Genomic DNA, 72,089 nt, shown 5'->3' with positions numbered 1-72,089 from the left:
ACATCTCCAACATCTTCATGCACACGTTGAAGGATTTAAGCTTCCTCAGGAACAAGAGTCGACTCATCCCCTTCTTGTAGGCAGCGTCGATGTTGGCCTTCCAGTTCAGTCGGCTGTCGATGGAGACACCCGGGTACCTGTACTCCTCCACCATGTCCACTCCCAGGACGCTCAGAGCTCTAGGAGCGCTCGTCTTCCTCCTGAAGTCCACCACCATCTCTCTGGTCTTGCCCACGTTCAGAAGCAGGTGATTCTCACCGTCCACTCCACAAAGTCACTCACCACTGCCCTGCACTCCTCCTCCCGTCCATCTCTAACACACCCGACCACTGCGGTGTCATCAGATAACTTCTGCAGATGGAATCACCGCGTGTTGTACTGGAAGTCAGTGAAGGAAAACAGCCCCAGTGTTTAGATCTTAATGGTAAGCAGAAAAACGTGCCATAACCCGTAAGCATCTGTGATTTGGATCATGAGTTCACATCGTCTTTCTAAACTTCAGGATGAGAAAAACAAGTTTTCCATCCTTGTTCTGTGCTTTTCATCCCAGCTGCTTACTTCTCAGGTTTGGCATCGTTGAAGCGATGTCATCATTCAGCGTCTGCACATTGTGCTTCTGGAACAGTCGCCGCTGCCGGGATGTCGAGGGAAGAAAAAGCGGCGAAGTGGCGCTGAGAGTGTTGCACTCTTCATCAGATGTCTGCACTCCAAATGCCATGCTTGAAGGTGTTAATGCATTTCTGCACCTTTGGAAAGTAATGCACTGTCCATGTTTATTATGCTCTTCTTCCTGCGGAGCCTGAACGAGGACCAGCATGTGTCATTCTGCATTTAGTTGGTGATCCATTACGGGTTGCAAATTGTACAGATATGTTTTTCCTCTATTTTAAGGATGCATTCACGTCAACAACCAGCGACTTAAGACGACGACTTAGAAACGAATAACAGCTGAAAGCTGGCTGGCCATAACCTTTTTTCTCCAACTTTATTGAGTTTAGGGATTTATTTCAGACTTCATATACTGATGTTAGTAATTAAGCACTTTCTCTCACCCACCTGTGACACACACACACACACACACACACACACACACACACACACACACACACACACACACACACACACACACAAATTTCCTGTAAAACCGAACAAGCTGCTGTTAAATAATAATAATGTATATTAATGCAATATGAGGGCATAGAATGCAAACAGAGGCAAACCTCCGCTGTGTTGACAATTGATTATTTTAATTAAACTGTTCTTGGAAACAAGGACGCCTGAGTGCATCGTGGGTAACTGGTCATTTGTTATCCGATGTGAAGCTCCTCGAGGTGTTCGGCGTGTGGCTCGTTCTGACTGCTGCAGCAGAAACAAAGCCTTAACACAAGACATCCCTTTGTGTCTGAAAGCCTTGACATGTTTGTGATGTGTTGATCATTTTCGTTCCTCTTGAAATTTCCCAATAAAGTCTATGTAACGTTTGCTAGTTTGGCACTTTCCCCCCCACACATGCAAAGACTATTTCTGTCCTCTTCTGGGAATCAGCCGAAATAAAGCCAGCCCCGATCCAACATGTGGCTCCGTGTCCTGCTGAGACCAACTGCAGTTCAGCAACGAGACATTTTGGTTTCACGCTATCAAGCTCAAGGATGGAGGAAGCTTTCATGCAATCAAGAAGTTGAACACCTCCTCTGAGTTCTGATCCCATTTCTGATTGTCCTATTATCCGTATAGCAAAGAATAAGTTCCTTCCCAGGTCAGACCCCGAGTATATTCCTGCTCTTCCAAGAAAAAGTCAACGTGGAGAAAGTAGATCGGTGGATTACATTTAGTTACCATCATGGAGAAAGTACTACAAGGTTTGTAACATGAGACGATGAGAACCGTCTTTTGTTGAGACTTTAATGTCAATTCGGTGGGACTAGTCTGAGACGGCAGAGCGGTGCAGCGCTTTGCTTCAGTTCTTTTGGTCGTCCTGCACCTCTGAGTTCAAGTCCCCGAAGTGTTTCCCTTCAGAAGACGTCTGATCCACCGGGACACGACGACGACGACGTCCTCGTGAACTCAAAGTGAACCCAGAAATCTTCAACGGCGTCCAAGATATGAGAAGAAACTAGTCGGACATATTTTAATGATGGGATGGAGAGAAACATTGTTAATTAAACAATGAATTGTTCCTTTGTTCATTTTTTTTTCAGAGAGAGAGAGAGAGAGAGAGAGAGAGAGAGAGAGAGAGAGAGAGAGAGAGAGAGAGAGCAAGAGAACAATTTTGGAGATTAGAGAAGCTGTCAAGAGCCCGGCTCCATTTTACGCTGGTCAGGACTTTGTTAGCGCTTCATTTTAATTTTTGTTTTCGGTCAAATTCAGTTTTTCGTTATGCTTTTATTTTTTTTTGGGACTTTTCTGTTTTTATTTTGATACTTCATCCTTCAAAGAACACATCCTTCGCCACCAACTTCTGCCGTGTCCTTTGACGACTAACAGCTGAACCGAGTGCTCTCCAAATGGCGTCAAACGCGTTTATTAACTTATAATAACAAATATGTGCCTACTCTGCATTTCTTTTGTTATTCACTTGTCCTATGTTTGTTTTTAAGTCATCCTCCACTGCAGGCACATTTTCTCCAAAATTGCCCCCATCACGTTAAGAAGATGAAAAGAGAAACTGTGATCAATAACGTTCACATAAGGAAGCCAACAAGTTTGACAGAGCAGGATATTCATAAGTTCACATAAAAATGATTTACTTGGATGTCTTATTCTGGCTGGCATCTCAACTCCATCCCATCTACTGGCTGTCTTGTTAGTAAAGGCTTTGAACACGATGAGAGAACATTTAACTGTAAAGTAAGTGATGGTTAAATAGAGATATTACAAATGGAATAATGGTTGCTGAACATTTCAGGTTCACAACCTGCTTCCTGTGCTCACGTTGGTCCGTTTATGTCCATAATAGAAAGTATAAATTATCTGTAAAAACGTCACAATCTCGATAAAATATTAGTCAACGGTCTGATGTTTGAAAGTTACGACATTACACATGTTTTAAAGGCTCAACGACGGTCGAGCTTCACAGTGCAGCAGCGCCCGGTAACGTTAGGTCGTTACTAATAATGTCACGTGACCCATGATTTTAACAGAAATGTGGCTTCAAGCGCACAATATTAATCTTCCAGAGTTTGAACAAGTGTTGTTGGCTTTGCAGCGTGCATCATGCCAATCTCATGAGTTGTTGCCTCCATCTTTACCATGTGCTGTGCATCTGGAGTAACACTATAAAATATGTATTTTGATAACAGTTTGTTTTAGTTTTTTACTTTGGAAATTAAATATCTGCGGCTCGTATGATCCAGTTTAAAGCTTTTTCCCTCCCAGCTGCTTATTTGTGCTAATTTATTTTTAATGCCGTTGAAGTGAGAAGCGTTACCAAAGAGACGGAGCGAGCTTTTATGGAACCGTGTGAAAATTCTGGACCGGAACATTTGCCAGCTGGTGCATTTACAGAAATATGAATTAATTATTATTTAATTAATCAGACAGAAACAATGAGGGACAAGTTTGTCTTTCATCAGCTGCAAGTCACAGACAGTAGGAGGTCTCAACAGTCCAACGCATCTAGTGATGAAGATGCACTCTTATTGGGTTAATGTGCCTTTAACATTATTGACCCAATATCATTAGAGAATCAAGAAAGATTGAGGAAAGGACGAGCACGATGCCGGGAGAAACCGACTGCACACTCACGACTGTACGTCCAAGATGGACGACTAAAAACACAACTTACACTTCACCCCATACTTTCTAATTATGCATAACACGCAGCATAAATGCAAGATAAACTGAAGGAGAGCTGCTGCTGTCACACTTACAGTCAACACTTATGACAGCTCATACAATCAACTCATCTGCATTATTAATCAAACTGGTAAATATCAATGTTTCCTGCCACCAATGATGTGAGTTAGACTGTTCAGTTATATTGAGCTTTTTTACAGTTTATGTATGAATTATTATTTAAATCAGTGATGCTTGTTATGGCATTAACACGTTTACTGCTGTGAAATGAAGGATGATTCCTGAAATATGACTTCATTATGTTGGTTCATTAGGTTGGAATTAAAAAGAAAAAAGGTGTGTGTAATATTTATTAATGTTGCTTATGAAGATTTTTTTTTTTTTTAACTTGTTTCATGTTTTTCTATAAATTAATATAAATACAATGAAGTAAAATGGTTGCCACTGTCCACTCATATTCAAGAACACCTCATGAGCATCGTATGAATACAGATGTTAAATCTATACAGATTATTTGTATTAATGGCCAAATAGTGTGTCACTTTAAATGCTGCTGTCGCAAGGAATTGTGGGGCAGCATTATCTTCTTTCCTCTCGTAGAGGACACTCCAGTGTGTGCTAATGGAGATATGAAAGGAAGCATTGAAGCACCTTCACTCCGTTCCATCAGCGGCCTCTTAGATGTTATACATTTCCCTCAGTTAGAAACCTCTGAAGCAAAATAAAAGAAACATGTCGACCGCAGAATTGAAAGCTGAAATAGTCAATAGTTTGTACTTTTTATTTGCCTCCAAAATGCCACCTTCACGTGACTCGACAGCTCTGGATGCATGAAGAACAACAGCTGTGTGGGTCAATGCAACTTGAATGCTTCCATCAGCACGGATTTGCTCGACCACATAAAAAAAGGTGCAGATTTTTCCCTTTAAGATCGACAGATGGAGTTTTTGAACGACTTTAAGCTCATTGATTGGTTCTTCATCTCAAACATGAGCTATTATGTGTTTTTCTTTTTTTCTTTAGAAACTAAGACTATTAACTATTAATAAAATATGTTTGAGAACATCATCATGGCATGCCACTCCAGATCCATACTGTCTGGTCATAAAAACTATTTTTGCTGTCATAATCTTAAAGTTGCCGCAGTCCGCCGCTGCTAAAGTGTTCTTCATTACTTCCTGTCAAGCCTCTGAACAACAGGAGGAGCGAGGAATCAAACCGCTGTGATAATTGGACAACTTGCTGCATACGTACAGAGATCTTGAGCTATTCTCAGCCATGTATGGGCGGATTGATAATTAAGTTCACTGTGACATTATATCCACAAGCTTCAGTTCCTCTCCGTGTCACTCGCCACATGCTGCGCAAACTCCCTGCAGAAAAGATTATTCTCCTGCCGCCCACAATGGCTGAGGACTCGCTGCCGCTCCGAGAAAAGGAGGTTTTTTTTTTTTTAGATAACATTTGATTTGACCGAACCTTCTTTTTCACTTCAGGACAAAGAGCCAATAAACTTCACCCCACGTTCCACACTGGAGGAGGAACAATAGGTTGTTTATCAAATGCCTCTCAGTGAGCGGGTGTCTCCTGGTCCATGAAGATATCTGTAGTAGTTTGTCTTGAAAAAAAGGTTTTAAATAGCATGATCTTTGTAGCAGAAGTGAAAGAGATACTTTGAAGTTAATAAAGAAGATGGAGAGGTACAGCACAGTGGAAGCGTCTCTCTCATGGAGTGGGATGTGATAAGTGGTGAGCTCAGGCGTTTGATGGGGACAGACAACTGTGGCATTGTCCCTCTGAGAGTCCAAGTGCCCATTCTGATCCAAAACCCTGCAGACCTTCAGGGTTTAGTCATCACGTGCAGCCAGCTTCAAAGCTTCAAAGCTTACAGACATCCCAACGTTTACGATGATACCAAACATGCCAGAGCTGGATGTGGGTAAAATACAATATATAAATGTTAACAGATATTCCAATTTGAATCAATGGTGAAGCAATAAATAATATGGTTTTTAATATTTTACTCAATATAAACATCATACGGCCTGAACGATAAAGAAGATATTTTACTGTCGTTGAGGAATAAGATGATTTTTTTTACACCTTTAGTAAAGTTCTTCTTCTTTTTCCTGGAATAAGATTCAAGGACGTAATGAAACCAACAGACGTCTGACCCTTCCAGGTGTGTGTGCCACATTATTTATATCCCAAAAAATAAAAGGCATAACATTTGGTTAAAAGCTCCGAAGTAGCTTGTAAATGGCTTTTGATAATTCCATCCAATTATTGATTTTGAGGTCAATAAGACAGAGATTTGTTGTCTCCATTCATTCCAATTTTCTAAACTTTTAATGCTGTTCATGATATTCTAATAATGGCGTATTTCATAAAATTATTTAGCATGAAAAGTCATTTTTTAAAAATACTAATCATTTTTGAAGAACATTTGCACGTCTCGTGAGCACACCTTGACGTCAGCCGACTCTTTTCCTCCGCGTCACGCTGCATCAGCACATCTGTCCTTCATTCACATGTGAGTGAAACACCCTTCAACATCACAACCGTGCGTCCTTCCAGCAGCACACTTCCTTCCACGTAAGAAAATGACACGTGATTCATTAATTAAAGTCTGCATACATGGCCCCCAAAAATAATAATAGAGGTTAATGGGAAAAAATAAATGTACACATATACATTTCAGGGATCATCCTCCATGTCTGTCATCATTTGATTGCAAATTTAATGATGATTGCTCGAATGCGCTACACTGTGCCCCTTTTTATATGTGGGCCGCCACCAGAGAGGGGACGTGGGTTTGAGAACGTTGAACATGATGGATGACGTGCAGCTGAGAGAAGAAGGCGCTCTGTGTCACAAGGCGTCTTTGATCAAGCTGACGAGTCAGCGGGACTTCAGACGAGGTTCACGACGCATTTTGTTGAGCGACAATAAAATGAAGGGGGAGTTTACAACAAAAAAGAAAAAGGAGCACTTCATGAGAAACACAGCAGGAGGCTACAAACACAAGTGCATTTCAGAAAAGAAAACAAGAGGAAAGAACAGACGCTGGGCACAGAACCAGCTGAGACCGGCCTGCTGCAGGTGATGTCCCTGTGAGGCTCTCTGAAGGGAACGACGCCGAGTATCACCACTTCCCTTTCCTGTTGGTGCTCATCAATGCGATTATCAATCCTCTTCTTGTTCTGTTTTATTCTCCTACTTCGCTGTGTGGCACTTATCTCTTGAAATACAGATCAAGTCAGAAAGTTCAAGCAAACTTTAAGCTCATTTTTGAATTTATCATATGCTCCATTCAATGTTTTTTCTCAGAAATTTAGACTTCTTTCAAAATGGTCGCTGCTCACAACCCTTTGCACTCTCTCATGTTTGTTGTTTCACACAAAATCACTGACAAATTGTTGTCGTTCACGTGCTAAATTTAACACTTTCATTTCAGAGAAGGTTTCTTTTTTGCCTGTAAATTTACAACTTGAATCTAGCATTTGCCCGAAAATTACTCCGTGTCCCTACATCACTACTGATGATCTGTTCATTGTGTTTTACCGACAGAGACCCTGCAGGGCCTTCGTAGGTTAGCACCTCACAATGAATTGGATCGTTTTCTGAGAACTTGGTTGGCTGTATCTCAACGATTCCTTAGAGTGACATATTATGGGCCCAGTTGAACAATTTGTTTTTATTATGAAAAAAAAACCATCCCAAACTTCAAGGCTAAAAAACTAAAGGGTGAGAAATGTAACAATGCCAGTTCAGCCATTGTAAATTCATTTGAATACAGCTTCAACACACTCAACAACCCTAAAAAGGACTGACAAATTTAAGTCGGTAAAATTTCTGGTTATTGACTATTTGCTGTGAATTTGATTTTCTATTTCCATTTGTTGACTTGTGTGCGGTTCAGATAATGTTATGGGCACAACACCTGTTCACACTCACATTATGGAGACTCATTACCTTTCCGTGCATTAACATTAGATCCCTGTAAGATTATCCATCTAAATTTTCCTCTGGGGAAACGTTTGGGCCGTGCACAGATCAGCTGCCACTCGAGGAATAAATGCAATACGTCGATGGCTTCTTGCAATCTTCCCACATTGATCTAGTGCAGGTCAGTGGGGACCGTCACATGTTGGTGGCTTTCCTCCTGCACCAGCACACTGCCAACTACTGTGTGTGTGTGTGTGTGTGTGTGTGTGTGTGTGTGTGTGTGTGTGTGTGTGTGTGTGTGTGTGTGTGTGTGACACTGTGTGGAATATGTCTAAGATGGAGGGGAGTGTACGATGGTGTGTGTTTGTGTGTTTTTGTGCTCGGTCCTCGTAACACAAGTGCGCCCGGGAGGAAGTGAGGCTCACGTTGTGTTGCTCCTTGTAACCAACTTGAGTGCAGCTTCAGGTGAGGTTTAGGAAAAAAGTGTGATTTATAGTGTTGCCAGCTCCCGAGCTGTCTCTCTCCTTCCCTTTCTTTCCAAAACTCTGCAGCGTGATCCACTTCTCCCCGTCCATCTGTGCGTTCCCAGCGATCACTTTCACCCTCACTTGGCTACACACACTTTGTGGGTGACCACCAACACGAGGGTCCAGTCTGCAGCTCAGCCTCATCCTCTATGCAGATTTACAGCGCTGTAAGCGTTCAATAAGATTGATCAGGAGACATAATGGAAATCAAGCAAAGTCCGATTTGTAATGCACTACTGCAGAAATTGCTTGAAAAAAAAGAATCACATAATGTGAGTTGCTATTGATTTTAGCTCCTGTTCAATAGCCAATTCAGAGGCTGATGGGGGGTAGGAAGAGGGATAGGGGAGGGGCAAAGGACCTCTGCTTTGGCAAATAGCCACCCTGGGATGGCGACCTGCACCACCGACAGAACTGCAGTTTGATTGACAGTTGACGCTAATGGCGATGAACGCAAAGAAGCTACAGAATCACGTATACCTCATGTCTCCTGAGCCCCGTCATGCGCTTCATACGAACATTTTTACAGAAGCCAAGAACCGATGTACTGCCGTTTATTTTCCTCAAACTGTTTCTTTGCTGAATGCAGTTGAAGTACATATACGTATGCTTCATATTATGAACATAATAAATGCATTCAATCAGCCAACAATAAGCTCATTCATAGACTGTAAAGTAATGCATTTAAAAAAAAAAACTGTATTTGAAATTCTTTACACAGTGTATATAATTTTCCCATGTTCTTTTTCAAGCGGCCATTAAATTCAAAGACTGCTGCACATTTGGCCACATCAGCTAAATAACAGTGAGCTGAGCTTTCTGGACTCTAGCACTCACTTTTCTGCCTCATGGCAACATGCCACCTTACGAGATTTCAGAATGAGACTTCTCCTTGAGCGCAACTATTTCCATAATGTCAGACACTTAATAACAATCAAAGCCTGTCTGTGGCACAAACTAGCTCTCTGAGTGAACGGAAATGACGAGCCTGTAGCCCTTTATCATGCAAGTAACCATGCATTGTCATTTTCCTCACAAAGTACTTCAATACGTGCCCTATTAAGGGTAGATTACATTACGGCCGTAAGCCGATGACGTCTACAGCGCTCTCGCTCATTACTGGGCCAATTTCATGAATTTCTATCTTTATTAGTCAGTCAGGAAAAAACATAAAATAGGGTCTGGATATACAATTTGCACTTTACCTCCTTACAACTGAAGGGACACATTAAATACATGTGTGAATTCCTGTAGTGTCCAAACCACACGGCAGACTTAACCTCATCCTTCCTCCGCTGCAGTCCTGCTTTTTTATAAGAATACAACGATTGTAGAATACAAATCTGCTTCAAACTGAAAAGCATGGGACACAATAGCTTTTGTTATATCAATTAATACTGGCAGGGATTTCAGTGAACTCAGCTTCATGTATCTGCAGTTGCACACATAATACCGAGCAGAAAGAAAATGCTTTATCTTGGCCTGGGCGACAGTATTTGAGGAACATACCTCAGTGGAAGCCTAATTACCTGGGCTTGGCCCACTGTTCAACCTGGCTGATGCCGATATTCCTTCAAATGAAGTGAACGGGCGAGATAAAACGAGAGCGGGGATTAAAAGTCTCTACATGCAGCCTAATTCTAGAAAACATGTCGTTGTTGGACAGCTGAATAGGGGAGGGACCATTGGCACCATTTTGCACAGAAATCAAGCAAACTAAATAACATCAGTGAATGCTGAATGGAGGCTAAATGAGATGGAGCTCGAAGGGTTTAAGAGGGGGAAATGTTGGTGCATCAGCTTTGCATACATTTGTAGAACAGCAATATCTATCAGGTAGCAAGTTGAACATTTCTTTTCATTTATTGTAATGCAGCAGCTTTACAATGGTGTGCTGGGTATGAACTGCAATATGACTTTTAACTGGAAATGAAACCAGAGGATGCAGAATAAATATCTGACCATGTCATAGAGTGTGGATGAATCGACCTCTGCAAGCTCTCAAATCTGGAGCTGGATTTAAGAGTGCAGGAGAACATTTAAGGGCACTGAGGCCAAAGAGAAAGAACGGACATCAAACTGTTACTTTGTTTTTGACGAGTACAAAATAAAATGTTGCTTGTCAGTTGTTAGACAACACGCATCAGAGGGGTTACTATGGTGCTGGCCTCCAGGGCCAGCACCGTGGTTAATAGTGGCCTGCAGTTTAAGTAAATGAAACTATTTTTCTGTTCGGATCATGATCAGGTTGATCCTGACGTCAAAAGCAACGTGCGGAACGCTGAAAACAATTAGGCCAGCCCAGACTACTAAAACACACTGGGAATAAATGCAAATGGCCTCTGTGTCGTCAGTGATTCGGGTTTTAGAATGAACAAAATGATCCGGTGTCAGTGGAGGCTCATTATTTCCATATCAAGCTGAGTCACAAGACAAACTGAAGTCTATTCAATAAATACTCACATATAATATATAATACCCACAAACTAGTTGGTCAAAGAAGGAGTGGCATGCTGTATCAGTCACATTTGCTTACACATTGAATGAAGGGAACACAATAAAAGTAACAATGACAATTTACTAATCTGATCAAAGTCCACCGTGAATGGTGTAAAGCAGTCAATGAGCACACAGTCATGAATGAGCAAAAACAAATATTAGGCTGATGGGTCCAGTATGCAGTCGATGCACACACGACCAACCACATAATCCCCTCCCAGGCTCACACCTGGCAGGGATAATAAAGTCGTAAAATTATTTTTCGTATAGTTCCTATGAATGTTCGTTGAGACCAGGCAGCATCCACAGGGCTGCTGGGGGCCGTGGCACTTCCACGCTTCATTTTTACTGCCACAGGTCACATCAGGAGGTGTGCAGCCTCCAACGAAGGGGGTGGTCTTACACCGTCTGTGCATACCACCGGTATGCCCTGATGTCTAGCACACTATTGTAATGTAAGGAGCCAAATGTGACAAATAACTCGGTGTAGTGACGCGCATTCACCGGAATCCCCTTTAGCCACATCATGGAGGGAACCCCAGAGGACTGGATAGATCTTTCACATTGCCTCCATCGTGTTACGACAGTGATGGGGAACAAAGGGACATACAGCTACCACATATAGACCCCATCCCCGCAACATTCCCGCTATATTATGGGGAGAGGAGAAGAGGGGGGGAATAGGGGGGGGGGGGGGGGTGGAGGACGGAGCAGCCAGCAGCAGGGCTGAATAATTGATCTGTCTTTATCGGTCAGGAGGACGCCAGTGGGACGTTTCTCTCTCTCTCTCTCTCTCTCTCTCTCTCTCTCTCTCTCTCTCTCTCTCTCTGTCTCTCTGTCTCTCTCTCTCTCTCTCTGTCTCTGTCTCTCTCTCTCTCTCTCTCTCTCTCTCTCTCTCTCTCTCTCTCTCTCTCTCTCTCTCTCTCCTATCGCGGTGTGAACGGCAGCTGCTTCACCACCCCTCCTCCTCATCTACTCCTCCTCTTTCTCTCTACGTGTGTGAGTGTGTGTGTGTGTGTGTGTGCGTGTGTGTGTGTGTGTGTGTGTGTGTGTGTGTGTGTGCGTGTGTGTGTGTGTGTGCGTGTGTGTGTGCGTGTGTGTGTGTGTGTGCGTGCGTGTGTGTGTGTGTGTGTGTGTGTGTGTGTGTGTGTGTGCAGGAAGACGAAAGCATCAGGCAGGAGGAGGCACCAAGGACGTCCCTTTTTTTTCTTCTTTTTTTCTCCTTCAGCCCCGGGAGCCGGAGATGCGAGGGACGAGCAGTTAGATTAGCCTGTGCTGCTGTTGCTGTACGCTGCGGGATAACTTCGCTGCAGCTGAAGCTCTCTGCTCTCCCGGTTTCGGTGTGTGTGAGAGTGTGTGAGAGTGTGTGTGAGGAGGATTCCAGCCTGTCGCCGGGACGGAGGTAAATCGACGCTTGACGACGCAATCCGACGGGATCGGGGAGCTATCCACTCGCGGTGGTGCTGAAACCTGGCGGCGCTCGAAACGAGGAAGCGCGCGCGTGTCGCTCTTGTCTCGCCGCACGCAGATGCACAGGCGGGTCGAGCATCTTTAAAAAAAATAATTAAAAAAAAGCACGTTCATCATGGATATGACCACGGATATGTAGACGCAAACACGCGCGCATCAGGGAGCGATCGCTGCTTATTAATGAATGCCGTGGAAGTGGGATGATTGTGTTCAATCTCCCTCAAATGGAGGACGGAAAGTTTTACCACATGATCAGGATACAAAATAATAATAATAGTAATAGTACACAGCGGTGGTTTAGTCCGGTGTCCACATGCACGTCAACAGACTGTCCTGACCAAGATGAGGACTCGCACCGTGCACTTTGTCAAAAGTCACTTGGCCGCTGGCGCAGCTCGGTCACGTAGAGGCTATTACTGGCTGTCGTGACACGTCCTCTCTTCAGCGCCCGACCCGGGATTCTTTTGGGAGGTCTCGATGAGCCACAGCCGCTTGATGTGGTCTGTAGATTCACGGCGGGGTTTTCCCCTCTTTGTGTTCAGGTTGTTTTTGAACCATTGACCTTGGTGTCCTTCAACTGGCGGATTGAAGAAACGTGGCGAACACTAAAAATACAGATTGTGCAAGTGTAGATGCGACCGTTTGGCTCCGTGCAATCTGTGATAGCAGCCACACGTTCGCAAATGCTTTCTACAATATTCGTTAAATATTTAATGTGGAGCGAGTGTGTAGTAGTGTAAAGTGAGTTTATAGTGGCCTCCTTATCCGACGCAATAGCATGGTCAATGATACTATGTGTTGTCTTGTTCATTGATGCATTATTAAAGGGTTATAGAGATTAGGATTATTGATTTCGATTTTTTTTGTTTGTTTGTTTTTTTCGCAGATCTGGACACAAAGGACTTCTTCTTCTTCTGCTGTCACAATTAAATGTAACATTGCTCGGACAAGAAAGGCAGGGAACTAAAAGCCATCATCATGAATTTCGTTATGAAACAAGCGTTGGGAGGTAAGATGATCCTCTCTTTTTGTTTTGGGCACTGTTGCACCCCAGAGTCTGTATGCATATGATGTGTGTGTGTGTGTGTGTGTGTGTGTGTGTGTGTGTGTGTGTGTGTGTGTGTGTGTGTGTGCTCAATGGTGGTTCCTTGAGGTTTCATTTCCCCCCCAAACTTCTGTCAGACTTTTTTTTTGTGCATTCCCAATCTTGCATCATTGAAGCATTCCCACATCATCGTTCTCTTCACTGCAGGTAGTCAGTTTGGTGTTTCATGTATTTTCTTGTATTCCTTCTCTTTGTGTTCTTCCTCCACATCTGCTGCTGGCTTGCTGCACACATGGCGTACAGCCCTTGGCCCCCTGGGGCACACTGAGTACAGCTTACTGTAACAGGCTGGTGATTTGTAACGTGGACTGAGCCACTGTGGCCAAAAGGGCCTTTCATGTTCCAGCGAGTGCAACCTGCTTCACCAAGAGGTGCTGAAGCGGGTCTTTCTCGTCGCTCAGTGAGTCTTACCGTGAACCGGCCCTGTACCTCTTGACCAGACGCTGCAGTGTCTCTTATCTTAACATGCTGCACACACATTTTCCACCTGAAGGGGGGAAACAAAGATAATCAAGGCAGAATCTAATCTTCATGCAGGCATGTGAACGCTTTTCTAATTGCTAGTGCCGCAACAACTCCCCTGACATGAGATTAACATAACACAGTAATGAATTTTGAAGGAGTGTGAACTTGTTATTATGTATGAATATGCAGAAGGTGAAAGGGCCTCGGTGGTTTTCACCCAGCAGAGACGCTGCTTGGTGATTTGAAATCCGACTCTAATCTGCAGTTGTTTTGTGCGCTCAGGAGATGCTCTGACACGCCTCCACTGGAAACCCTTGGTCCTCAAAGATCTGGTGTCATCAAACAGCCCTTTGAAGCCCCTGAAATCTTGATTTTTTAAATTGAAGTGATTCATTAATTATTCAGAAGTAAACAAACACCAATAACAGTTAAAAGTTAAAGAACACATCATAGTGTATTATTTGATCTTTTTTTTAAACACTTTAACATTGCATCCGGCCACTCCTCTGTGTCGCAGAGGAGTGGCCGGATACATTCTCAGCATGACTGAACACTGCTCGAACTTCCAGTCCACAAAGACGTGAGGAGTTTTACAGTCCAATACATGTTGGAGCCCAGTTGGATTGACAGTTGGCCAGCGGCACAAACAAACAACTCCACGACTGTCAGCTCACAAAATCCTGATTGGCGCGTATGTGTTGTCAGTTGTTACTTTTATAAACACATAATGTGGAACGAGGTTTTGGATGAAGCTGACTGATTGTGTCATGTTGTCAGTTGGGTACTATTATTTCAGATTGCTACTTCCTGTTTACATTTTCACTAAGACATGCTGTAGGTTTGATTCGTCCCCTTCAGTTTGTCCACTGAAGGCTTTCTGATTGGTTCAAAGGTTATAAAGGTCCCATCTGGTACCTTAGGGCTTTACTTAGAACTCATCATAAAGGGGTAGAACTAAAACTATCTGTAAAAGGTTCCACCCAGAACCCCATACAAGGGGTTCTTCAAAGAACCCTTCCATGTTGTACTGTTCCACCCATAACCCTCTCTGGTGGCTCTACCAAGAGCATAGAGAGCTAACAAAAACCACCCAGAACCTTAATATTGCAAGGCTTACATCTTCTTACAGTTCTACTGAGATTCTAACGAGAATTATTTAATTTTTCAAAGGTTTCATCGAGAACCCAGTCTGGGGTTTCTACCAAGAACCCTTGTATATTTCAGGGGTTTCGTCTAGTTCTGCTGGTTCTGGGCAGTCCCTTCATGCAGACTCGATATTCATTTAAAAGGGACTACGCACGACAAGTTTGCCAATAGATTACATTACATATAGGTACATAAATCAATGGAAACCATCAGACATGCTGGCGAACAATATATTTGAAAACTTAAAAATATATTGCCTCTAAATAAAGATCAGCAAGTGATTCTGATGTAATATGTTGGCTTAAGGCTGCCGGTCTCTGCGGCTGTGTTGTGTCAGATACAGCAACTGTGTGTTCATCATGCATTGAGACGCGTATGTGTGTGTTTATGTGTTTGTGCGTGTCTGTGTGTGTCTGGGTGTGTGCTACGCTGCTGGTGGGTGTGTTACTGCAGGTGCTCGCTCTCCTCGATAAAGACAAGTCAAATCCGCTGAACTGTGCATAAAAGAAATTTCACACATGAGGAAACCAGGCGGTTTGTGCCGAGGCCTTCACCTTAAGCAGCGGATCTCTTTCCGTCTTGGGGAGCAAGATTTTTCTGTTTTCTTCTTAAAGAGTAATGAGTTTCAGTGTGCAGTGGATTAGCTGTGGGTTATTATCTCACCCGCTCTCTGTGTGCTCTGAGGCGATGCTCGCACTCCATCTGCTCCCATCTAGTCCCTGTTTTTTATTCTGTCTGTTCATACAGTGAAGACCAAGGTCGTTTCAAATGACACCAGGGAAGTGTCGCCATTGATCAGAAATCAGAAGGGCCTAAAGTGTTTTATGGTTATGACCTCCAGAAGATGAATGGCTCATCTTAGGATGGCATCACCAGTCTGTACCGGTGTATTAGAAAAGACCCTGCTGGTCTTTAGTTGGTTAACTCCCAATAGCTCAATTTTGGTTGGTTCCCTAAAGAAAAAGTAAGTGTAATATTTGTTTGCCCTGTTGGCTCGTGGTGACTGAACGCTTGTTCCATACTCTCTTTAGCACAGTGGAGTATGGTCACTGGTAGAGCGGTGGGATCCAACAAGCTTTTTAAAAAACAAACACTTTTACGTTGAATTCCATGTTATTCATATGAAATCACTCAGTCAACAGTTTTGCAAGCAGGGTGTACGTATGTCGGCGATATATACTTTGAGTTCAACTTTCAGCCTGAAATAACTACCTTCCATTCAGCTGGGCCCCATGTGACCACTTTACGAACACAGTTTATTAGAACTGGCAGTAGAGAGAAGTAAAGACAAATGAGCAATTGAATTAGTCTGCAGGACAGTTAGAGCAATGTGTGTGTGTGTGTGTGTGTGTGTGTGTGTGTGTGTTTGCCATGTATGGGGAGGGGGGAGGATTTATTGTGGATGATATCATCAGAAAATGCTTGTAAATTGAAGTCTGCTCTCTCACCTCCTTCTCTCGAAGCTGCAACACCAGCTCCTCCTCCTCATCCACATTCTTCTTTCTTTCTCCTCCTCCTCCTCCTCCTCCTCTGGCAGCCTTGCCCTCAGCCCCGGCAGGAGAGGGGGAGGAGAATGAGGTGTAGGAGGAGATGAAAAGTGACAAATTGATCTTTAAAAGCGGGTGTTATATCATCAGCGGCTGGCGGCAGAGGGTGTACAGTCGCGCTGCACTCTGGATCGGCAGAAGCAGTAATCTCCATTTAATGGGAGATGTTTTCTGTCCTCTGCGGCCTGGGAGTTTCTCTTTCTCCCCTTACTTCTATTATTCTTTAATTCATCATTCTATTTTCAACTCTTCTCTCCCACCTCTCCCCTCCCTCCCTGCACAGCTCCCTAACCCTCTGTACTTTTACTCCATCACTCTCTCTGTCGCCTCTTTACTTTTTCCCCCTCTGTCAATTTTGCTTTCTTTCCCATTCTGTTCACTCTCCCTCCATCGGCGATAACAGTAAATCTAAAGGGCGAGTCCAGGAAACCTCAATCAGGCAGCCACAGGGGAAACCGAGATGTGTGTGTTTGTGTGTGTGTGTGTGTGTGTGTGTGAGATTCAGTGTGTGTTTGTTTGTGATTCTGCATTTGCTTCTACGTGGCAGGAGAGAGAAAGGCACAATGTGTGACACCAGACAGAGAGACGGGGTTGTAGTCGTCTTTAACTTTCATTAGATGATAAAGTTAGTGTGTGTGTGTGTGTGTGTGTGTGTGTGTGTGTGTGTACCTGTACAGCTATCATTGTGAGGACCAAGGTGAATTATAGACTTTCAGAGTGAGAGTTTGTAAAGTGAAGACATTTTTGGAAAGTGAGGACATTTTGGTTGGTCCTCACTTTGAGACAGACATTTTTTTGAGGGAGCTGAGGGAGCTGAGGGAGCTTTCTCAGCTCCATATCTGGAGCTGAGAAATTATGCCAATGTTGAAATGCAGAAAACTGCAGTCCCTCAAATGGCCACTTGAGGCTGGCTCCAAAAAACGAGTCAAGGTTTTGAGGGCGTACCTGCTTTGAGTGACAGGCGAGGGCTGTTTTAGATCGCTAATTGCTAGCTGTCTGCTCTGCTGGTCACCCGGGCTCCACCGACGGTACACCTGAACCTGAACCTGAACCTGAACCTGAACCTTGGCTCAGGTCGCTTAAGGTTTGATTTCAGGCATTTAGCTCTGATGGTTAAGGTCCAAAGGGCCCACAAACACGTGCACACTGACACGCACCAGCAGGACAACATCATTCAATTCAAACCCCACTGACATACTGATTACTAAAGGCTATAACACACACACACACACACACACACACACACACACACACACACACACACACACACACACACACACACACACACACAGTATATGCTTAATTTATTAGATAAGTCTCATTTAGATTGAAGTATTTAAGTGAGACCTGAGAATGGTGAAAATAAAAAATAATACATTACATAGAAATATAATAATAAAATGTTTTTTTTTTGAATATACATAGACAACAGCATAGCATTGCTTTTAGAAAAATCCTTGGCGCTGGTATGAAGAGGAGATAAATACAAGCACATTATGTAAAACAGTCTCAACTAAACTTAATATATAATCTACTCGGACTAAAACAAAAGAAAAGTCACACTGCTGTCAATCAATTTTAGATTTAAATTGCAATTCTTTCCGCTTATTCCTCCCTTTCTTGTGCAACTATGTGTCTTACTTTATAGTCAAACTAAATATTCAAGAATCTTTGCTGAGGGCAAGGCGTCGATGTTGCTGCGTCTGTGAGAGAAAATCTTGAGCTAATTGCTGGGATGGATTTTTGCAGTATTTTGAGATTAGACAGAATAGATTGACAGAATAATATTACCCACAGCTATGGGATACATAGATGAAGCTTGCATTTCAAAGGTGTGTTGCATGAATAGTGTGTAGAATGAAAATACATTCTAGTGCTGGAATAAATAGTGTAAAACCTCCCTAAATACCCCCCGCTGAGTACATTTACACACATACGGTGCTTATGCTAATGTGTTGTTATGGAAACCTGCCTTTATTATAAAGTGATGCATACATTGACAGCGCTAACAGTGAAAATGTAATTAATATGAAGTACACCGCATTAGGCACGCTGGTAGGTGGGAAGGTGGATGTTGGGCAGGCGGGTGTAGGGCAGGTGGGTGGAGGTAGGTGGGTGTTGGGTAGATGGGTGTTGGGTAGGTGGGTTGAGGTAGGTTGGTGTTGGATAGGTTGGTGGAGGTAGGTTGGTGTTGGGTAGGTTGGTGGAGGTAGGTTGGTGTTGGGTAGGTTGGTGTTGGGTAGGCGGGTGAAGGTAGGTTGGTGTTGGGCAGGTTGGTGTTGGGTAGATTGGTGTTGGGCAGGTGGGTGTTGGGTAGGTTGGTGTTGGGCAGGTGGGTGTTGGGTAGGTTGGTGTTGGGTAGATTGGTGTTGGGCAGGTGGGTGTTGGGTACGCGGGTGGAGGTAGCTGGCTGTTGGGTAGGCGGGTGGAGGTAGCTGGGTGTTGGGCAGGTGGGTGTTGGGTACGCGGGTGGAGGTAGCTGGGTGTTGGGTAGGTGGGTGTTGGGTACGCGGGTGGAGAAAGCTGGGTGTTGGGTAGGTGGGTAGGTGGGTGGTGGTCGTGGGTGGTGCGCAGGTATTTGTTTACCTGTTTGAAGAGAGATACAGATTGTTTTTTCTGTCCGGATTTCTTTTGTGTTTTCAAATCAACAGACTCGACAGAATACTGATTATTTACCATGTGCTGTACATCCCCTGCCTGTAAGAACGTACTTAAACAAACCTACATTTGTAAAATCAATTTATTTCCTCCTCTGCTCTCTCTGCTCATCCCTCTTTTTCTTTCCCGTCTTCCTTTTTTCCCTCTCCTCCTCTCTGTCTGTCCGTCTCACTCTGTCAATCTTGTGCTAATAAAGCTGATGTGAACTGTGTCTTTAAGAGTTTTATAAAGAGCTCTGGGACACACACACACACACACACACACACACACACACACACACACACACACACACACACTCACACACACACACACACTCACACACACACACACACACACACACACACACAAAGCCTTTGTGCCGCTGCTAGTTGATCGTAACATTTTTAAATATATTTTTTTTCTTCTTTCTTGGTTAAGCTTTGATTTGAACAATGGAAACGTAGCCACACGAAGCTAAAAGGCTTTTATGCAGAAGGAGTCCCCATCAGCAGGACTGTGATATTACAATGTACTATTAATGTCCTACATAGAGAACAGACGGCTTTTTTGTCCAAAATATTGTAACATTTTCTCACAACTCTGAAAAAATGCTGCTTGTGTTCGATATTTATTCCATTTAGACCACCAACGGACATGTCACACTCTACAAGAGTTTACCCCAAGGCTTCGATAACATGATTTTTATATAACATACGCTTCCTGCTGGATTTCATCTAAAACCTCTGCGCATGGGTGGGCCGTCTGTGAGCATTTCAAATGAGTTTCTTCACACTTAACTGGCTTTGAGTTGACTTGGCATATAGAAATAATGTTTTGTAGCGGATATCAGCCTTTTTGAACCCAATTTAAAGAAATGAGCCGAGAAGGGAGGCAATGTAATCCTGATAAATTGATGTGCAGTCGTGATGTCTGCCCTCTCGACACACCGCCACCATGCAGCATAGTTGTTGTTATTGTTTATGGTGCAAGAGCCTTCCTTTGGAAAAATGAAGCACAGATTTTAAACCCATCTGTGAACCAAAACCTCAAAAATCAAAAATGTTTGATTGTGAGTTGAAGACTTTTCATTCATATTTTTTACAAGAAAATCTAACATTCAGTGATACAGTAGTGTATTTGAACTTTTAAAAAACCTTTTGATTATGAAATAACTTTATTATTCTGTTTATTCAGAGAAGGCCTAGAAGCCCCTGAATATATATATATATATATATATATATATATATATATATATATATATATATATATATATATATATATATATATATATAATGACAAATGTCATTTTGGAGATGATTGATGTATTGATATCTTTTTGGTCATCTTGGTTGAGCGACTCCCCCTGAAGGTCTTCATGTCACACTGTGTGTGTTGTGTGTTTCATACTCATGGTGAGTTGGCAGTGACTGACCTGAGGGTATTTCTTTTAAACTGAAGTTACAGACCACTGTCTTCAGAAGCAGCCGTGTCCAAACATATCTAGTTTGGTAACCCATGAAGCCCCCTGAGGCTTTCCATGGGCAGCACCACTGTCATGAATTGAAAAGGGAAAAGTGTTTTTATTTAACTCGGGTTGTTCTAGGACTCGGGCACACATGCTCTTTTGCAGCAGCAATGGGATTCAATCCAAGCAGTAAAATTCAAATATTCTGTTGGCATGTCCTGTTCAAGCTTTGACACACAGATAAATAATTACTAGAAAAGTACACAGATGTAGGAGACATAAAATGTCAGCTACAAAATCTATCTTGAAAAGTGTCTAAAAAGAAAAACATAAGTTTTGTCAACAAAATGATCAGTATGCATGAGCGTCACTGTGATTCAAATATAATAATGGATCCAAACCAGGCTCATATTTAGTTTGCCAAGTCCTTTTGGCTGCAGACTTCTACACTTAAGACAGACAGTCTGTGTGCTGTGTGGAACTTTATTTCCTTATATAATCATGACAACTGATTGACGTTCTCAAACGTGTGGGGGTTATCTTCCCTGCAACAGCCTGCCGGGGGCGGCCCAACAACTGCAGAGGGAATCCCCATGAGGCCGATGCAGCTGTCATTCAAATCTTTTCATTTCCAACATGGAAAGTCCCTGAAGTACAGAACAGGGGAGGAATGAGCAGAAAGGCATCGCTGAACGCACACTTGGACTGCACACATGAAATCCAAAAGTCATGAAAAGCTGATCGGGCAGGAGAACCTGGAAACTGACTTTCCGTATCAGAAATGTCAAAAATGATGGCACCTGAAGTGTCACGTAGCTTATGTTTCAGATGTCCAATGTGTGTTTGATCAGGCCATTTTATGGGCTGATATCATGTAGTCTCACCCTGGCTTGAAGGTTTTTATGACACCCGTTGTTAACATGTTGCATAGACACCAACATTTAGCATTTATGGGTTTGTCTACTTTGACAAAAGGTCTAATATTCACAGTCTCTTTAGCTCTATGTTGGTCTCCACCAACAACCTGAGAATGGGCTACTATAATTATACATATGATATATTATATTTTTGTATTATTGCAAACAAGCTATAGGGAGGCTAGATTTGGGGGCAAGAAGCTATTTTTCTGGATATCCAAGCCAAGATTTTCTTCTTTGTGAGATAACAGCCTGGAGTGCGATTTGGGAGACGACTGAATTGCTGCACAAATCTAATTTGAAGCTAATGAATAACTAAATCACAGTCAGACGATAGACAATGTGTTCCCAAATTGCATTTTGGCCGACGAGTACACATACATATTACATGGACTAAAAACGGAAAAAACAGAACGCTTCCAAGACCAAAATCTTATCCCATTGTCTCCAGATTCTGCATAAGAGAGAACCACTGATTCATGTATTCTTTATATTTAATATAAAAACTCATGTGGATTAATTTCTTTCTGGTCTTGGCAGGGGTCCAGGGAATCAAAGCACTTCACCTGCGTAGCAGCGGAGCTGAGGGACGCCGCGCTTAGTACTGATTCACGCTTTGACCTAGAAAGCGGTTAATGGCGAACGTTGAGGCTGTATGACACTTAACTACACGTTGCTGTGAGACCGGAGACTGCGTAGCATACGTTAGTGTTATGGAGCACCTACTGGATTGTGTGTGTGTGTGTGTGTGTGTGTGTGGCCACCCGGCACATTTAGTGTACAGTGTTCAGTGTTCATCATTCTGCTGAAATGTATTTGCCCTCAATTTGCAGTTCACTCTCACCCGGTGTTATTATTTTATGATCCAATTTTTTTTTCATGGTTTTCAACTGCCCTTTTCTTAAATATATTGCAAACATATTGACGCCATGAAAGAAACAGCTGTATTTTTGACAGCTACTTATAAATACAACTGTTAGTATAGTTAACTTGTGACCTTAAACATTGTCCTCAGTTGGATATGTTATGTTTTTTGTGTGTTAAAATGAGGCAGGAACCTTTTTAAAACTCAAATGTGTTGGACAGTGAGCGGTGTTGTATCTCACAGCTCTGTTGGCAGAACACAGGCGGTGCATATATTTGTGAGATCAATGTCAAGAATCTATAACGACAACAGCTGGCATCCTTCTGGCCGAAACTACAGCCAGCTGGTTAGGAGTAAGTGGGGAAGTAGCAAGGCACCTGAAAAGGAAAGGGTTCATAAATGTTTTTTCTTTTCAAAACTTTGATCTTGTTTTTATTAGTTTTGGACATCAATCTCATCAGCTATTGAAATCATAAATCATCAATCTAATTGCTGGAGACACCAAAGCGTAATGGGTCCAATCTCCGTTTACATCATATGTTAATAAGGTTAAAACCCACGTAACTCTGAAGAGGTTTCCTATTCCAGCACAAACTGCACAAACCATTAAAAGTTTCACTGAAAACTTTTTTCATATATTTAATGAGAAGAAGTACTGAGTGTGAATGGTCTGCATAAGGGCACCGCAGGGTGCTTTTATCTCACTTTCTTCTTCACATGTGCAGCTCTGACTGCAGGTAGAGCGATGAATCATACCACTGTAAACTGCTCTCTGGGGGCTCCGCCTTTTTATTGGTTACGTTCCAAAAGACAACAACTGTGCTCACAAAGAGGAAGTAGACAGCAGTGCCAACAGGGGGCGACACCTCTGGCTGCAAAAAAGAAGTTGGCGATAGCCAACATTTTTTTTTTTGCCATTGGGCACCCTCTTTTTATGCTTTATATCAATGTTATTTGCAGAGATGCACGTGACTATCACTTGGCTGTTTTAGGATAATGGACTGGTGTGTTGTGTGTGTGTGTGTGTGTGTGTGTGTGTGTGTGTGTGTGTGTGTGTGTGTGTGTGTGTGTGTGCACTTAAACTGAGCAGACATGTGTCTTTGCCCACTTGCTTTTTTGTGGCTGTGAATTGAACTTTCGGTTCTAATTTCTAGTTTCGCTACAATGTAGCAATCGTCAATGAGAGAGAGAGAGAGAGAGTGAGAGAGAGAGAGAAAGAGAGAGAGAGAGAGAGAGAGAGAGAGAGAGAGAGAGAGAGAGAGAGAGAGAGAGAGAGAGAGAGAGAGAGAGAGAGAGAGAGAGAGCGCAGACCCAAACAGTTGTGTCTTAATGCCTCTCTCGCTGATTTCAGAGAATCATTCAGAGCTTACATATATTTAGTCCTCTGATAGTGCTACGTTCTTATGGTTAGTAAATGTACCCTTTCATTTTGGATATTGCAACTTAATCTGCAGGGCGGTTTATTCACAGACACTCAGGAGATAGTTTTAAAATCCTGGAGAAAGAATTTGTATTGATAGAGGATTTGGAAAAACCAAGCTATTCAATGTAAAAACCAACACTGATTCCCAACAAATATCCAGAATGGTATGATCCATTTTCCCACCAATGCAACAATTGGACTGTGAGCTAGACAGTCGAATCAGACTCCTTAGATCTAATCGTTGAATACTCTCACAAGTCACCCCTACTCACGGTTATACCAATGAAATATCCTGATGCTGACCGTGCAGTAGCGCGGCAAATGTTAATACTAAACAAAATCAAACTGAGTCGAGCATTGATGGACATTAATCCCACTGAACTTGACTCACAAATTTGAAAGCAAGTCAAAAAAATTTGAGTTGGAATCCTTTTCTTGAAAAGCAAGGTTTCCAGGACAATAGTGTCACACAATTTCACACCCAATTCAAAAAAAAGTTGTTTATGATGTTTTCCACTGTGATAGTTTGGATTAGGATGCAGTCCAGCAAAGGTTTGACTTTGCTCAACACAGATGGAGGGCAGGCCGAAGAAAAATCTGTGAGGACAGCAGGTTAGTCAAGCCAGCAGCATCCAGCACCTTCTGCAAGGGTCGGCAGCGGTACACTTGACGCACATACGCACACACACATTGGCAGTGTCAAGATACGCACACACACACACACACACACACACACACACACACACACACACACACACACACACACACAAGGCTGTCAAAGCTCAGCGCTGCAGGAACCGGTGATGTGTTGTGGCCCACTGAGCTGCCCCGAGGATCCTGATGCAAAGAGAAGGCCCCTGCTGCTGGGACACACACACACACACACACACACACACACACACACACACACACACACACACACACACACACACGAAAGGGCGTGAAGTTATCAATGACCGCTGTAGAGTTTTTTTTCCTACACAAACTGGGTCGTGAAGTGAGTTCATAGACACATTGCCAAGAAACCGCTGAGTCACCGTCAACCCCAACTGCCCCCGCAGATGTACTGGGGGCAGCAAGCTGCACACATGTGGCTCTCTTCTTGATGGTGACACATATTTGACAAAAAAGGAACTTAAAGATATTTAGATGCAATTATATGCAATAATTCAGATAGATAATCCCCTAACATGCAAACACACACACATACACACATACAAACACACACACACACACACACATACATGCATCACAGGCAAACATGCCAGTGCATACACACAGAGCAGCACATTGGTTGTATACATGCACACATGCACACCACAAACAGGCTAACTTCTCTGCCTGCGCGGTGGCTGCACTGCGAGGAAATAAATCATCTGCTCGGCCTGAATATTGTGCACCTACATTATGCAAAGTCACAACATCAGCCGCTGTCTGTTTATGATGAATTAACATTCAACAGCAGCTGTTTAGTTGGGTCAGTGGAGTTGAAGAGACAAAATACAATCAGAGTTTAGTTTAACTTCAGGGCCAAACAAGAGTTAATCAGCTCAGCCACCAAAGTGTGAAGGTTACTAAAAAAGCTCCTTTTCTCAGCGGGATTCTCCCCCATAGACCAACGCAGTTACAAAGTTGGATGTTAAGCAACAAAAACATATTTATAAAGTCTGACGGCAGAAACTTTCCTCGGCGTCGAAACACAGCAGCCTCCAATGATCTGTGCCTGAAACACTGCAGTACTCACACGTTTCATCAGCTGAGGCTGTGGAAGGTCAGCGGCGGCACAAATTAGAGCTGAAGCAAATTCAGAATTCAAAATGAAACCCAAATTGTTGAATTTGTCTAAACTGTAGCCAGAATTTCAAAGTAGACCGATTCAAATACGTTTGCAGGTTCCATCTCAATATAATGATTAGCTCTTCCTGAGTCGGGCTCATCGGATTTAAGTCGTATCTCACGCAGGATCATCCTCCACTTCCTCCTCCACTTCCTCCTCCGCCTCTATTTTGCGAGGGTTTGCGTTACTGTCGCTGCATCCTGTGTTTTAACATTTATTTAAAGAAATACTGAATAACTACAGCGTTTTTCCTGCTTCACCATGATGATACCGTGCGATAGTGGAGATAGGACTGACAATGTGAAAATAGCTTCACTTTGTTGTTAGCAGTGAACACAATTGCATATTTTTTTCATACACAATTTTGGGAAAACTCGTCTTTCTGCCTGGTCTTTTTTAAAGCTCCCTTACAACTAAACTGCATCGGCAAAAGGTTTTAAGGCAAACATGAATTTGTCTCATTATGAATTGGATTAGAAACGATTATAAGTCTGCTGAAGTCCACATGGAGGAGGTCGGGACAAATGGTTCGGTCCAACAAACAAAAGACTTTCACCCAGGAGACCTCTGTTTGTGTCGAGCCCGGTTAAACAACCGCCCCTATGAAGATGAGCAAAACTATGTTCAAAAAATATAAAACAATTTACCGCCGCAATATTGTTCTCTGGTCTGTAATGTAACTACATTTTTTTTTTGCAACAAATGGTTTTATTTCAATATAATATATACATTTAAAACAAGTTGTGTGCCCTGGAGCTTTTAAAGACTTTTGCAAAGCACATTTATGACGAGCAAAGTAGTCGCAGCTAATTATATAAAAGGAACCCCTGTTGCCTAAAATAACCCTGGTGACGTCCGACCTCTCAGATAACCTCTCATTTTCCACTTGGCTCCCTGATGCTACATGCTGGGCTGCTCTGCCCAGTGAGAACAATACTGTATGTAATTATCTGGCGAGGGCAAAGCACCAGCTGACCTTCACTGCGTCTCCTTGAGCGGCATCCAAAATGTCCGCCCTCATCAATATGTCATCTTGGCATAAAAATGACCGTCCGCTGCTCGGCTTTGAGTTACGCCGTCATCAACAAACACTTTGGAGGATTGGGGGGTGATTCCCCTGAAGTGGCACACAGACATATAGACAATATATGCAGATGCACGCACACACACACACACACACACACACACACACACACACACACACACACAGACACACACAGACACACCGTGCCCATAAAAAACAAATGAAACGAGACTCATCAATAACGCGGCCTGCAGGCTGAGCGGCTGCAGGTCCATTACACAGCGTGGCGCCGGTCGGTCTGCTGCGGCGGTGCATCAGACGGACAGGGAGGGACCGGAGGCATCAGAGCGCCGACTCTGTATGAAATGAGGCGCGCGGTTGAGCCGAAAGCCGCTGGATCAAAGCCGCGTTGTAGCAAAATGCCGGCCGAGATTTCCATCAAGGTCACACCAAGGCCGGAGCGTCTGTCCTCACAACATAGCATGTCCTCCTCCACTTTACTCTACAGACATGCCGACTGCTGGCTTTCCATCCTGCCAGTTAATTGATGTTAACAGCAGTCTTCTGGCCTCCCAGGTGGAAATCACTCCCTGATTAGTTGGCAAGAACAAAAGCCAGCAGCAAGCTGGAGCCCAAAGACTGTTTGTCTTCAGGCCACATCAGAAGCAATATTTTTAGCATAATCCACAAATCAATCAATGCATTGATTATTAATATATAGCCACTGTCCTATTCTTGCCTTTTGGCGCTCTTTCTAGTCACGATCGGGTCCGTGCAGGCCGAACTTCCCGCCCTGCTGGCCGTCATATGCAGAGTGTCCTGAACAGTCCTGAGTCCACTGCCAACGCTCCTGTAGTTGGATTCCTGCTGGGCCAAGTCATGCTGAAAATGTATGCACTCACGACATCGTATGGTTCTGTGGATTAATAGTTTGTTTCCTGATAGCGGTGAACTACCTGCAGAGAGGGGCATGTGGACGAAGGGAGGGGGGTTAAGGTGGGATGGGAGGGGGTGGAGAACAGAAAACTGCCCTTACTACCACTAATAAGCTGAGAGCTACGTCATCCACCATCTGTCTCAGGAAGATCCCTCCTTCAGTGCAACAGGAGCAGGACTCAGAACGACCACAGAGGAGCTGGACACATTCATACTGCGGCTGAAAGTGTCTGATTTTTTTTTCTTGAATTCCCTGTGATGCGTTTCTGATGAGTAAACAGCAAAGTGATGCTGGTGGTTGCAGGGTATGAGTTATCAGTTATTAGCTCAAATTCAAAGTCAAGCAGCTGCATAAAAACAAACACTTCCAAATTCACGCCATCATGCAAGTGATGCCAAAGGAGGTAGACTGAGAAAGGAAAGCAATACTTTTCATTCAATCATGCAGTGAACTGGCATCAGCCATAGGAATTGAAAATTGGCCATAAAATGTGCAGTAAGCCCAATTTCACAAATCACAATGTTGCCTGTGGGGTAATTATGTCTGCAGACTCTGGATTCAGATAAAGACAAACTTTTCAAAATGAAAGAAAACAGATGAAACCTCACAAAGAATTTTTTGGTAATCTTAATCCATGTTTAGCTCATGTCGTCAGTTGCTACGGCTGCTAAAGAGCAATTGTAAACTTCTGCGTGTATTTAGCACAGCAGTTAAAGATAATGTGTTTGAGCTTTAAGAAAGCATCAAACAACCATCTGCTATGAAGGATATAGTGGAGGTCACTCTCCCTCTGTGTGCGTCGTTTGCATAGCCGGGTCGGCCGTGCGTGCCTTTTTTAGTGCACGTGAGCGTGCCCCATTGGCCGCCACTGCACCGCGCTCATACAGCGCTGAACAGATGAAAATGCCGCCTCAACCGACTCTTTTGTCTTTGGAGCGCAGCGCGGGCTCTTCCAGAAACCCGCTGGAAGCTCTGCCCGCACTGTTACCGTCGTTAGCACTGTTAGCTTAGCCGCTGACACGTTGAGAGCCATGTGGAGGCAATAAACATTCTCTGAATTTCAGATTTCATACTGCATTTCTGCCCAGTTGTGGTTGAGTAAAGCTGCGTTATATAAATGGACTAGCGGCATCCGTTAATGTCATGCAGATGATCCGTGCACCTTTTCCATAACTTCATCCTGACACCAGGCCAAGCTGCTGTTCTCACTTCATTTTTTTATTTCACAATGCTTTCAGTGGTAGTTTCAGTTTTTTTAGGGTGGTGCCCCCCAGGACATTTCCCTTTTGTTGTACTGGGATGATTGTAGCTGGAGCCTTCCGTGCATACATCCCTTCAGCGCTGAGTCATGCCACGATTCATCTGCCTCCCAGCAAGCGCCCGAGCTCAGGTGATGACTCTGGGGAATCAACTCAGCAATCCGGACTCTAAGCTTTCAAAGGTGGACTATGCTGTCCACAGCAGGCTCCAGTCTGGGCTTTTATACATCCCTGGTGTGTGGTGACACACACACACACACACACACACACACACACACACACACACACACACACACACACACACACGGCACGCACGCAAACACGCACACACACACACACACAAACCCAGCAGCATTTACCTTTTGTTCACTTACTTGTTGAGACCAGAAATGTAAAACTGCAAGACTTTTCTTTTCAGGTTAAATCCCATGTTATTTCAGTCTACTATCAGCAACACAATCCCCTCACCGTGTGGAGCGTTTAGAATAATAGAAAGCCCGGTAGTTTATTTATAGGTATTAATTAATAAAAGCCCATTTGTTCCAGATTTAAAAACAAAACCTTCTGAACAACAAAAACATTCAAATCACTATATGTTACAGGTATGTTTTAGGTGGCCATGAACAAGTATATTGTACAGGTACTGTGAAAGTATTCCAGTTTATCACCGAGGTGCAGCAGATCAATACTTTTGATACAACTGTTATTGCACAACAAGCACTTTGTAAAGAAGCGTTGTAATAGATCACACCTATTTGCCCTTCTTTCGGTCGGTCTTTGAAACGCAGACTTCTTTTCTCAATAAAGCATGAAGAGAGGTGCTCGGCGCTGCAGCTGAAGGTCTTTTGAGCAGCATCGGTCACCGTGCTCAACCCTTTTGTGTAGGTACGGGGTTGTGGGCGGAGACAAAAGGGCTGCCGTGCGAGGGAGTGTGAACTTCTGCTATAACCCCTGAAAAAGCTTTGTGAAGCTTCCTGCTGAGGTCCACCTAAAGAGCCGCAGCGGGCCTCAGGAAAAGAAACGGTCGAACCACGAAGTTGTTTCTGACAGAGGGAGGCGGAGCCACAGGTGAGAGGGGGATATCTCCTTGTTGAATATTCCTCTTATGGATGAGAATAGCAAAGGAGAGAGGCCCTGCTTATGGTTTTTTGACATCCGAGCTCGGTTGAACACACACACACACACACACACACACACACACACACACACACACACACACACACACACACACACAAATAATTGTTGAATCTTTTCTCATGGCATTTCCTCAGTTAAACAGTAGGCGCATGCTGTGTGAACAGCTGACAAAAAGGGGGAGGCTCAATCATGAAGGCCAGTTTGGAACTGAGCAAATGCTTCCTCTGTAAGACACCCAGCACACTGAAAAGAGGACAAAAAATACCCGACACAGACAAGAAGCCAGCTGACACAATGCAGCTCTAATTAGTTTGCAGACGTGAATTGGATGGCAAGTGCCTCAATTTCGGGGACGGTTAAAATGTGCCATTGGCAGCGGAGGAGAGAGGCATGAAATTAGTCCGCTCACACAGCTGGTTTAATGAATCACTGACGATCCTCCCAAATAACATTAAGGTGCAAATCTAACATCGCACCCACACACACATATCCAAACACCTCAACAAGACGAGGGAGTCAAACCATTTCGTCAAACAGACTTAGAAATTAGGAATTACAAATGTGTGTGTTTCCTTTCTATGAAAAGAAGTCCCGATAACTTGAAAGGGAATAACATAAGAGGGTTGAAGGTAAGTTGTTGGCGTAGAAGATGGATCTTAGATTCAAGCCGAGCCTCATGTTCCAAAGGGGGCGTTAGTTAAAATGTCACTCTGGTTCATTCTCAGTCCCTGTTGCCCCGTAAACCAGCCACTTGTTCTCGTCATCAAAAAAACATTAAAAAAAACATCAAAACAAAGGAAAAACGTGACACCAAACCTTTAAGGTAATATGTATGAGCGTCGGGGTTAGCTTAGCATAAATTATAGAAACACAGGAAAACAGAAGCAGCTGGGCTATATGGTCGCTTGTTAAAGTCACTGCTTTCATTTTGTGTTTGTGGTGGTCCCTCTGGACACAAAGCGCTGTTGTTTCCTGGCACCAGAGTCCCTTGTAGAAAACCTACTTTTACTGCAGGAGGGTCTGAAATTTTTTTTACGTTTTTATTTACATACCGGACTAAATTTCTTGGCTGGGCCTTGTAATTTGGAGGAACTTTAACGCTCTCTGTCTCTTTCTCTCTCTTAATCATCTCATGGTGTTTGTGCAACATGTCCTTGGTTCAGCCAAATGCACCGTAGGATGCATCCTAATGCACATGATGTAAAGGGTGCTGCCTCTTACCAATTTTCAATGATGCAGTTATTTAGTTATTTATTTGCCCGTAGTGCGAGAGCGCCAGGGCCGAAGCCGAGGGAGTTGACCTCATTGTCAGACATTTAATACGACCTCAATGTTGTGAGGTTTACCAGAGAACACACCCACAGGAATAGCCTGACGAAGACGAAGGTCAGTCCCTCTATAGGCATATAAGACTATCACCGACTCACATACAGTCACGCATTTAGTGTGACATTGGTAACGTCATGTCACCCTGCTGTATCACTTTTTCAATGATAATGAAATGAGGAGAATTGCTCTTTCTATTGCCAGAGTGATTACGAGGCTGGATTGGCAGCTTTGTTATCAGCTCGGTGCACAGTTCAGTCGCATGTGCCAGTTTTTTGTCCTCCGAGACAATGGAGGGGAGATATCTTCTCAATCCATATCCGCAGTGCTACAAAGAAACACGTCCCCAAAAGAGCAGCAGCCAGTTAACCGAGTGGATGGTAAACTATTGATTGAGATAAAGGTGTTCATAAGATGTTGCAAGAATAAGCAATTTACAGCCTCAACAATAGATATTGAGCACAAAGGGTTTCCGAAGCCGACAGTAGATGTCGCGCAGCACAGAGCGAGCTACCCGACAACGATTTGTAAAAACAAACAGTCAATGGAAATCAACCTAATCATCACGTCTTTCTGCACCCAAAATAAGTTCCTCTTGCGAGACGTTGCTATGCAGTTTACATTAAATTAAGATTTATTAAAACACACAGAGGTGCGGAGGAACAACGGGTCAAAAAAATAATATGCAAATGAGCTGCTGCTACGCACCATTATCAACAAACTGTTTTCTTTTTGTAATGTGATTTTCATGATAAATTTATTTTAAGAAACACAGAAAGAACTCAAATAAATCATGTTTTTCACATTCAACCCTCTGGTGTGCGTGTTCAATACACATCTGTATTTCAACATCGCAGGTCGTCTATATCTACGTCCTCACTGTGAGACGGTGGATGTTTGGTTTTTAATCTCATTTCTATGGTTGACTGCGGACCAACAACCGGCCCTTTGGCAACACAATGTTACATATGCAAACACTTGAAAAATATACTCCAAGCACTCTGGCGTACACCATACCCATGACAAATGAATATATTTGATGTTTAATAACTGTGTAATTATTACTTCAGGAGGATTGTCGTCCCAGTTGTCATGAGTGAACACACACATGTCGCACAAGGTTCCACGAGAGCCATTTTATTAAGCAGCTAATGCAGACAACGCCAGTTCGACTAAATAATGTATACTGAATGTCGTAAACTCGCTGGCTTTTTAGGTTATTGTTAAAAACGGTTCCAATTTGAAACAAAAGGCCCTTAACTTGGACTCAGACATCAAGCTGCGATGCGTTTCGTCGCCTCTTGAGTCTCTGGTTCGCTGAAGAACCCTAATGAGCGATGAGGAGACCACAAATGAAAAAGAGGCTAATTTATGATGCAGCGGCAATGGTATGCTAATGGTAAAGCTGCTAATTGCTAATGATTTCAGCTTGGGTGATGAAAGCGAGGCGCTGTGGAGTCCTGTGACACGAGAAGTGTTGATTAATTAGGTTCCCTCTGTATTTTCGCCCCTCGAGAGGCGACACTCGAGCAGCTGCAGCCGTGCTGGCGCCGCATCAGAGCGCATCATGAGTCTGACGACAGGTTCACAGCATCTCAGCATTGTTCAAACAACCGCAGCGTCAATGTACAACTGGAATGCAGCGCTATCTGCTCAAAATATGACTTTTGGTTCTGGCTCGTTAAAAGTAAAATAAGAGGTAAATAATCAATATCAGTGCAGTAACAATATCTCAGACTGTTCAAAATGAAAACCTTTTTTTGACAAAAGTGCCTTTGTAGCTTCAAAGAAAAATGATCAAGCAGTACAATTAGATTTACAAAATACTTCAAAAATGATGATTAGATTTGGCGAAACAATCAAATATTAGAATATAATTAAATATTCTCCACTAACCTGCAGATTTTTTTTCTTTAAAGAAAATATAACTTTTTTTTTCCTTTTTGATTTTCTCTGAATCATTTTTGAGGTTTTCCGGGTGGTGGTGTTTTAATATTTAAATTAGTTATGTTGTAAATGATAAACAGGACAGCAAGACCCACCCAATGTCAATCATTTGATTCACGAGGTCGTGGAACGACAGAAGGTTATTAGACATTTACTACTTTCATCTTCTCAATTCTGAAGACTTTCTGCTTTTTCCCCCTGATTTATATGACTGAACATGATCGTTTGGGTTTGTTGAAGAGCATTCTTGGGAGAGCAAACGTTGGCTGTATGCTTTGACCTCTTTACTAACAGATAAATTACTAATGAAAATAATGCATAGTTAGCGTTAACGTTGTCCAGTTCCATTCACATAGAACATAAACGTTGACTGAGACACGTTTCCTGTTGACTCCTCTGTCTCTGAGCTCTGGCACATTGGATCTGAAATGAAACAATAACCGCATTAAGTGAACAATTAGGTTTCCAAGCACTTAGTTTTTTTCAGGCTGCCCCAATTTGTTGACAATGCGACAATAAACTGGGCTTAAATGTCTGGATTGTTCATTGGATTAAACTCACTCATTGTTTTTGTTGTTTTTCGATCTTTCGTGCTGCAGTAGGCTGAAGAGAGCGATGCTGAAAAGTTTCACGATGAAGACCGACTGGAGTACAGAAACCATACTGGATATAAATAGTGGCTTTGCAGCCTCCCGACTCATTTTCTACAGATCTGGTGTCCAAGCTGCAGAGCCTCGCCAGGCTTTTATCCTCGGCCAGCTGAACGATCTAAGCTGCTCTGACATCAGTTCACTCCCCAGCCGACACCCTCCAGGTCCGGTTAGCCTTCCAAACCCACAGTTTCCACACACGAGCGTCTCCTCTTTCGCGTTGACGCCGCCTGCCATCGACCAGCATTCCCCCCGCGCAACCTCGAGGAATAAAGGTTAATTTTCCGAGCGAGCTGTTCCTGTCACATGCATTAATGTACTGATTTGTACACACAGCGGGGTCGGCCGTGTGCTGCCGGGTACGCGGCGCCGGGCGGTGGCGCCGGCTTGCTGACTGTGAGTCATGCAACGCCGCTGGCTCTCAGACATGGAGCCTGTCAGGAAGTCTGACTGGACGAGCAAAGAGAGGCATCAACCATTACCGCCGTGTGTTTCTGTGTCACCGTGCGCGCGTGTGTGTGTACAGTATGTTGTTTTTCTCTCTTTATGGATGACTTTCTGCAGCAGAACTCATCATATCTCAAACGTCTAAAGAGATTTATTATACGTTTAATTGTGTTAAAGCTTTGATGCAGAGTTTGAGTGTTGATGTCTCCTTACTGCCAGAGTTGGCTCTATGGACTCAATCCAACACACTTCTGGTCCGATCCTTTTCCCTAATTAGTTTTGCTCCACAGGCAGTACTCTCTCAATATAGGTGGCATTCTCAGCAGATCGTCATAGCGGCGCCATGCTATCAGTTGTAGCATCATGGTGTACAGCACAATTTTGTAGGCTTGAATTCGGGTTTGATAAGAGAAAAATTGCGATTATTTTTCACTGTAACTTGGCTATTTAAAAATGACTGCATCGTACCAAAAAGTACCACGTATGATGCATAACTGTTTATATACACAAGGTTTTTTATGTTTCTTCATACCTCATATATTCTATGAAAAGTTGGATTTTAATAAAACACTATAAAGACTGCAACAGTCACTTTGATGCTAACCCAGCGTGTAAACGCTGTGAACCAGAGGAGATGAAGAAAAGTTCTCTGCAAAGCGAAAGACTTTAAACAGAAACAAGGCTTCTGGGAAACATTTCTGTGGCCATCAAACATTTCGCAGAGCCTGAAGCTCACGGCGCTGCGTTTGTACACGAGCTGAAGGCGAGGTGCGTGCTGGAGGCTGAACATTGGAGTCGGACCTCACGCTGCAAATGTATTCCGTCAGTAATTCAGGGACAAGCGGCGCTATCGAGGACATGCAGGCTGACGAAAGAGAGACAAAGAAGTGTTTTTTCATTTCTTCCTGGTTTGCTTTTCTAAGTATTTTTAATCTTGCGTGGAGAATTCAGTGCTTTTTTTTACATTGTGAGCTCAGAGCGAGACGAAAGGGTTTTGGAAAGCAGACAAAGATGTAGAAAGTTACTCTTTCGGAACGAGCCGTATCCGTTGTTCCTCCGCAAGTAAACAAATCCCCGAGCATCGTTCTGCCCGTGATAATCCTCTCTGCTAGTTAGAGGATCAACTGATGAAAACACTGCATTCCTGTCAAATAATATTTTTGTATTACTCCCTCTATGGCACCTGTTCTTCCTATTTCTATTAGTCTTTACTTCAAAATGAAGCCCCTTTTGGTTTGTAACTTCTTCATGGACAAAATCATTTCTTGCTCTGCCACTGGTCAAATAAAACACAAGAAAAAGAAAAGTTAATATGTTGGAAGTTGTACATGGACAGAGATGCCCTCTGTGTGCTCTCTCCCACTGGGCCGCCGCAGGTTTACTGGAATACACCAACATACAATCCACCGCTTTGTGTTAAATAGCCATTTCTTTGCGTGGTAATTTCATCACGGCTCATAATGAAGACACAGTAAACTGCATTAATGATGGCCTCTCCCAGGAATATAATTCCAACATCCGTCTCTCTTCTCTTGTCTAATAATACCTCACGGAGCAGTCGGCTAGCGGATATGACGCGCAGCTGAGCAGACGTGTGGAGCGAGGCTCCGGCGAAAATGAATATACTTTACTAACCAGATCAAGCTATTTGTGACCTAAAACATCACACAATGTTGAAAAACCGAAGGGAAGGTCGACCTCCTAAAGACGATAAAAAGACAGACTCTGAAAACACGAAGAAGACACGGACGACTGCTCAACTAACTCACGAGGAGACCAGCAGCAATAAGAACCAGAGTCTAGCGGCCGTACAGTCAATGAGGGACGACTTTTCCACAAAACTACATGAAGTCATCTCCTCCAACCGAGATAACAGAAGCTCTCGGGGCATTTTCTGAAAGACTGACAGAAGTAGAAACCCGCATTAGCACTGCGGAAGACAACATCACTGTGCAAACAAGACAAGCCGACACTACGTGGGAAATATATAAAGGAAATATATATTTTTTTGGGGGTGGAGTCCTTTTTGAGATATCTACCTGAGTTTATGTGCCTTTTTTGTTTTAGCTCTTCGTGTTTGTTATGTGCCTTCTCTTGTTTTGTGCCTTGTCGTATTTTGTTTTGCTCTGTCTTAAAAAATAATACCTCGCGGCGTCCTCGCTGACCACACCGTGACACCCTCCCACAATGCATCAGCAATCTACTTTTAGTTGAAGGCTTTTTGAAACGCGTGTTGATACAGTTATCAGAGAGATGCACTCGCTGACTTCAACGCGTTTGATTGGATCTGTCTGTACGGCGTAACGATGCCAAGTCTACAGCGGCGATGATGAAACAGCTGTTGTCACTGAATCTCAGCTTCTCTCTGCATTCTGAGGTCAGACGTCAGAACAACCGCCGGCAGCCGGCGAAGGACGCGTTGAGCAAAACAAACTGCCTGCACACATAATGTACCGGAAGTGTTGTATATTTTAAAAGCTAGGCTCACCCACCATGCAAATAGCTCAACTAAGGATTTTTGTCGGGCCAAATTTATGCTGGCGAGACCGGACAAGTTAGCAACGTCTTTCTTTTCCCCACCACAGAGTTTAGCTAATGAACTAGCTTAAAAAAAAAGTCCACTGATCTTTGTGACTTTAGAACAATTCATTTGAAATGCAGAATGAGTGAGGATTCGTTGTGGTTCGTGAACACAATATTCAAAGTTGGACCCTCCTGATATCATGAAGCATCTGTGGAATGTAGATAAAGTCTATAAAAAGTGCAGATATTGAATGTATTATAAACCGTAAACATGTGTTGAGTTAGTTGAAAGCTCGATAACTGAGGAGCTCTGACTGAGTGTATTTCAAGAGTTAGAAGTGATAATGAGTTCTCTTATTTTACCATTAAAAGTGTCTTTGCCATTAGCTTGCTGGCCATGTAGCAAACTAGCGGTTTATCCAAAGTTACCATATTCAACATTTACAATGTATTATATCTTATTGCTCAGCAGTTTACTGAATCCCCAGCATGCCTCTGTTACAGACCAGGCTGTGGATGTGTCACCACAGAGTAGTTTTGTGACAAAAAACAACAACAACCTTTTATGGAGCTTATTGCAACGAGATTTGTCAGATTTAGTCAAACATGGTCAGGACCATGTAAAGTGTGGCCCATCTCGCCCATCTGTAGAGGAGGAAATATTGATATTCTGTACAGCTGCCCTTCCTCTGCCAGCCAAGGTCACTGGCACGGATGAGTCAGCATCACCAACATGCCGTCACACTCTACTTCCTCTCCCTCCCTCTCTCTCTCTCTCTATCTCTCTCTCTGTCTCTCTCTCTCTCTCTCTCTCTCTCTCTCTCTCTCTCTCTCTCTCTCTCTCTCTCTCTCTCTCTCTCTCTCCTCTCTCTCTCTGTCTTTCTCTCTTGAAATTCCATTCCTTCTTTCTTTCGCGCTCCCTGTGTCCTTGTGATCCTCACCTTCCTCCCCTCTCCTCCTCTCTTCCGTCACACAGGGGATTATATTTTTTGGAAATTTAGGAAGAAGAAAAAAAGGGGCAGATCTGGGAGAGCCTCACTGCCACAGGGAAACATTTGCAGAGAATCCCAACGCTGACCTTAATTCTCAGCTCGCTTCACACACTTTCTTCTTTTTTTTTTTGCCCGAGAAGCACTTCAAAGAGATGTGGGAGAGGCGGGGGTCTGGTCGCCTGGTGAACATCAGAGGATGTCTAGAAATACTCCAGCATCTCGCCGGCGGGAGAGTGTGTGTACTGTTTGCAAAAAATCAGTGAAGGGAAATGCATGATGGGATATTTCTGCTGCGGTCAGTGACATGTTTCACACCCTCGCTGGCTGGATGCGCCGTAGTTATGGTTCTTAAAATCGGAGGTCAGGACAAACGGGACCTTCAGTACAAAAATAAAAGACTATTTGCAGGGTTTGGTTGTGCAGCCTGGAGCAAAGAGAAAGTGTGAGAAATAAAAAAGTACACCTTTTCTGAGATTTGGATTCCTCTCAACGACGCCTCTCACACGAGGTGGCGAGGAGGAGTTGTCTCTTTTTTGGGGGAGAAATGTGTGAGCCATAAAGTTGAGCATTTTGTTTCTGTGTGAAATGAAAAAAATGCTCAATTCCTCCCCAGAAATAGAAGTGCATGAGACCTGGTGGAAAGCTGCACTGGTTGACATTTTCTTTTCGGAGTATTTTTCGATGTCCTGCACACCAAAGGCAGCGTAGGCTGGAGGAGTCTGTTCACGGGTTGTCCGTCCGTCCCGTCCCACCATCGTCTGGAGGGAATTTCTTCAAATTTGGCCTAAAAGTCCACTTGGACTCAAGTGTGAACTGATTAAAATGTCTTAGTCAAAGGTCACTGTGAGCTAAGAAAAGTATTTTTTGGGGCAATAAAGAATTCATAAATGTATTGTTGACAAACATCTGATAATTTAAAATACATTTTGGACAGACGTGAATTTAACTTTCGCTTGACTGGCCGGCCTCGAGTTTGCAATAAGAAATCAGTGCATGTAACTAACGAGGAGGTTGCTGTCATTGTGCAACAGGGTTGTAAAACAAACAAACCTTTACAATTTGATGTGCAAGTAGATGTTGAACAACCTGAGCACATTGCTGCTTAACATGAGCCGCGTTTTCCAGCTGGATGAAGTAAAGAATCGATTGTCCAGGTTTGAACATCCTGTTTCATTGTGTTGTGAATGTTGTGCCGTATTTAGAGATCTGGGACGTTTCAATTTCCTGGAACATATTTCATGGCCTCACAACCAAAACATCCCCTGTGTATTTTCTTTCATCAGTGTAATCGGTCCAGTTCATCTGCACAATAACCACTTTGTAGTATTTTCACATTGAAAATCATAATCTTATTATTCTCAGACTTTTGTTAAATCCTCATTTTACATTTGGGCTTTCGAATCGAAGCCTATTTCTGCTAGTACAAGAAAAAAATGCCGAGATAAAATTATGAGATAGAAAGTCAAAATTAAGAGGTACAAATAATTATGAGATAAAAAAAAAAAATACAAAATTTAATAGAAACATAAACAAAATAATGATGATCGTACCGGTAAGTGTGCTTGTGCTAAAGTGGCGCAAGATTTTTTTATTACATTTTTTCTTCCTATGATCTCATAATTTTAACTATCTATCAAAAATCAACAAAAATCATGAACAGGTAAGTCACAGAGGACATGAGGATCATAATGGAGCTCTTGATTAAGATAAAGTAATAACACAACGACGCTGTGTCATCAACAGCATGCTGCAGAATCCACGAGCCTGAAAGAGACGGCGAGGGATTGTTCCTGAAGCTTTTATTCAATTCTGCTGTATTTTATGAGCATGTGCGTCCAGATGGGACGAGGATATAAGTCAGGAGTGGAACTCAAACATCAGAGTTGGAAGCTGGCTTTAAAAAATGTGTGTTGATGCTCACACACTCGCACATCTTTATTCATCCCCGCTGCCAGTCAGAGTTGTGTATTCGAGCCGGTTTGGCTTTGAAGTTGCAGCACTTTTAACTTTCTTTTGTGTTCAGCAAGTCTCGCTGCATGTATAAACCATGAGGAACACCTGCTCTCCTTCCTTTTAAATACAGGAGGTAAAACAAGTGAATTCTAGGGATCAAAGGTATGAACCCATTTTGATTTTCCAATTTTAAAATTCCCTCTGTCTCCCTCTGCTAGCGAGACAGAAGGGCTTTAAAGCCTGAAAGAGAGACGACAATACAATTGAATGTTCAGTGGATAAAAAAAAATCCTCCTGTACAATATTTCATTATATTTAAAAAAAAAAAAAAAAAAAAAAGAAAGGAAAGGTGAGAATTCTAGTTTTTCCCACCGACAAAGTTAGTTGGGTATCACTTGGCAGAATTAAAATCTTAATGAAGAAGAAACTTCAACCCTGAAAAGAGCCACAGATTCTCTTGTAATTAAGAAGGTTTACTTTGGATTTGTCATTTGTGAGCTTGTGCAGAAAAGCTTGTGCGCTTGTTAAGGGTTTTAAGTATAAATAGTACGTAGATTAAGGACTCATTAGGCAGAATAACGGCCCCTGCGGAGGTAATTTAATTTTGTGTGTGTTCACATCTTTATCTTTTTCATATTGAAGTATCAACTTGTATTATTGAATATGTATTTCCTCAAGCAGCGTAGATGCATTGCGTATATTATATTACAGACACTATAACCTCAGAATGACTTGGTTAAATATTCTTCCTGTTCCATCAGTGATTTAAATATATTTTATATTTTAACTCAACATTTTTGAAGGTAAATACTGTGTTTTTTAGTAAAAGTGCATTCACTAGTTTTGTCTTCAATGATGGTTCAAACATTGACATATAACGTGTTAAAACCCATGTGAGTGGAACCATTTGACAATCTAACAGAAGGGGGGGGGGGGGGGGGGAGATTGCACACACTTAAATATGCACATGTAGAAATTGCAACATAATCAGAGCTGCAGTCCTGCTCTGTATGTACCGCATACATGCACGGCCACTCACGCCTGAGAGGGACTGGCATGAATTGAATATTTCATATTTCACACGTTTGGATCTCATGTTTGAATAATGGTGTTAGTTCTCATTGAGATCAGACCCCCCCCCCCCCCCCCCCCCACGTGATCGATGAGTGTACTCAGAAAGTGGCAGAGGGGGACGAGGCGCCGCAGATTATGCGTCGCAGGGAGCCGAAGATCCGTGGAGCTAATTCACAGACTGAGGCCATCAAGGGATTGAATCATAGTTCCTGATATTAGAGCGCAGAGGCAGGAGGTGAAATTAAAGCTGAAAGCACAACTGGGGGGTTCGAGCATTGGGTCTCGAGGATCAATGTGCACGCACCATGCGGAGTATACATACCGAGGAGGATCTCAGCCCGCTTAGCTCAGCAGGGTTTTTCATGGTAAAGCTCTCCTCAAAGAGGACTCTCCTCAAAGAGGACTCCCCTCAAAGAGGACTCTCCTCAAAGAGGACTCCCCTCAAAGAGGACTCCCCTCACAGAGGACTCCCCTCAAAGAGGACTCCCCTCACAGAGGACTCCCCTCAAAGAGGACTCTCCTCAAAGAGGACTCCCCTCAAAGAGGACTCCCCTCAAAGATGACACTCCTCAAAGAGGACTCTCCTCAAAGAGGACTTCCGTCAAAGAGGACTTTAATTAAAGTGGACTTCCCTCAAAGAGGACTTTCCTTAAAGAGGACTTCCCTCAAAGAGGACTCTCCTTAAAGAGGACACTCCTCAAAGAGGACTCTCCTCAAAGAGGACTTCCGTCAAAGAGGACTTTAGTTAAAGTGGACTTCCCTCAAAGAGGACTTTCCTTAAAGAGGACTTCCCTCAAAGAGGACTTTCCTTAAAGAGGACTTCCCTCAAAGAGGACTCTCCTTAAAGAGGACTCTCCTCAAAGAGGACTCTCCTCAAAGCTCGTACTTGATGGGGACGTCATCTCATCAACGATTAGATCATCGATTCTTAGATGAGAGAATTTCCGAACTTTTATCTAAATAACTAAATAATGACCAGTGTTATGTGGAGCAAACTCTAACTTTTGCTTACATACGTGTAGTTTTAATCATCCTGCATATGTCCGCATATCCTTGGCAAGTATCAATCTGAATGTTGCTCCTGCTAAGTTATCCACACTGGCTTTCACACACTGTAAGTCTCTTCAGTTCCACACACGTGTGATGCTTATTGTATGTTTGTCTTCGAGCAGCGACACTAAGAGGTGAAGGAATCTGTTGTCTGTTAGGTTGTCCACCTGTTAATTGGCTCTTGCATGTTCTGGATTGCAATGTGGTAGAAGTCACATCTCAGGTATACAGGAAGTGTATAAATAAAGGTGTGATGAAGTAAATCTCCCCGTGAAACGGGGGAGAACAAAAGTAGTCCTATAATATATTTTGAATGTCTCTGCACTGGAAGAGAATCACTCTAGATAGATGGATGGAAGGATGGATAGATGGATGGATAGATGGATGGATAGATAGATAGATAGATAGATAGATAGATAGATGGATGGATGGATGGATGGATGGATAGATAGATCGATAGAAGAAAACTTGTGAAAAGACAAAAAGATGTTTTTATTTAAACGTCCTAAAAAACAAAAAACAGAAATGCAACATTTTGACATATAACCAGTGAAAAGCTGTCTATGTAGTCGATGTCTAATCAGCAGACTCTTCTAATTATTTATTTTGTGTTATTGTCAGAAGCAATTATTCAGCTCCAAAGAGTTCAGTGAATCTCTGTCACATCGGGCATGGGACACACCTGGCAGGACAAAGCAAAGAGGACTCGAGGAGGACGGTGACTCTGTGGTGCAGAGCTGATAACCTGCTGTCTTATTCCAGCATCTGCACAAATCTAATTGGCTTGCTCGTTGGCTTTTGCATCATAACTGTAATAAAATGATGTTATTTATGTCCCATAAAACTAAACTGCAATCTCAAATACGTTTCGAGAGGAAAACACATTTTCATACTTTCACGGTTCTGAACACTTGGTAAATGTGGTGAATTGGAACAGAACAAAATAAAAAAGCAACTCAAGTACTTTGGTAACACATCATGTTTGACCCTTCTCTCTGCCGCAGCCTCCTCTCTGCATAGACTTTGATTTCAAATTGATTTGTAATCAAGTAGAAAATGTGTTTGAACCTTGAAAAATGCAATTGGCTGCAGTTTCCATGATAATGAGTCATTTTTGGATCCGAGGCTGAATGGAGATTGAAACTGTAACTTCCAGGTTGCAAGAAACGACTACAGCTAGAAAGCCGGAAAAAAATGTTGAGTTTAACATGACATTATAAAGGATTTGAATTCCAATAGCATAACAGATGCCATTTATGTTAAAATGTTGGTAATGAACCTCATTTTAGATATTTCAGGATTTGTCAACAGCTGCTGTTTGTTTCACACATCAAGGAGATGAAACATATGCTATTTTTAGCTTCATTTAACTTCCAATTATTGACAGAGGGAGACGATCAAACAGCGAAAGAACTGAAGGAACGGCGTGGCGTGACATTAAGGTCGAGAACTGGAAATGAACAAATACAACATCCACAGACAAACGCGTGAAGATTGTTACTTTATATTGTTTCTTCAAGGACACGACATCCACGCTCAGTTTCTCCACTGATGACTCATGTCATGTGAAATACTTCCAAGGTCGTACACCATCAGAGGTCACGGGCCTGATGCAGCTCGTTGGACCTTCACACAGTTGAAACTCTGAGTGGAAATAACAGTGGACAGGAAGTAGCTCCCATCGTCTTGGAAGTAGTTCATCCACCTTAAAAGAAACATGGAAAATCACATGTATTTATTGCGCTTCATTATTATTAAATAAAGTTTATATGCCAGCGTCTTATATTATTAAATCTAAAGATGCCTACTGAGCATATATTGAATACATTGTATAATGTTCACGCTGAGGGAAACAATACAACCTTCATATATCAATATATACCATTAACAGCAAATAACACACACTTATTTACATAATGAGTTTGCTAAGATGCTAATGAGAATAATTTCCTCTTGTGTTAATGTTTTTCTACTAACGACGTTCAGCAGATCAATCCAACGTTAGAAAACTCATAAGGTTTGAAGCCAAATTACAGATGTCTCCTCCTTCTCCAAGATTGGGCCCTGACCTCAGAGTCAGGCCTCAGAGTCAGACCTCAGAGTCAGACCTCAGACTCAGACCTCAGACTCAGACCTCAGAGTCAGACCTCAGAGTCAGACCTCAGAGTCAGACCTCAGCGTCAGACCTCAGACTCAGGCCTCAGAGTCAGACCTCAGAGTCAGACCTCAGAGTCAGACCTCAGACTCAGACCTCAGAGTCAGACCTCAGACTCAGGCCTCAGAATCAGACCTCAGAGTCAGACCTCAGAGTCAGACCTCAGAGTCAGACCTCAGAGTCAGACCTCAGACTCAGACCTCAGAGTCAGACCTCAGAGTCAGACCTCAGACTCAGACCTCAGAGTCAGACCTCAGAGTCAGGCCTCAGAGTCAGACCTCAGAGTCAGGCCTCAGAGTCAGACCTCAGAGTCAGACCTCAGAGTCAGACCTCAGACTCAGACCTCAGAGTCAGACCTCAGAGTCAGACCTCAGACTCAGACCTCAGAGTCAGACCTCAGACTCAGACCTCAGAGTCAGACCTCAGAGTCAGGCCTCAGAGTCAGACCTCAGAGTCAGGCCTCAGAGTCAGGCCTCAGATTTGGGGCCCATCGGGTCCATCAGGGCCCAGAGAGTCTGACCTCAGAATGGAGCTCTGCAGCTCAACGATGCTCCATGTTTGAGGTTTTCTACTAAGATAACGAACAACTAAATCCATAGTCATTAGTACGTATTAAACCCAACATTTTCTTTTGAATACACAAAGACTTAAACACAGTCTGCATTAATACCTCCGACTCTCACGGATTCATTTAAAGAGCCGCCTCGCTGGCTATGCTTAGGCATTTCCTTTAATGTAAGCACACACTGGGATCAGAAGACCAGACATAGCTGGGAAAAAGAAAGAGAGAAAAACAGTTGCAAGAGTATTCCTTAAAAGTACCGTCTGATACCTTATTGATTACAGTAGGGGAAACAAACATATATATATATATATATATATATATATATATATATATATATATATATATATATATATATATATATATATATATATATATACACATACATTTATGAAATGTCTGATCCTTTGTGGACACGGTGGGTCAGGGTCACCAGCACCAGGTCTGCATTTAATAGATCAGAGATCTGTAAGCAGCCGGCTGTTCATGACCGGGCTGAACCTGCGAGTCGATGGAGTGACCTCAGCACAGCCGTGCAGCGTCATGTGTTTATGAGCTCGGTTCAATGTCTGCATGCTGGAGGCATGACTGAAAGCTCTGTTTTATTGCAGTATTGAATGTCTATCCAAACTTCCCTCACAGATATCACACCATTACATTGCAAATGATACGTTCTTTGTAGATGTTCATGTGGCAATTTCTTCCTCTACGTACAACCTGAAATGGATACATCGTAGACATATGTGTTCACATTGTACACTACTTTCAGATTACAATGTTTAAACTTCAGTTTTCCTGCACAGGAATCTTTTCATTGAACCCTTTAACCTTTACATATCGATAAAAGCGTGGGAAACGCAAGTAAAAAAACTTTCATGAATATGACAATTTAAACTTTTACATGACTTTCCTTTTATCTAAACATATATGTATTAGGGTACACATGTGTTATCATGTTAAATGTGAAATCAGACACGCGTTTCCTGCGTTTTTTCTCTCCCCTATTACTCGTGGTGGGTTCAAGTCATCGGCGTCGCGGGTGGAGGAGGAGCCTGCCTCCATGACTCAATGACTACAGAGTATAATTGCTTATGAAGTTCTGCGGTTGCCCGCCTCGATCTCTGGCACGCAAACCAAACCGTGCCGACCCGAGCTGTCGCGGGTTGTTAGAGCGCTCCGACACCGATGCAGCTGCAGCGGCGTCAGGAGAGCGAGAGGAAGACCCACATTCAACACAAAGCCAGTTATCATGAGCCAATGAGCACCAGGATGAAAGTGAGCGCTCAAGTGATGTTATCATGAAAATCACTTGGCTTTATATATTTTATGTTTCATAACAAATGTTGACACGGCATACTGACCTTTTGTATCTTTATGGAAACATTGGTCATTTACTGAGTGCTCTGATCCTAAACGTTTAGCTGTATTTAAGCCAGTTTCCTTATTTAGATTGTCATTAGGATGAACATTGAAAGTGTGTTGTGGTGAACAACATTGTGTGTGTGTGTGTGTGTGTGTGTGTGTGTGTGTGTGTGTGTGTGTGTGTGTGTGTGTGTGTGTGGGCGGATGGTTCTCCTCGTCCAACTCAGTGGTGATGAATGTGTCCCGCCCCTGCTCGCTCATCGCCATGGCCAGACAGAGTCTGTGAGGCTGTCGTCCAGTGATGATGGTTGAGAACGGGTGATAGAGCATCGAAGTGATGAACACCTCAAGCCTTCATTTCCCCACGCACCCCAGAGCTTTACTGTGTGTGTGTGTGTGTGTGTGTGTGTGTGTGTGTGTGTGTGTGTGTGGGAGGTACATCTCCTTTGCCTCCTCTTTTCATTTTGCTTCCTGCACATGAAAAAGAATCCTGTGTTTCTCACCGCTGACACGCCGTCCACTGTTTCTGCCGCTGAGGTCTACATGTCCTACTGACTGTGCCTTCTTTTAGCTAACTTTGGGTTATTTATTCTTACATCTAATATTAGTTTGTAGACTTTAGATATGCAATAAAACACACATCTACATTCAGAAACTGAGCTTTCTCTTCAGCCAACCAGGTTGTTGCTTATTATTCCAAACGAATGATGTCATTTAAAAGAGAAAATGAAGAAATGAGAGTAAAATATTGTGAAAATCCTATGCTATCTTTCTAGTGTTGTATTGTTATTGTTCCTGTAAGCCACACGGAGAACTTAGCTCACTACTCTGGGAGCCCTTCAGTGTTTGAACACACAGGAATGAAAAGGAAGGCCACTTAAGAGGAGATTGAATTTGGCTCCAGAATAATCTTCCCCTGGTCAGCCTGTCACTCTTGGCACTATGGAAGCAATTTTCTGTACTGAGCGGTGCTTTCTCCTCTGCCCAAAGTGTTGTTAGAGCTCTCCAAGGACAACTGTTCTCCAGAAGCCAAACCAGTCCGCCTGATTGAGTCAATAGTTGTCAAGCAGCACAGACAGCTCAGTGCGAAGAGTGACTCAGTGCTGCTTCGACAAAAGATTTTTTTTATTTTTTATCATCTTTTCAAGGTCTGACATCGATGAATCAACTTTGTGTGGTAGTTGAAACACTGCAACAGATCTTTTAAAGCATCGTGGTGCGACCATGAGATCCACATGGCCCTTAAGACGATCTTGAGATGTATTAACATAAATTATTTATTTGCTCCCCTTTTAGCTGTTTTTGGTCTCCACCAGCTGCTGATAAATACATATCTGGCTCTTTAGCTGCTCGTAGTAAGAACGGCGCTAATAGCCACATGGATGCAGTGAAGGTATTGGCGTCTTCAGAGAGTGGGTAGTAACTGAAGAGCGGCATTCTTGGGATGCAACAACCGTCGTGTCATAAAAAAAATACACAAATAAAACTCCCCTTCTTGCCATTTTGGAAATATCGGAGAAAACAACAAGATTTAAATAATTAGTGAATTTGTGCTGCTGTGCCTCTCGTGTGAATGAGCACAGCGTCTCTCTGCAGGCATTAAATACACTATTCATTTCCCTCATTAATAAGGTATTAATTCATGTATATATAAATGGGCACAATGAAGGGAAAGTGATGAGTGAGACCTGAGCCCGTCTATATTTATATGATTTGTTCTTTGTCTTTTTCCCCTCTGAGAGACAAAAGAGCACAGCTCATACTTCCAGTGTTCTTCGTACTCAGTCCTGTTGTTTTCTTCCTCTGTGGTCTTCGGACCACCTTCCTCCTGACCCGGGGCAGGAGGCTAATGATGATGATGATGGTGTGGACGGCTCGGTGTGTGTGGCCGCTGAGGGCCGCTGACAGATGGGAGAGCAGGAACACGCCGTCCCTGAGCAGGTCCCGCTGGTTCCTCTCTCTCGCTTTATCGCTTCTTCTTTTTCTCCCGTTCTCCCTCTGGACCGTGAACCAAATCAGTTGTTCCTTCCTTTTTCATTCTTCTCGCCCTCCAGCCTCCTCTTTCTTTGTCTGTGAGTTTCCTTGTGCCGTCTCTCTCTATCATTCGATCATCCTTTTCACTCCCATTACTTTGTTCCCCTTTATCGCTTCTCTCTTTCCTAAATGCGCCTTGTACATTTTGCGCTCGTTTATCTGTCCTTTCTCTCGTCTTAAAATGTTCGAATGAACGCTCATTCTCATTCTATCCATCTCCCTAATTTGCTGTCTTGTACCAGAAAAAAACTTGTCCTCACTCTCGTTCTCGTTAACCTTATTCCTCTGTCCTTGTTTTTTTTTCCTCTGTCTTCAATTTCAACCTTCTCTTTCCTATTTCCTCTCCCTCTGTCCTTGGTCGCGTGTCTCTGGGCTCCACACGGGACTCTTCTCATGTGGTCTCACCGGTCCGTCAGCCCAAATGCACCGGGGGACACACACTCCATTATACTCAGCTCATTGACAGCGCACAGCCTCTATGCACGCTCACTGTGACACACACACACGCACACACACACACACACACACACACACACACACACACACACACACACACACACACACACACACACACACACACACACACACACACACACAGACATACACACTTGCACAGATGCAGAGTGGGAATTAAGAGCTGTACATTTTGTTCTCATTCTTTTGCACAGTGGAGCTTCACACACACACACACACACACACACACACACACACACACACATACACACACACACACACACACACACACACACACACACACACACACACACACACACACACACAGACACTTCCAGACACTGTGTCCTCATGTTTTCACACGCTCTCCACATCAAAAGTCAGTCTTTTATGTGACTCTGGCCGGTTTAATCCGCCGCGTGACTCGACCATCCAGAACTTCCAAACTTCTTCCTGATCCACCGGCTCTAACTGAGCGGAGAGAAAAAGCCTTTCTTCACTCTTCAAATTAGCCCTTGGGCCTCCGCTGACCTAGAAAGTCCCTTTTTAGAGCCGTAATGAGTTAGTTTGGTGACCCACGTCTCCCCGGCCCTGAAGCGAGCTCGATGTCACTCAACATGTTGGGTTTTAACTTTGTCGTCATCACTGAAGCCTTGTTTTAGCCACCTGACATGGTCTTCTGGATCACAGGGCTTCATGATCCACAGAGGATAAAGCCTGCTGCACCTTCTGATGCTTATCTTTTTTGTTTTTGAAGTGAGATGCACTGTGGAGATGAGCCATGCAGATATGCATGGTTCCCTGAGGATGAATCCTCATGACTTTAGTGACCCAGTTTTCATCAGGTTGACATGTGTTTATCAGGGTAAAATGTGAAGATGACTGATGTTTAATTTGTCCGATAGTTTGGATCCATCTGTTTAAAAGCTGTTTTCTTTACAGTTAGCACGGCGGCCTCACAGATATGCTCTCATGGCTGTAGACACTCGAATCATGTCGTAGATTTATTTAGACGTTATCTTTTGCATTTGAAGAGCTGTATTCTTTGAGTTGACTTTTTACCAAAACAAATTGTGTCCTCAATGTGAGATTTGATGGATTTTTGCCAATCATTTGCATTTGCATCAGTCCGGAGGTGCAGATACTCAACACACTGACGGGGAGCGTGTAACCTGGTCTTTTCCAGGACCTTCCAGTTTGTATCTGGTGTGAAGTCTTGAGCTTTAGGTCCTTCCCATTTATTTTTCCCATCAGCCATTGCACACAAGATGTCGTTTCACACAGCTGTCGTCCTACGGGTCCTACTTGTTGGGCGTAGCGGCGCAGATCCTAAAGCGTTGAATAGTTTTTGGTTCCGGTGGCTTCTTGAGCCCAGAAATGTCTCTTTGCTCTTAAACATTACAGATCATATCATGTATGTGAGCTTTCTGGGTTCAGATGATTCAGATTTCAGTGAGGTTTTAAGTAATCAACGAGTTATTTGGATGTTGGAGGTTGAGCTATCAATCGTGCTTTCTAATTGAGTACTTTATGTCGTGTCTCAGGGTTTTCCTCTGCAGCTTTTCCTCTGGAGCTTCCTCGCTCCGCTTGGAGCTCTCAGACTCCACAGCTGGCAGCGTTTGATGACACCGAGACTTTTGGGAACAACGACAGCCCCACGCTTTCTACACGGCAACTTTGTCACAATCAGATGAGCTAATTAGCCCTGAGCATCCAGATTACTCGTGTGGAGGCCTTGGAGAGGCTCTGCAAATGAAATACAAGAGATTAAGTGGCATTAGTTGCAAAGAGGTAAAAAGAAAGCAGCAGCAGTAGACTTGAGCTACGAGGTGCATCTGTCTGATATTACAGCTGATTCATGCTCTCCTTTTACAGGAGTATAATTGAAACAAGAATACACAGATTGAGTTTAAAATGTTTAAAATGCTACATTTCATCTATATTATAACCCACATTGCTCACACATCCATCCCACTTCTGGACAATTCTCTAGAGGACTTTCTACCAAGAACAAAAAGTACTAATTATCTTGAATGCTCCATATTTATATATTTTGTGACTTTATGCACAAAGTGGTTGAGATTATGATTTGCTAACAGAAACTAGCTTGTGCTCTTGTGATTTCTTATCCAGTAAAGTTGCTGACAGCATGTCATCCAGTCCAAATGAAACGCAAACTCCAAACTGTAAATATGTAACTGTATATTTTACACGTTAGACTGAGATAATGAACGTAATGCAATCCCAACGCGTCTCCTGCACATGAAGGAGTAAAAAACCTCAACGTGTCTGTCTGTTAATTGGCGATCACCTCGCTCCCTAAGACCAGGGCCCGGGTCTCGTCCCAGCACGTCAACACGGGACGTACGGACCGCAGCCAAGAACCTCGAGGTCACCGCTGTCTCATCAATTTCACGGCTGAAGCGGATGTCCTGTGTCTGTGAGGAGTTCCTCCAGAGAGGCAGACAGTCCCTCGCTGTTTCCATCGCTGGACTCGCGTTGCCGTTCCTCGGGATTCTCGGCGAAGGCAAAAACACACGTGTGGATGTGTGGTGACATATCAGACATGTCGTTTCATGTTTGCGGCAAACACCAGATGCTCCACAGAAAGAAAGCACAAACCAGGTTATGGGAGGATGTCGGTGCCTGAGACAGCTTTGCTTGTTGCTTGCGGGCGTTTTTAATTAATCAAGTCTTCATCAACAAGACGACTTTCGAGACTTTTAACAATATCGAATAAAAAGCGACAACTGTTACATTTTAGATGTGAACCGATGCTCCAATGCAGTGACGGAAACCGGTCTGCACAACAGGGATTTTCAAAGTGGTTAGAATGAGAAGCGATCAAGGAAGCAACACAAAAGTCAAAGCTTGATCTATTTTTCAGCGTATCTAACCCGAGCAGCCCGCAGAAGAGATGTGAGTGAATCCATTATGGACCCGTCAGCGGCTCTTGAAGTGCTTTTGTTCGCAGGTCTTGACCTCGGGGTCCAAGTGGACGCTCTGCTTGAGGATGTAAATTCTTGTTGGAGATAAAGAAAAAAGGTCAACGTGAGCAGCACAAAGACAATCAAGAGAATTGTTAATAATTTATGGCAGTGTCTTATCTCGCTGGCTCTCACCTCTTGTTCCAGCTATTGTCACACTTGACACAAAGACACTTTTGTCTTGGGCTCAGATCGTGCTGCTCTTTCACTGGCCTAAAGGACGATTGAAACATAAAGAAATGTCTATTGAATTATCCATATCTCAGAAGTGCCACTGTGCCCACCAAATGCTTAGCAACAGCAGGGAGCCGAGATCTGTCATGTGTATTTACTGTAAACTGCCGATGTCGCTGGTTTTTGCTCATCATCTCTCTCTCTCTCTCTCTCTCTCTCTCTCTCTCTCTCTCTCTCTCTCTCTCTCTCTCTCTCTCTCTCTCTCTCTACCAGGGGCCACTAAGGACATGGGCAAGATGCTCGGTGGGGAGGAGGAGAAGGATCCTGATGCTGCGAAGAAGGAGGAAGAAAGGCAAGAGGCGCTGAGGCAACAGGAGGAGGAGAGGAAGGCCAAATATGCAAAAATGGAGGCAGAGAGAGAAAACCTCCGACAGGGCATCAGAGATAAGGTAACTGAAAAACACCTCGATTCAGCCGACCGGGGTTACACATTAACAAAGGTAACATCTTATAAATGAGCGAGTGGTGTCCAGGAATGTGCCGGAGCCAAACTCTTTGTTTCATTCTTCAATCGGTTTCCTTCGGTGAAAAAAACTGATTGTCTAACTATGAATGCTTTTGAGGAGAGATTTATACTTTGAGAATGTAGATGATCATACATTTTGCTTTCAAACTTCATGAAGCAACATTTTGTACAAACTACTATAATAGTTTGATCCATGTGCTGAAACTGTTGTGTTGCCTCAGTTAACCTTCCTCCTGCAAAAAACATGGCACATGATGCTTCTGAATCTAAAATATGTTTCATGAATTTGTTTCATATCAACCTCATATCACACAGAGAAATGAATACTGCCACTTAATTAACTTGGTTAAGCTTAGAAAACTAAATTATGATTTGTTTTCACACGGCACACACACAGCTGTCTGGCCCCGCCCACCTGCTGCCACGAGCGTGTTACTCATTATGAGAACACAAAACGCTGCTGTCACGGTTTGGTAGCTGCCAGTTACTTTGCCTTCATGTTCTTCCGGTTTGCAGAGTTTCACATTAGTTGCTTGTTTGCAGCAATTAACGGCGCTTAAAAAATAAATCCTGGCAACTGTCCTGCTCATCAGGCAAACTTTATCTGAAAGAGACTGCGTTGCTTCTGCTGGATGTTGATGCAAAAGAACATTTGCTTTAAATCATTGCATGCTGTTTTGGACCCTTTTCTAGTCTTCTCACCACTCAAAGCGCTTTAACACGACATGACATCATTCAGCCATTCACACACTGATGGGAGGAGCCAGCATGCAAGCTGCCTCATCAGTGTTAGCAACCACTGTTAGTGTTGTCATACTCTGGAGGTGCAGCTACGGGAGAAATTCAGGGTGAAGTGTCTTGCTCAAGGACACATTGACATGAGCTAGCGGAAGCTGGGATCGAACCACCGATCCTCTGATTGAGGGACGACCCCGCTCAGTCGACCCATAAACACAAGTGTGCTGAATGCATACAGTTCACTTAACTTCAGTTAAATGAAATTCTGTTCAAAACTTTAGAAAACAAATAGATTTCTTGTATTACTGAGCCGTTTTTTCTTTGTCCCGTCAAGACGATCTCGTCTCATTCTTACTATTTAATTCATCTGCAATAAAATGTTAATCAATGGTATCAAAGCGTCTGCAACTTGCGGTGACATATTCCTCTTGACATGCTAATAATTCATTGAATATTAGACTTGGATCACTCTTTGAGGGCTGTCGAGTTTAAAACTTTTCCATGTGCAGCTCGTGTAAAGCTATCTTTGGAGAGCAGAGCCGATCCTCAAACTGATGCCCGGTAACTCTTTAATGTAGCTCTGGAGCAACTGTGAAAGAACAGAGGGAGGAGGGAGACGGCCGAGATGACAGCACATCTTAGGAGAGCGTCTGATTGTAGCGAGTGGAGAGGGGCTGACTAAGCCCGAGTGTCTTCCTTCAACCGACGAAGCCTTTGTTACTGTGGAACGAGAGAGAGAGAGAGAGAGAGAGAGAGAGAGAGAAAGAGAGAGAGAGAGAGAGAGAGAGAGAGAGAGAGAGAGAGAGAGAGAGAGACTGACGGAGACAGATTGCGAGAGAACAAAACAGGGTGGCGTGGAAGGAGAGCGGAGAACCAACAAGGCAGCAGAGGGAGATACAGTAGCGATATCCATCAACACCGATGTCTCTTTTCTTTCTTTTAAAGTCAGGAAGTGAAATTCTCCAAATCTTGTGCGATAGGTGCCAAGATTCAAACTAAGTTATTCTAAAAGGTGGATAAATGATGAATGTTTCCATGTCAATCATTTACAGACAGGAACACGGCATGTTAGACTACTGTAGACTTTATTATTAAGAGGTCAAATTGAGAGTCTTGTAGTATCATAAAGATGGCGTATGACTGTGTCATGGGAAATAGTTCTACTGGATTGCTGTAATTGGAGCCATAACAATGCAGAGAATGAAGATGAGTCCAGGTACGAGATATAAACTCTGCTGTGTCTTCACTGATAGCTTCAGTTGCTTCCTGCTGGTCCTTTGTTGCCCCAAATGGACTGAAGTGTAGACGTAGAGGGAAAAGTGACAACCGCACGATCCCAAGCTCATATGTGGAGTAGAGCGTTGCTTTATGTCTATTTGACTATTTTATTTTGGAGCGATTGTCAAAAACGACCCTCTAGGCTGCCTTCCTACTTTATCACCTCCAGCACTGCAAGTGAGAGATAAAGAAATGCCTTTACAGCTGCTGCTCACGTTAGATAGCAGTGCATGGATGGATGGATGGAGGTTAGAAGGGTAACATACTTAGTGTTAACACCAATCAAACAAACTGGACTTTGGGGGTCGTGTGTAACGTGCTTCTGACCCGGTTCCCCGATGTGAAAGCCTCCGTAGCCCAGAATCTCAGCGGTTGTCAAACTCCCAACCTCTTGCTGTTATTCATCGGTGTGCTTTGGCCTCAAAAGTCTTCCCTCACAAACATTTATCTGTGTATTGTGTATTCTTCTACAAATGAATTTCAAGACTTTAGCCTCATCACTCAAACATTAAAAGCATGACTCATACTTTCCTGCGAGGCATGTCTTCTTGACTGAAAGATGCTTTTGTCTTGACGGAAGACATTTTTGAGTTGCATGCAGATTTAAATGAATGTCAAACAAATTGAAATAAAGGCAAAACAAAGGTTGAAAAGTGTTCTTTTTTTGTGGCTTTGTTTGTTTTTAACAACGCTAGTGCTTCTTGAAGAGATGTTTGTATTGTCTGCTGTGCACATCCTCACAGCAGACACGAGGAGCCCCACTAACTCCTTTAAGATACGTATTGCTGCAGAATCACATTAACCTGCGCCTGGTGGAGCAGCAAAGAGGTCACGGAGAAGTCCAGCTCATTTTCCACATTTCTGCCTCAAGGTCAACCATCGCTCAGCCTGTTGACCTTCCTGTGCTCTGCAGCCTTTTTACCTGCAGACCAACTATATTGAGGGTTTTAGGACTAGGACCACTGGAGCTAAAACTAAACAGGAAGTAACGGTGAACACAGATCCAGAACCATAGCATCGAAACAAAAGCTAACAAGATGCATGTTTCTACTAACATTACACACGGGCCCCGTGGTTCATGAACAGTGAAGGGTTGTTTTTAGTTGTGTTTGGAGATCATTGATGGAGTGGTTTCCTTCCTTGGGTTCACGTGACATAACGCTGTCAGTAAATACGACACAACGTTGTTTTTCAAGACAGGAACGCCGGTCCCCTGTGTGAGAGTCTTGTTGTTTTGTAGATCTTAAAATTCAGCGCCTGGTGTTCTTCATTAACTGACAGCCGTCAAGGAGCTGGCTCAGATATCAGGCTACTCAAGTGATTGATAAGTGACGCTGTCACATGACAAGTAGAAAGTAGGGAAAACCATTTTTTGTTAAGTGTTGCAGATGTCACATGCCTTCGAACAACATGCAACAAATGTTTTGTCACTAATTGCATTCCCAATTTATTTTTACATGTACTGAGTTTTACACAGAAAGAAAGAAAGAAAGAAAGATGTAAAGGAAGATTTTCAAGTTGTTCTTTCTATGTCTTAAATATAATCAAAACTGTAAGTTCAGTCTGTCGGGGCTCTGGGGTTTGTAAGCTAATCGTTGTCCATTACACCGTCTGGTGTCTCTGCCTGTAATTGAGCCATAAAATATCCAAGAAGGTCAAATTAAACCAAAGCAATGTTCACGTGCACGCTGGCAAATCTGCACCAGCACAAAAAAAAAAAATCTATCTTCAGCTCCAACCCTGCATCTCTCTGCAGGAATTGGCTGTTCATGCAGGACCCACAAATCCTGCAGTGCACTGTGCTTAAAAGCTAATGAGGAAGCAGCCCCAAGCTAATTCATGCAAGTGAAGAAATATGAATTACTTTGCAAAGCGTACCAATCATTTTCAACCAATTTACCTTAAATGCAGGAACCGGTCATGTCACGCCTCACGCGTCGCTTTCCCACTAAAGAGTGGCACACGGTGACGTCAAAGTGTTCAGGTAAACATTCTGCAGCACTCGGCTGCAGAATGCATAAAACCCATTGTTAATATCACTCAATAAGTTACACCTAAATTTCACAATTCAGACTCCCCAGAATGCAGACATTTAAAAGTGCTTATGTGTCCAGCTTGCAGGGTCAGACTTAAGGAAACACTGAGGAGAATACGGCTTTAGTGAATGTAACTTGGACATTTTTTGATTGAATAAGTAATATAGTTAAGAGGCGACTATCATCGTTATTGGGTAAAAAACATACTGTCGGAAGGGTCTGTGCAAGAGTTGCAAAAGAAACGTTGTGGGAAACACACTTATTGTGCGTTCTTGCTGAGGGTTAAATGATACGATGACTTGTGCTCTCTTCAATTATGCAAAAGGAGGCAAGTCGGGGAAACAGCCAGCCTGCTTTTCTTCCAGATTAATTGTGTTTTTAGGGGAAGTAATGTGCCGTAATTATTTTATTTCCAGGCACAGTGACTTCCTGGAGTTTCCCCCTGCTTTCAGTTGAAAGCCGGCTCCCCGTGGAACAAAATGAGAATCATCTCTTAGTATAAAGAATGACCCAAAAGGTCCAGGGGGAAAGAGGCGGTGATCACACAAACACATGACTTCTACTCGTGTCTCTTGTGAAAGCAGACATTTTAATTCTAAATGAACTTATTTTACCTCAAACCATGATCTCTTTTTTTCACCATAACTAAGCAGTTTTGTCGCCTCAATCGAAAAAGGGATAATTTCCCAAATGTTCTGCACAAAGATGATTTTAGCAAAAGGCTAAAAGCAGTGATGCGCTCATGTTTAAACAAATGTTGACCCTAACTCCAGATCGCAGAAGGTTGAGAAGTTATTGTTAAAATGTCACAAAACAAGAGGTCCAACTTTCAACAAATCACCCCAAAGAGACATGAATGTTACCCGAATGGGGCCTAACGTCACTTCCTGCTTCTCCTTCTTGTACCTCCTGCGCAGTACGGCATCAAGAAGAAGGAGGAGAAGGAGGCCGAGGCAGCGGCCGCGATGGAGCAGGCCTCCGAGGGCAGCCTCACTCGTCCCAAGAAGGCGGTCCCCACCGGCTGTGGCGACGAGGAGGAAGAGGAGAGCATCGTGGATACGGTCATGAAATTCATTCCGACCCCGCTAATGGATATGTTCAATAAAAAGTAAAAAGTCTCTGGGGGTTGAAATATGATTAATAACTCCCTAGAGCGTTCATCTGACGAAGACCACTGCCGTAACCGCCCAAACCTGCAGTCACACTTTTCTCCACCCTCCAACCTCTTCAGACCCGAAATTCGACGTGTGTTGGAATGAAGCAACGTGGCATGATTTTGCCCTTGATTTAAAATAGCTGGTGCATACTTATAATCTCACATACGGAGCATTTTTTTTCTTGATAACTCAAGAATATGTAACACAGATCTTTTACTTCAAGGGTAAGTCTTGTGTCGTGTTTTCAAATTGTCAGACACTCAGATCTAAACATTCAGATATCACCCATCAGCCACCCTTTTTGTTTGTAAATAGCCTCGGGTTATAAAAAAAAAGAAGAGAACTATATATAAGTGAAATATGACATATAACAAGATGACAAAGAGTATAAGCCATATTTTTAACTTTTAAGAAATTATCCAAATCATAATAGAATTTAAATTTGAATTTTTCTGTTTCTGTTCTTGCTGATATTTGATACATACATTTTATATAGATACTTCATTTTGAATGAGTTCTCCGTTGTGAGGATTCACCCATCAACTGTGTCTCATCCTCTCACTGGTTCATTGTGAACGTGTACGATGAGCACTGTCAAACCAGAACGTGATGGAATTCATTTTGAATTAATTTGTTGTTATTGTCCTTTCTTTCAGCATGCAGTAAACTTTTGTGAAGTGGAGTACACATTGGGATAACATTTCATTTTGTTACGATGAAGCGAAATACATTTGAGGCAATAACTGTTTTACATTGTTATTTCAGCGCCGTCCTGTCCACCGTGTACGGTGGCGATAGTTGTCTGAACTGTTCTTCCATGGGGAAAGCTGTATGTGTTCTCTACACATGGCGTCTGTCTCAAAGCATGTTCTCCTGCTCCACATGTTGGTTACATGTTACATGCTTCTCTTAGATCAGACTCCTTCATCTCATTCTGTCGACATTTCCATCAAATTTTCTTTGTATGAAAAGAATCAACAAAAAAACAACTTCACCAAAAACAACAATGGTGTGAACACACTAGTATGTGAACAGACAGTGACAATAGTGCAATATATTGTTGAAATGAAGTTGCCCTGTGTCCGTTGCTAAAACTGATGGGGAGTGAAGTCCCGGATCAGCAATAACAGACAATCTTCATCGTTTTGTGTTTTGAATAAACTCCTTAAATGTGTTAGTCGACATTTAAAAAAGGGGCACAGACGTGTCTGCACAGTGACGGCGGTCACGTCATAATTTGGATAAGAACGGGAGGAAGTGTGTTGTTTCATGGCGTAAAAGAATAAAAATGTTCAGTCACGGGTTACAGAGCGATGAAGCACAAGAAGGATTTGTGTTCGCCGTCACAACCCGACAGTCAAACCAAACTGTTCCAACAACAGATGTAAAAGAAATTACATGAAATTACGACAAGGCTTATTTTCAAAAGAGTCCCCGCATGAAAGTTTCCTGGCCGTACAACAAAATGTTTACCTGCACAATAAATTGTAAATGACACAAATTTGAAAAGTGGTATCATGTGAGGATGAAACCAGAGGTTTCTCCATATGCCTTGTTTTTTATTCATGTATTTCTCCTTCATTCCACAGTGTCTTGTTAAACATTCCAAATATTTCAAACATTCCACCAGACATGTGCTGGTAAAAAACACACAAACGTGGATATTTACAGTTTAGAGTATGCCTTAGCCTTCAGAAACTTAAAACTTAAATTCAATGTTCTTATAACCTGAAAATAGAGACTCTAGAATGAATCCAATATAAAGATTCAGGACTTGACCAAGTTAGCGGAGAGTTATTTTAGCTGCCATGTACAGGAAAAAAAAGAAAAGAAAATCCCACTTGAAGTTTAAGGGAAAGCATAAATGTGCTTTTAGCAGAGATCGATTGTGATACAATTTTGTTAGGAAATGTTTGTGATTCACGTGAGCGCAGTAGCCGTAGGCGTAGTTAAGGTTTTCTAAACCGCGTTGCCACTGTTTTTAATAAGCTAGCTAAAGATGAAATAACACTCATTCTGAACGTGTGCGTTCCTGAGGCATAGACAAGGGGAATTTAAGCTTTTTTTCAACGCTTTGTGAGCTCTGTAATCATGTTGAATGTATATTTAAATAAAAAATTAAACCTGTAGAGCACATTTATCCAACTTCCCGTGGTTTGTTGTTCTCCTTTCAGTGCGTTAATCAGATGGTTGGCAACCGGTGGTTGTTTGCAGTTTTGGACCCGAGCATCAAAAACACTTCAATCCATCATTAGAGCAGTTATCCGATCAAACCAAAGAATAGTGCTGGTAGTAGTAGGTAACGTCACAGAGGTTTCACCTGTTGTTTTTTTTACTGCATCTCATTTCTTTAGAAATTCTCAGGTATTTTAGCTGCAAAGTAGAAGTTCAAACCATAACTAGCCTTCTCTTTAGCATAATTAGCCTCAAACTCAAATTGAACGTTGCCAGGGGCCTCGCGAGCCTCAACCCCAACTTTTATTTATGAATAACATATCGCTTGTTTGGCCCGAGAATATTCCAGAAAGCTACAATTACTGCCCAGTCAACCCAAGTAGAGGACTTTCCCAGAGAGAGAAACAATACTTAGCAAACGTCCTCAGCTGTTCTTCAGGCCACCAGCTCTGAAATCAGACCCCCCCCCCCCCCCCCCGCCGCTGCATCTCATCCACCAACGCCGTCATACAAACCCATCGCTCATCACCCCGTGAAGGCCAAGTGATTGCGCTCTATGGATGGCTTGTAGACCACTGCCCAAACCGACCGCACAAGCCAAGCGTGATCAATAAGTGTCACTCATTTGTTCCGCTCACACAGACATTAAAATGTTTAAAAAACTGCCTGAAAATTATGACTTAAAAAAAAAGAAGAAAAAAACTCTTTGGATGTGACCTGAATGTAAAGTGTCTGATGTTTCTCTCTACTTGCATCTGTCTCTGTTCTGTACGCGTTGGGAAGATGTGTACTTTCTTGTCTGTAGCCGGTCCTGTTTCTGTCCTCTGGTGGTTGGTATTTTGAAAAAATAAGCTATTTGGTGCATTCTTTTGTACTGCGAAATCTTCTCACTGTCCTCTCTCTTTCCCCCAATTTGTTGACAAAAATGTATGCATGCTTATGGTGTGCGATGTAGGCAAGGTTGTTGATAATCGTTTTGTGTCTTCTCTGTGTTTCGATGCTCCACCTGTTAGCCTCACTGCATGCCATTTTAGACAGATATTTCAGTCTGTAACTTTCCTGCAAAAATGGAATCACCGCACACTCTGAGAATAAAAGTGATTTCATATAATTTTTCATTGTCTTGTGTTTCTGCATTCAAACAGTATATTGAAAGAATAAAAAACACGTAAGCAGTGGTAGTGCCGTACTGTGTTATTTCTGTTTTTTGGGAGGCGACGTCATCTCTGATTTGAGACGCGAGTCATGGATCAGACTTCCTTAAGGAAGTGTGTGTGCAAAGACCTTCAATGTATTTCACATGTTACTGTTTTTCATCTCAACATGGCTGTTGTGCATTTTTATTGATTTGTTTCCTCAGCAAGAATTTCAAAATCGATTCAATAAAAGCGAAAAGGGCTGTAAACAGAATGCAGTGTGTTGTTCAAATTGTGATTGGAGTGTTTTACAGAACCAGAGACTGTTGTGTCACAGTGACATCAAAGGGATGCAGATATCGCATCTCTCAGAGCAGTTTGTTCGTCAAAAGTGAATCTGCGATACGGGCATCGGCGAACCTTTCATATCAAACAAATCCACTTAAAAGATAATGGAGAAATGCCAAGAAAGGATTATGGGATGGCAATGACTTCAGAGTTGGGTTTAATTTCAGCACAAAAAAGGAGGCACACATTAAAATGAAATATGTATTATGAAGTTTTGACATTTTCAGGTGTATTGCTCGTCAGAGTTTTGGTTTGTATTTTAAACGAGGGTTCCTTCTGAAGGTTGCTGGCGTCGCCCTTCAGCATGCACAGTGTATTTACCTTCCACTAATACATCAGTGAAATGCTCTGTTAAAGGTTAGCTGCCATGGAAATCGTATTAGTACAGCTGTGTTTTTACGACAAAGCATAAAAAATGTAATTTATTTAGTGGTTCAGTGGATGCATAAATGAGTATTCTCATCAGACAACTCGGTGGTTTGCCGTCGTGCTTCAATAAGCACATGTGGTTTGTGGAGCAGGAGGGAACACAATCTATGGATGTCTATTGCATCAGATGCCGAGTGATTTATGCTCTTTCAGTAACGCGACAGAGACTCCCGCATCCAAGAGACAGCGTGGTGTTATTAGCATGCACCGGAGGCAAAGGCAGTTAGATACACGATGAAGAACTATCGCCTTTAGCTTCCTCTCAATGAAAATCATACATACAGAGTTGTGAGGCTACTTCTGGCTATGGACCCCACCAAGAGGTGGGCCACAAAAGGCAAATTAAGCTTTAAACAAGATCCCAAAAAGATTTCCCCAGACGACAGGACAAAAAGTGAGACTGACTATAATAAGTATGCTTTACTTTATCACATAATTCCCATGTACAACCTCTAAACACAACTCAAACAATAAATAGGATTAGGTCCCGCGACCAGATTACATGCAAAGTCAATGCACAGCTGTGTAGAAGCTGAGCTTTTTCGGTGGGCGACGCGACAGACGCGTTTGAGGCGACACAAACAGCGAGTTTTCGGATAGTATTACAAACCCAGACACCTCGGAGATTGATGTTCTGACGTATGTGGAATTTACACAACAAGTTTAAAGCAGAACGAGTGGTTATTTTTTTCCGGTAATCGATAGCAGAAAAGATCGCTCTTTTCCCGGAGAGAAGCGACGTAAATAAGCCACGCCCCCTATGAAGTCATGCTACGTTTGATGTGAACACCCTTTTTTGTGGCGTGACACAACTGACGCGGTAGACGTCTTGTCGCGTTTGGTGTGACACAGCATTAGAGTTAAGGGTTAGGGGGAGGGCTTAAAGAGCGATGAAACATGCTTGAGTTTATTATATAATCCCACTCTTTTGTCAAGTATGATAATCAACTTAGAAAGACCATTTGTCGTTTGTTGAGTGCAAACACTTTTCAAAATAATTCAATATATAATTATTTGGTTGGTGTCAAGAGATTTTCCTGGGCTTGAACATTTAGTACTGTGGTTTTATATTAGTACTAAAACTATACACAAGACAGTTCTCCTCACCATATAAACCCTACATTTGATTACTGATATCAGCTCATTCACCAAACTGAGACTTACTCTCTCCAACAACATCTGCTCCTTTTTGCAGTCTTCTCCTCCAGTGGAGCCCCATCATGGCTCAAATACTAGCTGTTCAGTTAGTCGCAGCACTGCAGAGCCTCTGTGGGTTTCACTGTGCAGCTGCTTTTCCACCACTTCAGGCTGTTGAGCACACGCAAGGGTCTGGGGTCCTCCTTTTCTATGAAAGTCCACAGTTCTCCCTGCAGGAAATGGACGTATAAATCAATGCCATTAGTATTCATGCTCTGAGGTTAACTTTCAGATCGAGCTGCCTTTTGTGCTCTCAGAGCAGGGGAGCCTCGGTGCCCTGTAGACATGCAACATCAATGTCAATTAACTGCTCTTTTTTCTTGTGGGTGGATGGAGATATTTTCCCATGAACCGAATTACTGTGATCAGTGATAGTTTGGCTGTTCTGAATGCTGGTACTATATGGTCATTTGCTAAATGCCTACTGTGTTTATTGTGTTTATTGATGACATCTCGACTGCTGTGCTGATCTAAAGTCTGGTTTCAATATTTGCTTTGGATTTAGAAATAACCCACTGACTGACCGAAGCGTCAGTGCGTGTACCCACACAGTGAAATGAGTACCGTGAAACATCATGGAGCATTTGTCCAAACACCATTGCATGCCAGTACAAAGCTACAGAGTGGGAAGTTTCCCAGCCTGTGTGAAGTAGTCTTCGTATGTGGCCCATGCCCCACCCTTCCAATAGGTTTCATCAAAATCAGGTCATTATGATGGATCCCGGTAGCATTCATGGGAAGACCAGCGTTCAGGCCGGCTGTCTATGTCCACATGAGGTACCACAACCCCATGTATTCAGGTATCCCCAACATACATCAAGAGAGAAGTTGAGTAATTTTCTTATAGACTTCTATACGACCAGAGGAGTCGCCCCCTCGTGGTCAGTAGAGACAATGCAATTGATCCTGACACTAACCACTAGATACCAATGCCAAACCTCAAGAAATGACACTGACCTCAACCAGCTATGTGGGGCCAATGCTGTGGGATCCATAAATAGGTATATATATATATATATATATATATATATATATATATATATATATATATATATATATATATATATAGATCACACATACCTTCGCCTTCGTATAAAAAAAGGAAAGTCTCAAGTCTCTAGACAACAGACTGCACAGAAAGACAACAAAAGAAGCATCCCACATGCACTACTGTATGGCATTGCTTTGTGTGCGAGAGCGTGAAACACCATAGGTTCTCAGCTGAAAATGTGAAATGTAAAGTGTGACCAACAGTGCATGACCAGCTGTGCTTTATTTCCATATTGCAAGACTAATACTCAGAGACAGGCAACCAACCCGAAAGAGCTACGTTTATTTTTCTCACCAAACCTGGTCCAGTGGACATGTGCTCCAAACAGATATGCACACCGAGTCTTCGATGTTTGGGATTTTTTTGATTAAATGCAAATGATGCAATAGAGATAGATGTGTGGTTCCCTTTAAATCCATCAGGCTGATATTTGACTGCTGAGAGTCTCTTTCTCCACCTTTCAGCTGCAAGTCCAAGGGACCTCGATTAGAATCGCAGCTTCCTGGAGAGTTTCTGATTGACAGGTCCATTGACGTTAGATTGCGGCGGCGGCGGCTCAGATGAAGCTATAATGGGTCTGTTTAATGAATAAAAGTAGCCGAGAGCACTTGCCCACCCGTATCAGTGACAGACGTGGGAGCTGCTTCTCCCTCCACCTCAGTGACAAGAGGTCTGACGTATTATAAGGCATTTAATTTCAGAACCGGACTCCGAGGGGACATTCCTCCATTTCACCGTCTTTAAAAGGGAGCAGACAAATCGGCTGAAAAGGATAAAAAAAAGTGTTTGGTTAAAGAGCACTCCTGACCTCAATTATTGAGCGCTTCTCCTATGGGTGCAAAGTGCTTGCATATGATGATGGTAACACTTTGTCCCCCAACCTCTAAACCAGAGGTAGCCAACACCTTGTCGCCCGCTGGGACCACGTGAGTCGCCCGTGAGACGTGTTCTAAAAATCGCCCAACACGGGGGCGCACACAGGTGAGCACACACAGGTGAGCACACACAGGTGAGCACACACACACAGTGGACAAAGAGAGAGACAGAGCGGCGAAAAATATGCTGCGTGCTTTTCACAATAGGACTTGCTGCTTTAAGCTAACACTATTTTAAGCTACAGCTATCAGTTTTAAAGCCTAACAGTTCTTGTGCATGCGGGTCAAGACACACAACAGGCTGCAGCCTGGAGCTCCATGAACAACGTTTCTTACTTTGCATATCGAGAGTCTCTGGGCGCGAGAGGAAGTGCTGATCCGTTAACAGACTGCTGCGCATGCGCGACTCGCCGATTCTTGGCATTTTGCCAAAAGCCGACCTTTATGAGATCTCCGTGATGTCTTTCTGCTGTTGCGTCTTTTATCAGAAACCAGACCTCCGCTCTTTAAGCATGAACTGAGAGTACGTATCAAATCTACAACCCCGTTTATTAAAGATGTGTAGAGGAAAGCTGCTCACTGAGCCGCTAATACAACCTGATGCTCACATATCTGCACTCATTGTTTTGTTTTGCAAAAAAATAGCTTATTGTTTTCCACAATAAGATATTTAGTAGTAACTAAATATTGGTTACTTTTTGCACAGATATAACTTTATTTTCATTTTTCTAACAAAGTGATAAAATCATTTATTCCTACCATCACTGTTGTGGAAATGTTAATAACTATTGCGAGGAATAATTAACATTGAGATGTGATCAACAGTCACTTCACATATATTATTATTAAAAGGTGATCTGTGGAACCTTGTTGTTCAGAAAGTTTGTATCAAACAAGTAGCCCATTGGATTATTTTGTACCTCGAAGTAGCTCTCGGTTTCAAAAAGCTTGGTGACCCCTGCTCTCAACCGTCTAATCCTGTGTAGAAGCATGCGTTACATACAACGTTTTCTCCACAAATATAAGCTGCGCCGTAGACTGGGAATATGAATACTTGATGTTCCTCCTTCAGGACTCAAAGGGAGTAAACATGTTTTGCTCCGTCTATAAATACTGCTGTGCTTCAATAACTTTTCCTTCAGGGAAGCTGTCTCTCTGCTTTGCTGCTTCCCCGACACCGAACAGGTGCGATGCAGAATCAACGAATGTGGCTCAGAATATCAGTCCTTTGAAATGATTCGTCGTATTGACGCGAGTGTTTTCCGTGTGCACATGACTTTATGGCCGTCGTATATCTTAAACCAAACCTAAATGTTTTTTTAACCTTCACTAAGTAGTTTGGTCCTAAATCCCTCATGGCCACACTTTACAATTTTAACGACACGCACAACCTTCAGCATCACGATACGATCCAGGAGAAGGTTGGAATCTGATTGGCTTCATGCTTTCTTTGGGAGGGGGTTGGTTTCGTTTTTTGTGTATCCAGGTGCGATTGTTGACTGTTATTTTCATTTCTTTTGAAAGGCGACATTGATGAGAAACTGAAACAACAGCCGAGGAAGGAACGGTTCAGCAATCTGATTGGTTAATAGCAGTGATATAAAACTGACATAATACAGCTATGATAAAGAAAAAAGACATGCAAGGAAGCGGGAAGGCAGCAGAAATACATTCAGCAGCTGCCTCTACAGAAGTAGATAAACAACTATAATCTGATGGGTCTTGACATCAGAGACATTTTACCGGAAATCACAGACCCGGAGAAAGTGCAGCAGCTCTGGACCGACTCTCAGCGGCTGCTAAATCAAAGGGAAATATACAAATACTGTAAACAAATAGCCAAGAATTAATTAATTGATTAACTGCGACAGTACGTTCCATGGCAACTGCCTCAGTATGTGCAGCCTAAGGAGTATTTTATTGAAAACATCATCATTTATTCATAAAATACTATTTTAAAAAACCTTACCTGTGATTTTTTACCACGGCCTGTGCGGATCCATCATTTGAGACTAGATTCATTTCTTGCAAGCATCCTCAGTTGCTTTCCGCTCTGTGAAACATATCACGCATAGTCCCCTAAATGTTTATTAGAAATATATAAGGACTGACCCAAGCCTGCAGTTTGTAAGTACAAATGGGATATGTTCCACAGGGAATAAAACATGTGGCTGTCTCTGCTAAAACTGTCCTTTACGTGACATGTTCCTAAACAGGCCTATTTATAGCATCACATGCTCAGCATGATGTTATTACTTTTCAACCAGGCTCACTAAATATTACAGCAGGTTTTGCTGAACCAAATCTGCAGCCTCGCTACCCAGAAAGCCCTCCTTCTGGATTAAGCTCTGCTGAGCTGCAAAATTGAACCGCCAGTTGTCTCGGGAAATTAGATAACGAACGGCAATGCTCTGAGCCTGACACCTGAATGTTTGACTCTGAAGCAGCTGTGTCAGAGAGTTGTGTTAAAATAAAACACTTCCTATGTGGCTGTCAAGGCCTCGGCCCTGGAGCTGACTAAGGAGAAGAGAAAAAGAAGGAAATGCAGAGTCTGAGATGCACACATTGTCCCAATGGACACACTGTGATATCGTATTACCAAACGATTTGATGAAACATCTGGGACTCCTCAGCCCAAGTTCCCTTGTTGCATCTCGTAATCCGCCCACATTTCCTCTCATCCAAGCCAGAGTTGTGACCGTTTGATCCATCCAGAAAAGCAATTACATGTAGTAGGCAGCCTAATTGTCTCAAATTTAATTTAAGACACTCATTTGTTCCACAGTCAAGAGACAGGCCAACATTTATGCAGAGGGGCCCTGTGCTGCACGCAAATGGGCAGCTTTGAAATTGAAATGCTGGCTTTTGTGTATGAAGCACGAGGCAACTCCAGCTGTTTAATCGGGAGTCAGTAGCTTAAGGAGAAGGTCATTTCAGATCCTTGTCAATGCATTTTATTCAAAGAGATGTATGTGCTTAAAATGCCCCCGTCAATGTAGACGCAGTGTGCCTTTAATGGCTAAAACTGAATGTCAACATTGCATCAGGTAGTTTGTTGGTGCTTCTGGGACATCTCAGTAATAAGGAACATTTCAAAGTCCAGTCTTCTTTCTGTTGCGCAACACCTCTCCAGGAAGATCCACCTCCATTGAAAAGATTGTAAAAAAGTTGTGTCATTACCTAAATGCTTGATTCAGATGTCCTACTATTAAAAATCTGAACAGACAGATATCTCATTATGAACTGGGACAGTCTGCTTACAATTAGCAACACTTTTCCATTGGAGGTGAAAGTGGGACAGCAGGGTTTTTATGGTTGTGTGTTTTTTTGGCACACTCCTTATCTGTGTCACCACATGGATGTTTAGCTCTGGCAAGACTCTGCTGACAAAAGGTGGGGAAAATGGCAGTGCTGATGTTCAGGAGGATTGAATTTCCTGACCCAGAAATGATAGAGCAGATGAAATGGAGATAACATGGGTGTTAAGTCTCAATGGCCACTGTTCACAGTGCCACAGCATGCTGGTAGCAGCACGCAGCACCAGTGAACCTCACATCACTCCTCAGGTCGGTGCCTTGTTAGGACCCAATAAAGCCGTCTCCTCTTTAATTAAAAACAAACTAGGACCTGTAGCATCGCGGCGACATGAACTTTCATTAAACAAATTCCAAAACGGCAGTGTAATCATGAGATGCAGATAAGGCTGCTCACCAAGCCAGCGAGTCAGAAACATGCATGAGATTGCTTTGAATGCATTGAACTACGGTGACTGCACCTAAAATACATGCAATATTTTCAGCCGACAATTCAACAATGGCAATTCTCACAGTTCAAATTGGATCTAATAATAGAAGCAGAGAGTTTGAAGGAGAACGGGTTGAGCACTGAACTGCCATGCAACATGTGAGCTGAGCGTGTGTGGGGTGGGGGGTAAGAACAGACATGGTCCACTGGCTAAACTGTCCACAGAGTGGTGGGAAGGAGTGGTGAGGGAGGTTATAATTGGGATAAGGGAAAGGGGAAGACATGGCACTTAAACACTTACAGTCCCTATAAAACCACAGGAAGTGTCAAAAAAGAAGTCATGTCACATGTGGACTCGACCAATAAACACTAATTCAACCAATCCCTTAAACTTTTGCCACATTTCTGCAAATATATTCAGACAAAAAAAAGTGTTGTTAAATTCACGTTTAGGCGAAATCATGCAAGTGAGCAACCAGTCGTCGCAAACAGACCGGCAGTCCCTTCTGGGAGCCGACACCTCGCTGCTGGAGGCCGGGCTGTTTTGCTGGGCCCACTGGAGCGAAGCGAGGCACAGAAGAACCTAAGACGAGCGCTAGGAACTAGGACTGAGCGGTGCTGAGAGAAAAATGGCAATTAGCCTAACTTCCCGTTCCCGTACATGTTTGGCCTATTAATAAATCAAGTTTCCGTGCATAGCTCTGCCCAATCTTAACTGAGCTCTAATCTGTCTTGACTGTACTGTGTAAAGGAATGTCACCAATTGTATTGTGGACTACTGTTTTGAAGCCTTGACGATATTGGCGTCACCATCTTGGCTTTTTTGCAACCAGTGAATGAAAATGACCATACTGGGACAGCGGAGGAGTGACATAGAGATGCCATGATGGCTCTGGGAGGGGAGTCAATCACAAGGTGGCCCCTCCCTCACGCATATTCCGCTTTATGATCCATTTGACTCTAAAGGGGACATAAACTCAGCTTCACAATGTTTACTGAGGGAATAAATCAAGAGAGAAATAGAATAATTTTCTCATGGGCTTCAAACAACCAGAGGAGTCGCCCCCTGGTGGTCAGGAGAGAGAACACTCAAACTTCTGCATTGGCTTCATTCTTCAGAAACAGGTTGCCGCCTGGTGAAAACACAGACAGAGACTTTACTGGCACCAGTTGATTTGTTAAATTTTCCTGCGTTGCTACATTGTACCCTTCATAAAGAAGAAAAGAACAATCCTCAACACTTCATTTAACTTTTTCAGGGAGGCAGCTCAAACACAGCGTAGGTGATAATAGATTCATACACATCAGTAGCACTATTTACCAACTCGTGTGCTATTTTTGTGGAAATACAGATGTGTCATTTTGGAACAAAGCGCTTTCCACATACTACTAAATAAGCACAAGATGTTCACATGAAAAGTGTTGCAGGTCATAAAAGAAGGGAAGGTTTACAATTTTCTACTTTTCACAATGGGAGGCAGTAACAAGAGGTTTGGTATCGGAGATATAATTGGTTACCGTTCAATTGTGGATACTACCGTGGTCTTATCTTTTCTTTTCCGTCACCTCAAGAGAAAAAAACCATTGTGACCCCAAAGAAACAAACGGAGCCGATAAACAAAGAGTCTCTGTGTCAGTGCAGATGCCATGTTTCCACTGCACAAAAGCAAACGCTGACTTTTATAATAGTTGCCGCAACCCGGGCCCTATTTCCCCAAGTGTCCTGCTGAGAAAATACCATCTTTTCTCCTGTGCAGAAGCAATGTTACACAAAAGATGCAATGCAAGTGTTTGTCTCTCTGGCACGGCCGTTTTAATTGGATTTCTTTGAAAGTTCAGATTAACCTCGAGGGTGCTTCTGTCTCTGGTTGCGGCCTGACACCCACATCCAACATGTCTCTTCGCGAGGCTGATTAAATCGCTCCGTGTTTCTGGGACTGCTATTCATCGCGTCTCGACTTGCTTTGGATTGATTCGTGTTTCGCAAACAGGAAGTGTTGCATCGTCACAAGGGATCTGTTGGGACTTCAACATGTGGCTGAAACAAAGAAAGACGCCTGCATGGAACCGAACTTTCAACCCAACACCATCCCCTCGTCACGCGTCTAAGATCTCACCTATGTGGGATATTTTGTGCTCCTGTTTTTTTGGCCGCTTGACCCAGGTGAGCTTTGTTTTGTTTAAACTTAAACTATATTATGTTCATCATACTACACATTTTTACTAGGGCTGAACAAAGTTGAAAAAATATAACTGATTAATCGCATGATTTTTATATATGTGTGTTTGTCAAGTTTTTAGTCCAAATCCAATAATTTAAGTATTGGCTCTGCCATAGTGGACCAGACCGGGATCAGACCGGGACCAGCACGCGCACGTATACATAAATCGCCTTCAATGTAAAAGCAGTGTCGGGAGACACTGCTTGGGGGAGCCGTAAGACGCCCAGTTCTAAACTACGCCGTCTGGAGAGATTTAAAGTGCAGCACCTGTGTGCGGCAGTGATAAGACCCTCCTAATGCAAAAAATAATAATGCAGATAACACATGATCAAATAATTAACGCTGTTAAAGGATTGCTGAGTTAACGTGACATAGCCGCGTTAATTTGGCCAGACCTGATTTTTACACCCATGACATTTGGTCTCTGCATTTAACATGTCCATAGAAATTCAGGAGCAGTGTGCTGCTGTGAAGCACCCGAGGGTTCAGTGTCTTGCTCAAGGACACATCAAGATGCAAACTATAGATGGAGACCAGGGATCAAACCGGCCACCTTGCATTTGTAGAATGGCAACTGAACCCATGAACCTCCGCCACCGCGAGTAATGTCGGTAAAATGTATTTTTTTTCAATCAAGCACATAACATGTTTTAGAGGAAACCCTAAATGAACTAACATGGAAAAATAGGCATGACATTCCACCTTTAATATTGATGCACTAGATTCTCATCCATCGAAAACTTCAATTTAAATTAAAATAAGACAAGTGTGGCAGTATTTTAGCACCCTGTGCCTTCATGAAGACAGTCCTCTTCCACATGTATTTAGCCTGCTCATTTAAATCTCATGTATTACTTGCTTAACATCAGTGTCTCTCTCTGTCAGCCTATTCTTAGGTCCTTATACATATTTAGCTCATCTATGATCATTTGATTATAAGAGGGTCACAAAACCCATCCTTCTACATTTACAAACATCAGACTTTCTCAAAAGTTAAATAATAAATCAATCAACTCAATAACTGAATAAATAGTTGACACAAACAATCCCAGGACAGGGTTGGTTCAGTAGCTGTCCATCGTGTCACATCTTCCTCAGCCGATGGAGTTGGACATGTTTACAGCACTTTCAGGAGTTGTTGTCTGAAAGCTTGAGCTGACGTTTATAGTTTACCTTGTAAACAGTCATTGACAAAACAATCTCTTCATAAGGATTATTTAGATGTTGTTTCTAGAGCTTTTGATCAAATATCATGTTGTACCTCTGCTATATTTTATTATATATTTTATTTTATTTATTTTATATTTTATTATATTTTATTATAACCATGAAATATGTCGATTTACTTATTCACTCATGCAGGAGATCTTTGCAAACTGAGAAAACCCACCAACCTATGTATGGCTAAATATGAATCGGAGGTCTGTCTCTTTTGCATGCATTTCAAAATAATTTTTAAAAATCCAACACAAACTAGCATAAAAC

General features: G+C 42.8%; 1 protein-coding gene across 2 annotated transcripts; it reads left to right on the top strand.

The window, feature by feature from the left end:
- The first annotated feature begins 11,834 nt into the window (after nucleotides 1-11,834).
- On the top strand, nucleotides 11,835-60,781 carry LOC137796546 (complexin-1-like). 2 transcript variants are annotated; one of them, XM_068594554.1, is made up of 4 exons: nucleotides 11,835-12,109; nucleotides 13,126-13,248; nucleotides 51,966-52,141; nucleotides 57,188-60,781. In XM_068594554.1, exons 2-4 carry the CDS (start codon nucleotides 13,218-13,220, stop codon nucleotides 57,380-57,382), a joined length of 402 nt encoding a protein of 133 aa, XP_068450655.1. In that variant the 5' UTR covers nucleotides 11,835-12,109; nucleotides 13,126-13,217; the 3' UTR covers nucleotides 57,383-60,781. The 2 variants fall into 2 exon arrangements, with proteins under 2 accessions (XP_068450655.1, XP_068450647.1); XM_068594546.1 differs by having other exon boundaries at nucleotides 11,836-12,171.
- The last annotated feature ends 11,308 nt before the right edge of the window (nucleotides 60,782-72,089 follow it).

This window comes from Clinocottus analis, unplaced genomic scaffold, assembly GCF_023055335.1.
Source record: "Clinocottus analis isolate CAN_PGR_092001 unplaced genomic scaffold, fCliAna1.0.p SCAF_10, whole genome shotgun sequence".
NCBI classification, from domain to species: domain Eukaryota; kingdom Metazoa; phylum Chordata; class Actinopteri; order Perciformes; family Cottidae; genus Clinocottus; species Clinocottus analis.
This window is presented reverse-complemented; position numbering and strand designations above follow the sequence as displayed.

What these genes read in the sequence shown, in the direction of transcription:
- LOC137796546 (XM_068594554.1), top strand. Translation starts at nt 13,218, where the DNA reads ATGAATTTCGTTATGAAACAAGCGTTGGGAG. An exon ending in TATGAAACAAGCGTTGGGAG is followed by an intron (nt 13,249 to 51,965) that starts GTAAGATGATCC and finishes TCTCTCTACCAG; the next exon opens with GGGCCACTAAGGACATGGGC. An exon ending in GACAGGGCATCAGAGATAAG is followed by an intron (nt 52,142 to 57,187) that starts GTAACTGAAAAA and finishes CCTCCTGCGCAG; the next exon opens with TACGGCATCAAGAAGAAGGA.